This window comes from Dermacentor variabilis, chromosome 10, assembly GCF_050947875.1.
Source record: "Dermacentor variabilis isolate Ectoservices chromosome 10, ASM5094787v1, whole genome shotgun sequence".
NCBI lineage: Eukaryota > Metazoa > Arthropoda > Arachnida > Ixodida > Ixodidae > Dermacentor > Dermacentor variabilis.
Window position 1 is genome coordinate 37,172,118 of NC_134577.1, and position 72,089 is coordinate 37,244,206.

The window sequence follows — 72,089 nt, forward strand, 5'->3', positions numbered from 1 at the left end:
ATATATATATATATGGTTGTTCCGTTTGAAAGCTTGCCCACACGTAATGCTTTGGAACGTTATTGTTGTAAATTTATAAAAATCCAGTAATTGATCAACACTGTTTTGTCAGGGCAGTGGCTCAATTCTTCCCCGCTCGCCAGAAACGCTCGTAACACTAGAATGCTTGCATACGTAATTTATTGCGAAAACCCTAATTACCCATCTATTTTGAACTTCACGTACACATCACTCATTAACTTGTCTTTACAGTCGCCACACATAAGGAAGCTGCCTCCTTTAGTTCAGTGAGGACACCAGGCGAAAATAATGTATCACGCATGAGAAAGCAAAGAAAAAGATGAGGGCTCAATAATTATTTGTAGCGCTTGTAAATAAGTCAGAAACATTGAAACTACATGACACATTGAACTTAAAGTGCTACCTATTACTTGCGTTTAAAATTTTATTTTCACGGGATTTCAACCGTCTCTCGTGTTATTTTAGGAGTTTGGGAAACATTTCGATTAGCGGCAGTGCGACGCCCTGGAATGCTTGAATGAGTAACTTTCTACAAAGGCTGTAATGAACCTACACTGAATAAAAATATATCTCTGGTCATTCAGAACACTGCATCGTGTTTTGAACAAATATAAACACCGTGCCCCGCATATATTACTTAGGGTACCGGGGGGAAACAAGTAAATGTCGTGTATAACTCATAAAAAATAATTGACCGCCACTTTGACGTACGGCAAAGAGGGTGAAAGTGAAAGCCTGCATGCTCAGGAGACATTCATTATATTACTTGACATTCTCATATAAATGCGGGTTACTTCTTATTACGTGTTTTCTTCCACCAAGAGTCGTGGGTTCGAGTGCCTTAATTGAAGGTACCTTAATTATCTCTGCATTAATTAACTTCGTCCTAACTACCACCAAAGGTCTAGGGTGCGACTCGGACCAAAGGTCGTGGGTTCGAGTGCTTTAATTAACTGCATAATAATTAACTTTACCTTTAATTTAGCATGATAAGCGCCATCGGAGTCAGGTATTTATTCTTTTTCGACCCACTGCCGCCCGATTCATGGCCAATCCTACGTAGTGGGTTGTGCTATATCTACAGGCACCAAACCAAACCAAACCAAACCAAGCGAGCTCACGTGACCTTCTGTTCCTCACGCTGCGTTCTCCAGACCATCTGAGGTATGAGCCGCTTAGAGTTTTCGCCTTGAAATTGGGAGAAAGCGACTATTAAGAAACTTTTCAGAGCACACAAGCAACTCACACAGTGTAAATTTTCATTACACGTCGTCAAAAAGTGACCCTCATTTTTTCAAAATACAAATTATCTGCCATTTATGCTCTTGCTGGGAAACAATAACGTAGCTCCTATTTATAAACCACCTGAAAATAAAATTGTAAAGTCAGAAGTGACACATGCCTTTAGGAAAAATTTGGTGTTCTCTTGGTATTGAAATGAATCTGCACGTTCTACCAAGGTCATTTTCCCGAACACATCTTCAATAAGCCGTGATTACCCAATAAAATTCGACAATTGCGCCTATAATGTGTTTGATTAGATTCTTGATGGCGATAAGATACTGCAACGTTATGTAGGTGATCTCTGGACAGATTAAATAGTTCCAGCATTTCATAATCCAACGATTTCATGCCGTAAAGCAGACCAGTCATTGGGCGCGGCCGATTATAATACTTTATCTGGCCCTCCCCCTCGCCCGCAGGTTAAATGCAGCAAAAGCGGATTGTTTTCAAATACGGATATAGAGGGTACAAAAACAGGGCACGGTGCAAGTTGCGCAAGCAGACACTATCAGAAGGGGGGGGGGAGTGGCACTTGCCCCCCACTTCTGATAGTGGGGGAGGCAAGTGCCCCCCCCCCCCCATATCGGAAGACCACCAGCGTGCCTTCTGCGCGTACGTTCTCTGAATTAAGTTGGACACAAATTTCGATAGCATCGTTCTCGGCATTTCGTGCCCTTGACCTTAGCGGCTGCTTTCATAATTTACAATCAGTGGCCTCGCCCACTTCTGATAGTGGGGGAGGCAAGTGCCCCCCTATCGGAAGACCACCAGCGTGCCTTCTGCGCGTACGTTCTCTGAATTAAGTTGGACACACATTTCGATAGCATCGTTCTCGGCATTTCGTGCCCTTGACCTTAGCGGCTGCTTTCATAATTTACAATCAGTGGCCTCGCCCACTTCTGATAGTGGGGGAGGCAAGTGCCCCCCTATCGGAAGACCACCAGCGTGCCTTCTGCGCGTACGTTCTCTGAATTAAGTTGGACACACATTTCGATAGCATCGTTCTCGGCATTTCGTGCCCTTGACCTTAGCGGCTGCTTTCATAATTTACAATCAGTGGCCTCGCCCACTTCTGATAGTGGGGGAGGCAAGTGCCCCCCTATCGGAAGACCACCAGCGTGCCTTCTGCGCGGACGTTCTCTGAATTAAGTTGGACACACATTTCGATAGCATCGTTCTCGGCATTTCGTGCCCTTAACCTTAGCGGCTGCTTTCATAATTTACAATCCGTGAATGTCACAGAACGCGATTAATAAAAATAGCCCCAAATAACGGGAACTCTATTTCTTTTTCTTTGTCCGTCTATTATTCTGCCCATTCTTTAATCCACGGTAAGCGTCAACCTTCGGCGCGCCTCTTAGAAACCATCCTTCTTCCAGAAGTTTCCTGTTTTCCGGCCGTCTACTTAGCAGCCACCCCGGCACGCTCTACGCTACTTTATGTTTCTTGTATACTTCTCGAGAGGATATTTCTTTTTCTTTGTACTGTAGCTTAAGAGCAGTCGTTGCATCTGCTATCCGTTGAGTTCCAGATCGTTTGCTCTTGAAGAGCGTCTCTTCTAGCTTCGTCTTCTTCTACCTTCTTCGTCTTCCTATGCGTTTATAACTTTTCCTCTAGTTTCGTTGTCGCCCACGGCGTGTTTTCAGCCTTGATTTTCTCAAGCAATCGGAAAGGTAGGCGTGAAACGGCGTTTTCCTGAAGGGAAATGAACCGGTAGTGTTGCTGTTGAATGTTGTGGAGCACAGGCAGAAAAAGAAAGTATATTGCCCTTGCTTCGCAAGATTTCTCTGTATCCCGAATTGTTCCTCACCAATGAACCGCTTTCTAATGCCAGACGCCGTATGGAACAAGGTTTGGGTACGGGCTAGCTGGTATTTCATGGTATCAATCGTCACTTGCAGAGCATACATAGACGTGGGGCAAAAAGGACTACGAAGACAAGCGCTTGGCTTCGTCGTCCTTTTTGTCCCTCGTTTATGTATGCGCTATAAGTGACGATTGATGCCGCATGGAATACTTAAGTGAAGTAGGCCCATTGGAAGTGCTACGTCCAAGCTGTTGGTAGCACGGCCCCCATTGAAGGTTGTGCCAGTGACTGCCATTTTAGTGTAGTTTTTGCCTCTTTCTTTGCTTCTAAAGACTCCAGCGAGACTAGAGCTCCCACAAACGTTGTTTACATGCAGTCTTTTTTTATCTTCTGTTTATCCTAGTGTTGTGTATACATCGTCATATATAGCATCTCATCTCATTTACAACCATTGTTTTATTCAGTATAAACGTTTTATGCACCTATATACAGCCACTAGTTTATAGGCACGTTATATGAGATGACATCTTTCCTGTTTCATGTGATTTTACAATCGATACCTTAAAATGCATTGTGATGACACTCTTCGGCCAGACCTGTTCCTTGCGCAAATAAAACATTTCTTAATATAACGTAGTATGGTCGCAGTGCGCGTCTTCGGTTCGGCCTGTGTGCAAAATAAAATTTCCCATGACAACGCTTCGCAATGCGAGGAAGAGTAATACAGTAAACTCTCAGTTGTACGGACGCCGGTTTATCCAATATTTGAGAATAACGAACTTTTTAAAAATCCCCGGCAGTTTTCTTATAGATTCTATGCAAAAATGTTTAACTTAAACGAATTTCGGAACAGTCAATATCTCAGTTTAACGAACTCGTTCAGAGGACCAAGCCTTGCACTGCAGGCGACCACCGATACCCGCCCTCACCAAACCGCCGCTCCAGCGGCAATGTAACATCGCTGGCGCTACAGCGCCCCTGGGGCAAAGCGGCGGCGCGGAAAACGAACGGCAACGAGGCATGGCCTCCGAGATCACACGCACAAAACGAGCAACCGTGTTATATCGCAGGCCATGAACAAAGTAACATCGCTGGTGCTTACAACGCCGCCAGAGCAAAGCGGTGATCTGTCACACCACAAACCACGTGGTGTATGTGTTTTTTTTTTCCGACCGGCTAGTCCGTGGCATGGTCGTCGTCTCTTTCTTTCCAGTCTCGTCGGTTCTGCGTGTGCACACAAACGACCTACGTGGTGTGTTTTTCATTGATATGTACAAATTCCATTTCAGACATTTCTAACACTATGGATGCCATGTCTTTTGCTCCATGAATTGCACTTCAAACTTTTGACTCTCTATGCCATGTCTTATGTTGGTCTAGTGAATATTCAGTTTAGTGAACTTTCAGTTAAGTGAACTATTTCTTTCGGTCCCTTGAAGTTCACTCAAGTGAGAGTTCACTGTATAGCGATGCTGCGTCTCCCGCTTTCTTCCGCCAATTCCGACTACGTTGGCGTGTAACGCGTCAGCCCGTTATCACTTTGATAAGTGGGCTTCCTCTTAGTAAGATAAATAATGTGGCAAAACCAGCTTGCCGTGTCTTGCAAAGCTTTAAATGCAGCAGGCTCACGCTATCCGCCTGCGTAACGAGCGTCCCGTATTGAGGCGCTACCAACGCGCGTTCCAGCTCTGCTGACGCAATTCCCTTCATACTATAGACTTTTTTATGCACCCTCAAATACGGTTTCACGGAAATATTTCGCAACGTAGCTTGCGTAAGGCCGCTTTCAGTTCTTTTTTAACGGGACAAATAAACAGCATATTTAAAGTGTATTGCGCACATTTCGTGTGGACCTTAGTCTTCGCGTACAGGAAACGATAGGCTAAAAATTAGCCAGCAGTTAAACACATTTTGACATCCCTGAAGTTGGTATAAAAGGGGGAAGTACGAGTCCCTACTACGAGCAGTGCATCTACGAGGCACGTTCCAAAAGCAAGTTTCGTAATTTATTTTCACACGGAAACAGTCTTGCAAAAAATATACACCCAGGCATCATAAACTATACACGTCGCACTATTTCTCCACTTAGTAACCACCAACATTATAACATTTATCTTTGTGTGAAAACACTTAGAAGAAACCGCTCTGGTTAAAACTCGGGGCCCTGCGATGCAATGAACAGTCGCACAGCCCGCTCCAACTCAGCATTGTTTTGGAAGTGACGCCCCGAGAGTGCGGATTTCAGTGCAGGGAACAGGTGCCCATTCGTACCGGGTAACAGCACGCACTTCCATTGGTGACCACGTTGTCAGCACACGCCTCTCTGCCGTCGTGATCTATACTCGAATAACCGCCGGCAGGACGGTCTGCTGCTACTCTGTCTTCTTCGGTGCTCTGTGCATGCGTCATTCCTCCTCCGCTGACGCTTCTGCGGTCGTTGAACCAGCAACGGGCGTGTATTTTTTATGTCGATTGTTTGTTTCATCTGGTGTACCATCTTCTCTATTTTTGAAAAAAAAATGACGAAACTTACTTTTGGAACCTTCCTCGTTAGTTACCGCGTGGCTGTTGATCTAGCAGTGCTTATAATACATGAGCACTGAAGTTTCTCGGCGTCTAAACAAACGACCGTACAAACGTGGTTATCGCCGGCTTCGTTACAACATGCACCTTAATACTAATTTTCCTTACTTTCTTTTATCTGGCTGAAAAAAATGACTTCTTTGAAGGATACACCTTCACGTTGTGCGATGGCATTGCCGTGAGTTATCTGGAGGCCTGCTTTTTTTTTTCCTGCAGGCTTTCGCAACGTAGGCTTTCTCTTTCACTCCTTTCCGCGCTTCCCACGTCCACTTTCTGCCCTCTTACATTATCTGAACCGCATTCTTCACTTTGTTTTCGCTAGGCTCTGTACCAAGATAGGAAGGTCCTCATTGTGGTTCTTTTGTTTCTCACTTTTACCTCTCAGACTGTCGCTTCACCTAGGTCCTCCTCAATAGGCGCCGTCCCCGAGACATCCCATTCCGCTAAGATGCATCACATCGCTTTACTGGAAGACGCAATTTATAAGGCTGACGCGCGCAAGCGCTGCTGCTTGATCCATTTTTCAACATGAAAGACGTGAATATTCCAAGACACTCGTCCTTCGGCACCTTTCAGTTTTAATTTTTTCCTTGTAGAGAGAGAGAGAGAGAGAGAGAGAGAGAGAGAGAGAGAGAGAGAGAACACTAGTTGCTATATGTATTTTATTTCTCCATTTGCCTACTTATCCCCCTCCACCAGTGCATGGTTGCAAACCATACGTGCTTCTTGTTAACATCTCTGCCCTTTCCTGCTTCTATCTCTCTGTTGCCTTGTAGACGTGGTTGATGAGAAAGCGTAATCAGAGAAGGCATAAAAGAAGACGGTAAAAAGATGTAACTCGTTTAACGGGGAAGGTCACTTGGTCGTCTCAAGGAGCGCAGAGTAAAATTCAAAGCCGCGGTTAGCTAAAGGAAGGGTCTTTTTATCCCGCGGGAGAAAGAATGAAAATGAGACGAGAGAGCGAGAAACGGGCAGCCAGGCTTGAGGAAGTGCAAATTTCAGAATTGTTCCTCCCAACTCTTTGTGCAAAACCGCTGCCCAAGGAAGCACTTTTTTTCTCCCACCAGATCCTAGACCCTTCGGCTTTCTTGTTAACACCGCTTAACACCGCTTGCATGCATATGCAAGCGTTTCAGGCTTTACTTACACTCCGTCCCATTGGCTGTCTTCTTATTTTTCATCTCTTGCTTCTTGTGTCGTAGGCACATTGTACGCCTTTCACTTGTACGCCTTTCGTTGTACGCCTTTCAACGCTGACCAAATCGCGTTCATCTGTGGTCGTTACTACTATTGTCTTAGCTTCCAGAACGTCAGCGCTTTCATCAGCGACTGGAGCCAAGGACAGCCGACGCCGGAATTCATTGATTCAGGACATATGCGAAATTGCGAAACCGTGGAAAGCGCCATCCTCCTAGGCAAGCGCGCCTTCTTGAACTCAATTCCGCGTTACTAACGGCTGTGGATGTCGTAAAGAAATGCCCCGCAAGAAATGACTACGCAAAAGCTAGAACTCTGAGGGACTCCGCGCAGGGATATTCAAGATTCATCCGGTACCTCGAAGCCACTTTCGTTGCAATAGCAATAACGCGGATGCTCGAGGAGCATTCACGCCGTCGGCGCGCCGCCGCCGCCGTCGTGCCGTCCCACTATGGATTGCGCATGCGCAGCTCACGCGCGTATTGTTAGGGGATTGTCATTTGGCTTGAAAGACGACGAAGCGAAGTGGACGCACCGTCAAGGCTGCGCTCATTCACCTTGGTGGTGGAGCCAAGGCTGGGTTCGGCTTTGCAATGCTGACGTGTGCGTGATGCGCAAGCATACGGTAATGTAGTAGCACTCCTGCTGAGCTGCTGTGCGAATATGGACTGGTATGAGCGGAATGGTCACCTGAACGTCAACCTATAGCGTTGTCTCATATTTCATCGGCCGTTTACTGGCGCCGGCTGTTTCACTTCGATCTCGTATCGTGCTCCGTCGAGGAGCGATGCCTGCAACTTCACTGATGGTGATCTTCATCGCGGTAGCTTTGATGCACCGGAGCACCGTTCCTTCTGTTAACGTGCCGCGTCGCCCTGATGTTACGCACTACCAACACGTCGAATCTGCGAGTAATAGGAAAACACAGTCTAATGTTTGCAAGCCTGACGATATATAAGCCTTGCTATTCCTGTCAATGCTTCTTCCTTCGTTCGAAACTGCATTTTCTTTTATTTAGTAGACCCGGAGCAAGTCGAGACACGTACCTATATACCGCAGAATTCCTGGAATGGGGAAAGAAAGATACTTCACTGGTAATTGCGTTTCACTCGAGTGACCTTAATGCGACATCATTGTACACGCCTCATGGTCGTGACCCAGGTGCTTTGCGTTAAATGTTTTGCGCTAAAAGCCTTCCCGTAACACGTATAGTTCGGTGTCCCAATCGCCCTACCTAAGCCTTTGCTTTCAGTGCCTTGCTGAACTTTGTCTGTGCGTGCGTGCGTGCGTGCGTGCGTGCGTGCGTGTGTGTGTGTGTGTGTGTGTGTGCGTGCGTGCGTGTGTGTGTGTGTCTGTGTGTGTGTGTGTGTGTGTGTGTGTATGTGTGTGTGTGTGTGTGTGTGTGTGAATTACGTACTTTAGGCCCCATAGGGAATATGGCAGTTCATATGTTATTCAGTGAGCCTTGGTGTGCACGTAGAACTTAAAACGATATGCGTATGTCCATTTCGTAGGCAATAGTAGACGCGAACGCAGAAGTTCTTGTCCCATACTATGTGCGCAAGATCTGTAATTCGATCACGCCATTTTAATGAACTATTGCCTTCGATTGCACTTACTTTTTCTGTTACTACGCAGAAGATCACCTGGCCAAATATTATCAGGTTTAACTGCCTTAAACTGTAGTGGATTAAAATCAACGCTGCATGCTGTTAAGGCGAAAGCCCTAGATGGCTCATGGGTCCAGAAATTGACCGTCTGACGTTATGACACCAAAATTCAATGTCACCAAAATTGGGGGGTCGAGCCCTCCACCTTTGGTGGTAGTCGAAGCCCCGAACTTTGGTGTTAATTACGGTAAAGTGCATTTAGGCACACTTAATTCAGATAGAGTTAATTAAGCCACTGTAACTCAGCACATTTGGTGGGAATCGAATCCAGGACCTTTGGTGTTCCGCCCCATGAGCCATATAATAATTTCGCGTCAGAACAAGTCAAGAGACAACAGGTAACATGAAGTAACAACGCATTCGAATGAGAATGTCACGTAATTTAGTGAATGCCTCGTGAGCGGGCAGGCTTTCCCCTTAATTCTCTTTAGTGTATGATCATCTGACTGTTCCTTTCTTTAGCCGAATTCGTGTTACGCATGTCGAGGTCTCAGTCATTGTGGTCGTCGTTTCGCTTCCGAAATTCGCAGTCATGAAAAGCTCGTGTAAACCAACGGGTCACGAATGTTATTGCATCGCAGCGGAGACGCGCCCTGTGTCAACACGATGCTCTGCGACGGTGCGCTTCGTGTTTATACAAACTCGACGGGCGCCTCAATTCCTGGCCACCGCAGAGCGTGCACGCATGAGGGCCTTATCGCTCCACTGCGCGTTTGTATTGTAGAGCTCCGAGCGTGCCAACTTCAATTTCGGCTCTGCGCTTCGACCGCGCTGTGAAACCGACCGCTTCCGTTCGGTATATGTACTGTTTATTCGCACTACTGGTCCAGTGCACGCCTGGCCACTCGAGCCACCTTGCGTCTAATCGCGGGCTTTTTTTCATGCTCGGAAAAATACATTTATGTAGCACGTATATAGCAACAGAGAGCTGCATCAGGAGTGTTTCATATTGCTCTAAAATTTTCTCATTGACACTTTTGATCGAATTATAATATTTGCGAGGTTGAATAATTAAGACTATCTAAGAAGGTGGAATGCAAAAAAAATATTCTGCGTATCTCCAAGCGATGGCAAAGAATATTACCTTGGTTCTTTCTAGCTACGTGGCATTTGCATATTTTAAGTGCTTGTCCAAAATTATCTGGGGCACCCTGTATATCGTTCTTTGAAAGCTGTGGAAGGCCAAAAGTGGTACGTATTATTTCCGGGCAAGTAAGTTTCTGTTCCGCTTCTTGCATTATAGAAGTAATCTTGGCGCAGCTTGGCCATGGCCGGGATCAATCGCTCGCACTTTTGCGTCCTTTTCCGTTGATACGCTCGCTTTCCTTCGCCGTGACAGATGTTGGGGCGCTGACGACGTTCTACTACAATGTAGTTACATTTGTTCACCGCATGTTGGCAAGCCTTTGTCTTTTGGGAAATGAAGTACAACTAGAGCAAAATATTTTCCCGCAATTCGCAGTGTATTCTACGTGGTTATGCGTCATATGCGCTCGGCCGTGAAGAGGCAGCTTGAGCTTGGGAGGTCCTGTCGAAATGCGTGGTGTTTAGAAAAAGTTTGTTTCAACGAAAGACGACACGAAAATTCGGAGGACGCTTAAGCTTCACCTTCATGAGTGCAACGCCACAGCATTAACAGATCCCTGACGGCTAGTCATGCTTCCCTGAAACTACAGCTTATGTAACCATACTGTTTACCGAGAAAAGCTGGTGACGAACGCTATGCACAAAGGCGAGCTAAATTTAAAGTTCATTCATTTTTCTTCCAGCTTCGTCTCCATGCGCCGCTGCCGCGGATCCGCGGAGACGAGCGCCATCTGGATGGTGTTGTTGCGAGGAATCGCTGCTCGCAGCACTCTAGGAGTGGTGGAAACGCTGTAAAAAGGGTCTGTACTTTAGTTTCCGCACAACCGAATTATGTTTCCTCGTATATTAAAATTACACTCCGACGCTATGACGTCTGTAAGTTGTGTGTAAGCCGTACTTTGCGATTCTTCTGACGCATTTTACTTCGAGAAACTCATTTAGTTCAGTAAACGCCTCTGCGCCACATGGAGGGACTGCCTGGTTCGGAGTGATTTTTCGTTCACAAAACAGCTGGCGCCGGACGCCGACAGCAGCATTTTTTCCTCAACGCCATTCCGTTAATACTGAGTCACAATGAGGGCACAATTCCGCCAGGACGATAGCATATAGAAAGTACGGAAAATTGTAAACGAGCCCATATTGAGATGAAATATACGAGTCTACACAAAGGGAATTTTATTGAGCAGAACGTACTGTAAAACATGCGTACAGGACTACTAAGTTTACGTGTACCTTATACAGTGGCTAGTTCCTACGTGTGTAGGCCAGCAAGTACATGTGCCATGTTGTGTGTGTCCAAGAACAAGCATCTTGCGAAGGTACACAAGTCCATACAATTCCTATACAGATCTGTACAACTTTATACAATTCCTGTACAGGTCTTCTATACACTTTTATACAATGTTTATATGAAGCTTTACAATCACATAGGTCGTCACATGGATCGTTTAGGAGTATCGGCCCCTAATAGGGGACAATCGGATAGTGAAGCGTGCCGTTTTTAACATAGAAGAACCTCGTATGCCATCGTCGGAGGAAAGCGTCCTCCCCGTTGAGTTCCAGATCCTCTGCGAGTGTTTTCCACACTAAAAGCCTTAATTGTTGCATCGCAGGGTAGGCAGCCCTGACAGGGCGCCTCCGGGCTTCCGCCAGACTACGCCTTTTCCGAATAACGAACATTGTGCAAATCAGTATCAAGTGTTCGAATGGTCCGTATGTTTTCCGAGGCTTTTTATGGCCATCTACTTTGAAGGTGCGCTTAACCAGTTTCCAGGTTATCCTAGCTGGCGGACATTGAAACAACGTATGCTCAATCGATTCAGTAGCGCTACAATTCGGGAATGCTGCACTCGGTACAATGCCCATTTTATAGAGCCGCTCACGTGTCGGCAGAACTTGCCATCTTCGCTTCCAGTCAAACTCCAAAATTTCGTGAGGTAACCAAGGACGGAACCAATCGCGCCATTTCTTTTCAGATGTCTTCTGAAGTTCATCCTGGCTTAACTGCCTATATGTTATGTTTTGAATAATGCTGGAAACCTTGTCTTGGACGATATCTGTGTTGGGGCATTCCGCAAGAATCATCTTCTTGGTGTTGTGAGCGGCTCTATAATATGGTGATGGGTTTTCGGCTAGTGGACCAGATTCTCGTTTCCCAGTAAGTGCCTTTTGAAACGTGCTGGTCAGATATACCATTAAATTTTTTCCCATGTATTCAGGGATCATGTATAGGGACATGACTGTTTTTAATGCCAGAATCCTACCGGTATTCATTACATGAGGTAAGCCAAGTCCCCCTGATTTTAGCGGGAGTTGTAGCAGGTGCCTTTTCACTGCCGGGGGTTTGCTATTCCAGAGAAAGGCGGTTATGAGTTTGTTAAGTTGGATGAAGACGTGGATTCGGCGATGGGTAGAGTGAAAACTAAATACACTATACTAATGGGCGACTTTAATGCCAAGGTAGGCAAGAAGCAGGCTGGAGACAAGGCAGTGGGGCAATATGGCATAGGCACTAGGAATAGCAGGGGAGAGTTATTAGTAGAGTTTGCGGAACAGAATAATATGAGGATAATGAATACCTTCTTCCGCAAGCGGGAAAGCCGAAAGTGGACGTGGAGGAGCCCGAACGGCGAGACTAGAAATGAAATAGACTTCATACTCTGCGCTAACCCTGGCATCATACAAGATGTGGACGTGCTCGGCAAGGTGCGCTGCAGTGACCACAGGATGGTAAGAACTCGAATTAGCCTAGACCTGAGGAGGGAACGGAAGAAACTGGTACATAAGAAGCCGAACAATGAGTTAGCGGTAAGAGGGAAAATAGAGGAGTTCCAGATCAAGCTACAGAACAGGTATTCAGCTTTAACTCAGGAAGAGGACCTTAGTGTTGAAGCAATGAACGACAATCTTGTGGGCATCATTAAGGAGTGTGCAATGGAAGTCGGTGGTAACTCCGTTAGGCAGGATACCAGCAAACTATCGCAGGAGACGAAATATCTTATCAAGAAACGACAATGTATGAAAGCATCTAACCCTACAGCTAGAATAGAACTGGCAGAACTTTCGAAGTTAATCAACAAGCGTAAGACAGCTGACATAAGGAAGTATAACATGGATAGAATTGAACATGCTCTCAGGAACGGAGGAAGCCTAAAAACAGTGAAGAAGAAACTAGGAATTGGCAAGAATCAGATGTATGCGTTAAGAGACAAAGCCGGCAATATCATTACTAATATGGATGAGATAGTTCAAGTGGCTGAGGAGTTCTATAGAGATTTATACAGTAGCAGTGGCACCCACGGCGATAATGGAAGAGAAAGTAGTCTAGAGGAATTCGAAATCCCGAAGGTAACGCCGGAAGAAGTAAAGAAAGCCTTAGGAGATATGCAAAGGGGGAAGGCAGCTGGGGAGGATCAGGTAACAGCAGATTTGTTGAAGGATGGTGGACAGATCGTTCTAGAGAAACTGGCCACCCTGTATACGCAATGCCTCATGACCTCAAGCGTACCGGAATCTTGGAAGAACGCTAACATAATCCTAATCCACAAGAAAGGGGACGCCAAAGACTTGAAAAATTATAGACCGATCAGCTTACTGTCCGTTGCCTACAAAGTATTTACTAAGGTAATTGCAAATAGAATCAGGAACACCTTAGACTTCTGTCAACCAAAGGACCAGGCAGGATTCCGTAAAGGCTACTCAACAATAGACCATATTCACACTATCAATCAAGTGATAGAGAAATGCGCAGAATATAACCAACCCTTATATATAGCTTTCATCGATTACGAGAAAGCGTTTGATTCAGTCGAAACCTCAGCAGTCATGGAGGCATTACGGAATCAGGGTGTAGATGAGCCATATGTAAAAATACTGGAAGATATCTATAGCGGCTCCACAGCCACCGTAGTCCTCCATAAAGCAAGCAACAAAATCCCAATAAAGAAAGGCGTCAGGCAGGGAGATACGATATCTCCAATGCTATTCACAGCGTGTTTACAAGAGGTATTCAGAGACCTGGATTGGGAAGAATTGGGGATAAAAGTTAATGGAGAATACCTTAGTAACTTGCGATTCGCTGATGATATTGCCTTGCTTAGTAACTCAGGGGCCCAATTGCAATGCATGCTGACTGACCTGGAGAGGCAAAGCAGAAGAGTGGGTCTAAAAATTAATATGCAGAAAACTAAAGTAATGCTTAACAGTCTCGGGAGAGAACAGCAATTTACATTAGGCAGCGAGGCACTGGAAGTCGTAAGGGAATACATCTACTTAGGGCAGGTAGTGACGGCGGATCCGGATCATGAGACGGAAATAATCAGAAGAATAAGAATGGGCTGGGGTGCGTTTGGCAGGCATTCCCAAATCATGAAAAGCAGGTTGCCATTATCCCTCAAGAGAAAAGTATATAATAGCTGTGTCTTACCAGTACTCACCTACGGGGCAGAAACCTGGAGGCTTACGAAAAGGGTTCTACTCAAATTGAGGACGACACAACGAGCTATGGAAAGAAGAATGATAGGTGTAACGTTAAGGGATAAGAAAAGAGCAGATTGGGTGAGGGAACAAACGCGAGTTAATGACATCTTAGTTGAAATCAAGAAAAAGAAATGGGCATGGGCAGGACATGTAATGAGGAGGGAAGATAACCGATGGTCACGAAGGGTTACGGACTGGATCCCAAGGGAAGGGAAGCGTAGCAGGGGGCGGCAGAAAGTTAGGTGGGCGGATGAGATTAAGAAGTTTGCAGGGCCGGCATGGCCACAATTAGTACATGACCGGGGTTGTTGGAGAAGCATGGGAGAGGCCTTTGCCCTGCAGTGGGCGCAACCAGGCTGATGATGATGATGATGATGATGAAGTTGGATGCCTACTTTTCTGGGCATTACGCCAACTCTAGCTATATAATTCGCATAAGCGCACACGGTTGTTGTTATTGCTAGAGCTCTTAGTCGAAACGATAGGCATATTTGGTTAAGGGAGATGATTGCGGCGTTGGACCTTTGGATCGCTAATTGCCATGAGGCGTCCGCTACTCCCTTGTTAGTGAAGATAATTCCCAACACTTTCACAGAGTTGACTATGGGAATGTTGGGTATCGCACTGGAGGGGAAAGAGCCGAATAATAATGCTTTACTTTTGGTCTCGTTAATTCGGGCGCCAGATAAAGCCGAATACTCAGCGAAAATGTCTTTAAATGTTCGAAAACTCTGATCGTCTCTTAAAAACAAAGAGATGTCGTCAGCGTACGCACTGACTCTAATTTCCTCCTGGCCAGTCATTGGAAAACCTCGGATTTGCATGTGCAGTAATTATGTTTCTAATTAACGGGTCCAGCGAAAGGATGAACAGTGAAGGGCTAAGCGGGCAACCTTGCCGGACCCCTCGGCGAACAGGAAAGGCAGGTGTAATAGATCCGTTCACTAAAATTTCACTAGTGATGTCGTCGTAGAGGAGCCGAACGCTGCGTATAAAGATAGGGGGTAGGTTCAGTAATTCCAAAATTAAAAAGATGTACTTATGCCTGACACGGTCGAAGGCCTTTTCTTGATCTACTGATATATACACCCCGCGCACATTCTTCATCTGAGCATACTCGAACACGTCACGGGTGATCATGAGATTCGTGTAAATAGATCGTCCCGGTACTGCGCAAGATTGGCATGGGGAGATTATTGAAGGTAACCATTTGGCAAGGCGTATTTGCAGTAATGTGGCAACGAGTTTGTAATCAGTGTTTAACAATGTTATAGGACGCCATGATCTTATGTCTGTCGGGGGAGCTCCCTCCTTCAGCAGGAGTGTGATGCGTCCTCTACTGAAGGAGGCAGGCTTCTTCCCCTCCCCAAGCACCATTTTAACCATTTGGAGTAACACCTCCCCAAGTGCCTCAAAGAAGGTCCTATAAAAAGTGGTTGTTAGGCCATCACAACCGGGCGCTGTTTTTGTGCTCATGACATTCAGGGCTTCTTTGACTGAGTCTATGGTTAAGTCATCAGTAATACACGAGAGGTCTTCCTCTGCTAGGGGCGATATAACACGACACAGCTCGCGGATTCTAGATTCAATATCTGGAGGTTCCTTGATATCATCGGCACCAAAGAGGTCCACGAAGTGATCACGAATATCGGACTCAATGACGGATGGATTAGTCGCGAGTGACCCATCGGGCCGTCTAATTTCTGAGATGTGCACCCTCGCATTTCCGAGAACGGAGGTGCCGGTGCTCGTAATGCTCATATATTCCTGGTCTGCACCCTCAAGAATGAATCTTTTCTTTACCAGTCGTTCATGTTTTGCCTCTAAAACCTCAAGGTACTCCTTGGTGCAACATGTTAATGTGTCTGCCCATTTTACTATTTGCATTCGACGCGTGAGTTCGTTGAGCTGTTTGGTAATTCTCCTGTGTCTCGCCTTCCCCTCATCTTGTAGGATTTGTTTCCAAGCCTCCTTCAAGGAGTCCCAATTGGATGGGGACATCATTGAGAGGGTTTGGAGGCTCGCTTTAAGTGCGTTATTGATGTTTTCCATACAGTCGACATCTTGAAGGACTGCGGGATCGAGCCGCCATCTATCCTGTGTCATGTTGCGACCGGCACTACCTCTCACTGTCACAACCACAGGCCAATGATCCGTTTTGCGCTTGAGGGTAGCTGGGAGGGATATATTGTCGCACCTAAGTAGTGTGGGCAGTAACAAGTCGGGTAAATATACCCGGTCAATTCTACTTTCTGTGCGGTAGCCGAATCGCGTGGCTCCAAAGCGGTCCTGGTGAAGAGAGACCCACGCATCTGATAGCTGGAGATGTCGAAGTATGTTAATGAGCTCTCTGGCATTATAAATCGAGCCACACTGCCCTGGGCCTATGATGTCCCTATTAGAATCCACAACACAGCTGAAATCTCCAAGCAAGACATGAGGGATGGGCTCCAGAAGCAGTGGGTGTAAGTTTTTGAAGAATTGATTGGTCAATGATCTAGTTACTGGCGCGTAAATATTCACAAATCTAATTTTTTCCCGTCTATGTACAAGTCAGTGATAAGCGTGCGTCCACTCGCCCCATATGTGCAATGAGCTTTTTCCCGGAATTTTGTGGAGAGGAAGATGGTGCCTACTCCACACGATTTCGCGTTTGTCAATGAAAAGAAAGCACAGACATTGTGCTCACGTTGGAATGAGGCTACCTCGAGTGGGGTGCGAAAGTTCGTCTCCTGTAAGAAGAGGACATCAACACCAAGGTCTCTTGCCAACTCGAGGACCTGACGTTGTTTTTGTCTGTCCCTGAATCCTCTAACGTTAAAGGTGGCAAATCTCAAGGCACTCATGAGGCTTTGATCTTGATAGCGTAAGAGCAACTGAAGCGAGAGGGCGCACACTTAGTGCAAGACGAGCTAAGTACAACCATAACCATGACTATAGGTTGGTAGACATGTGAGCAAATGATGAGGGGCAGGGAGTTCTAAAGAAGAATTAATCCTGCATGTCGCCATCACTTAGTGATAAGCGCTCATGCAGCTTAGGCGAATGTTTGCGAGCTTTTTTGGATTTCATGCGGCGAACTGCATCGCTGTCACTGCTGTTCTCGTCCTTAGGCCGTCGTATCGGATTGGCGATATCATGGTCATTGGGCAAGGGGTGAGACCTATCCGGGCTTTGCTTACCCTCTTTGTGTCGCCTATGTGAGCGAGATCTGTGCCTCGGCTTATACACCTTACTCCGATCATCAGTAGGGGTTTTCGAGGGTTCCTTGGTATCGTGAACTCCCGAAGTAGCCTCTGAACATGTGGAAGGCTTATCCTCCCCTTCATCGGGTATGGTATAGTGCCCACTAGTTACAATTGGTCTGGAATCACTCGCGAACATGGCTTGGCTATGCGAATCATTGTTATGCTGTTGCGCCTGTACAGCACTATGCTCAGAATGGGGCTCTTGTGGCGAGCCCGGCTTAGACTGGTGGAGATCGGAACCCTCGTGCAGCCCAGCCTCGGAGGAGGCCGCCCCAGAAGCGACCTCCCCAGAGACAGAGCCCGCAGAGGGTTCAGTCTCCGAGGAGACTGAGTAAGCGGTTGTTGACTCTTTCGAAAGAGAGTTGCTCTCCGAGGAAACCGAACAAGAGGTGGATGACTCTTTCGAGAAAGAGTTACTGCTAACGGCATGGCACGGTTCACTTTCCGACGAGGAGGCAAGCGGGGGCGAGCGCTGTGCACGCGGTTTAAGCAGCTGCATGGTAGATTTAGTGGTCGTCACCTTCGGCGAAGTGGACGGCCTCATAGTAACTGAGGTGGCTGGTGGAGCGCCACGGACGGCAGCTACATATGATTTCTTCCGAAAGCAATCTCTTGTGCCATGGCTCCCGCCACACCGCTTGCACTCCTCTTCACACCCGTCTGTTTCATGGCCAAACAGGCCGCAACGCTTGCAATAGGGTGTAGCGCAAGCCGTGGCCATGTGGCCATCATCCCCACACCTCGCGCAAACCCTCCGCATCCCACGGTACTCCATCATCACTTTGCGCCCCTGTATCGTCATAAAGTTGGGCACGGGCCTACTCATTTCGATGCGGACGACCCGCACACCATTTAACTTGTTCTGTCTGTTGGCGACTCCCGCGTGGGACACGCCCTTTACCTTGCCAAATTGTTGCAAAGCAGACAGGAGAGCGTCATCAGTCAGGTACAATGGGAATCGATACACATTCACGAATGTTAAGGGGGGTCCAACAGCATCAACAGGCACTTTAACATTTTTAACTGAGAACCCCTCAGCTACAATGAGCCTTGTGGCCTGCGCAGCGTTTCTGGTACAAACGAGAAATCGAGAGCCTCCCATGTGCTGAAGCCCCAATACACTATACCCTCCAGCCGTTAGTTCGACAGCATCTATCAGGTCGTCTATGGACACGTCTCCATCCGGAGCGTTAAACAAAAAACAGTTTTCCCTCAAGGGGATCTCACGGAGTGCTTCTGATTCCGATGCCATTCTCCCAGGTCGCTGGCTGCAGCACCTCCCGGGGTAGGGCTTACTGGTGAACTTGAACTGGTGGTACAACTGGTAGCGTCAGGGCTCAGAAGGAGCTGCTGGCGCCTCGATAGACTCCGGTACTTGCAGAGGTCCGCGAAGGGGTCCTTGCAGGCGCCAGGGTCATCGGGGGTCCGCTGGGTCGCTGATGGTGGCCCAGCAGCAACCCAAGGAAGGCTGGCTCCGAACCGGTGGAGCCCAAGGGCAGCTCAAGACGGACGCACCTGAGGATAGTGTTCCGGCGAGCCAGGGCCAGATCCGGGTGGGCCGGTCCTGGAGGTAGTGCAGCCAGAGGCCAGGGTCCGATCCAGGAGGGCCGGTCCTGGAGGCGGTGCAACAGCGGGCCGGGTCCGGATCCAAGTGGGCCAGTCCCGGAGGCGGTGCAAAACCGAGCCAGGCAGGTCCAGGGTCCGGTCCAGGAACAGGAACAGGACTCGTACACGCTCGGGCGGGCACACTTGGGACCAGGGGAGGTCCCAGGTGCCGAAAAGAGCAGATACGAAATACTCACTTGGTCTTGATCTTAGCCGCACGTCTACACGGCGTTAACTGTTGCATGAGATCATCGCTTCACGGCGGACGGAGCCGTTGTTTGAGACTAGTCACTTCTATGCCTTGTGAGAAAACAACCGTAGTTGCACTGACAATCTTTGTTGCTTTTCTATAGTTGCCTCGATCAAATCTCCGAGAACTTCTGAAGACTTCCAGGAAAAATGATAGCATCGTTCTCGGAGTGATTCTTTTATCTGAACTACTCCTTGAGAAAAACAATAAGCGCGACACCAAGCTTTTGCGCTCATCGATGAAGTGATGACATGCGATGCACTCTTGCGCCTGGCCAACGCCATCGGAAGCGCAGCTCCCACGTGCGACGGTTTACCGTTTGCCCAGACGTGGAAGGGAGAGAAGCCGCGAAACGCTTTGTCTAATTTAGCTGCTGCGATGAAGTGTTTTAAGCTTGGGAAGCGAAAACAAAGGCCTAACTAAACGTACCCGTTTCGGCGCGTGAAAGCTCGTGTCCACACGCGCTTTGTGTTTGCCGCGCCTTGCGCGTAATGGCGCTTTGACCCTACGAGGCACGCGGCAGAGCATGGCCAATCGGCTCACTATATTCGCCTTGGCAGACATCGTTTCGCATTTTTGTGAGGCAGCCAAAGCAGCGATATTTGCCCGTAGAACATATCTGGGCTCGCACCGCGCTTCGACGCGTAAAATCTGTCCTGCATCATCTGCTGACGCATGAGGCGCGTGGGCGCTCCGGCAAGCGTATGTGTAGTTAGGGTTTCACGCGGATGAAAAAGTAGGACTTTTTTCAGAAGCGCCTTCGCTTTCGCGCGCGTATCCTCCATAGCTTTCCTTTCATTGCCACGTCACAGCACTGCAGCGATAGGGGCGTTTGATTGGCTTAAGAATAAATCAATATCAGAGTATGCGTCACAGCTGATAAAAAGGATGAACCGCGTTAATGCAGAGTTACAACGAAACACAAATTTTATCCAGCTGACTTGTTGAAGCAGAGGGCGGAAAGTACAAGGTCGATCCAAATAGGTCGCGAAACTTGGGTCGAAAAGCGGTTCAGAACAAATTGCCACCGACATCATCAAGGGTGGTTATGGGAGCAGGGATTGAAGCACGAATATGTTTGGAGGGAACAAAAACCGGAAAAGGAAAAAGCGGTTCTTAATTAAAGCGATATACAGACAAATTTCTTCATTGAAAATAAAACACCCATAAGTCTTATATATGCGTAACGAGTAAGGAAAAGACTATTTTATCATTATCAATAACATTTTTCAGTGCCCATAGTAAGAGCCGTTATCACTTGCAATGCAATGCAGCTCTAGAAGTGTTTGTCTGAATTTGGTGACGCGGGTAGCTTCGGCGTGTCTTAACCAGTTCAGTCAAAAGTTGCGACTGCCAGATAATTGTTTACCTTAGCTGTTTTCGGGCGTCTGCGATGACCGATGGGCTTGGCGTCCGATGATAGGACCAGCGCTCTACACCTAAAGCTTCCATCCGCCTCCAAAGAAAATATGTTCTGTGCAGGGGCGCGATTTCGACACCCGTACGGCTTACCTTTTCCTGCATCGCGTTCCGCGCTGAAAGCTCGACACGCCCATGGAGTAAAATGGCGGGGTATTTGAATATGCAGCTCTAATGGCAGGTCACCAAAACAGATCTCGCGCCTTCGGGAACAAAATGGCGTCACTTCTGGTTTTAACGGATATGGCGTCACATTATTTTTTCTTCCGCCGGAAGTGTTTCCTCGTCACACAGATGGCGCTAAGCCCCATGGACCATCAATGAACTGCCATGTTTTGAACGTATGGGCTTCTAGAGAAGCTTCGCTACTAGGTATATTTACCTTGGAAAGTATGCGATGGGTTGTATGTCTTAAACGGCTCGATTACTGCTTCGCTGAAAATGCACGCTGCACTTCGAAGTGGCTACTGTTGGCCACCGCACGTTGCAACCTCTTGCTTTCTGTGAAATTAAATACCGCAACGAACACGTACTGCTTCGCAATTGGCAGTGTGTTCTTCTAGTCGTGGTTATGTTTCCTATACGCTCGGCCGTGACGAAGCAGCTTACGCTCACGATCTTCTGTACAAACAGGTTCATTTACATCAGTTCTATGCAAACGGAGCCATTCTTTCAAGCGAGCGTCACCTCTATGCCTTATGACACAACAACCGTAGTTGCACTAACCGTCTTTGTGGCTCTATTATAGTAGCGTCTGTCAAATCTCCGCGAACTGCAAAAAATTTGCAAAAAAAGGAGATTCATCGTTCTCGAACCAAGTCTTTTAGCTGAATCACTCCTCTACAAATATCATAAGCGTGATACGAAACTTTTGCGCGCATCAATGAAGAGACGATGTATGTGCACTCTCGCGACTGCCAACGCAATCAGAAGTGCAGCTCCCACGTTTCGCGTTAGCCCCGACGTGGAAGGGAGAAGCCGCAAAAAAGGTCAACTTCAGCACTCTGTGGCGTGTTTTGTCTAACCTAGCTGCTGTCATGAAGTGTTTGCTTTCTCTTCGCGAACTTAAACTAACGCGGATGAAAATGTGGCAAATTTTTTCAGAAGCGCCCATGCTTGTGCGCGCTTATCCTCCGTTGCTTTCTCTTCATTGCCAGAAAAAAAAGTTGAATGCGAGTGTTGCCTATTGCTTGTTTAAAAGTGACGCTTTTCCTTGCGAACATATTCGCCGGGTTTCCTGACCGTGCGTGCATCGGCCTGGCTGTTCTCTTGCCGAATAGGCCAACCAAATACAGAGGAGTACGCGCGCCGCTGGGTTTCTTCCACCACCACCAGATGGCGCTGGCATTCGCGCACATGCGGATGCACAAGACGCAAGCACAAGAAGGAAGCAGCTTGTGCTTGCTTCGGTAATGCTAGGGAAACGATGGAGCATGTTTTACTGTTATGTGGAGATAACTGCTCACCGGTCGATTTAGGAATCACTGGAATCCTTGGAGCCCTTGGGTTCTGCGCGAGCAGGGGAACGTAAACATTTCCGCAGTAGCGATTAATTAGAGGCGATAGGAAGAAAAGTAGGGAAACGACAAACAACGGAGGCGTGCAAAAACAAAGTTCACAATAGGCGTTCATAAACTTTGGTTATGGGATATCATTGTCGTTTTTTTTCTTTTCTTTTTTAAAATTTAATATAGGTAGGATGTTAGGCAATAATGTAACAAGAGCTTGGTGGTGCAGCCCACTGCCCCGTTTCAAAGGGGACGCTCATAACATCTATCCATCCATCCACCCACCCACCCGTATTTTCAAATTACCCTCCGACGCTATCACGTCTGTAGGGTTGTGTGTAAGCCATACTTTGAGATTCTTCTGACGCATTTACTTCGAGAATTTCATTTAGTACAGTAAACCCCTCTGCGCCACGTGGAGGGGCTGCGTGGTTGACGGCACAATTCCGGCAGGACGATAACATCTACGAAGTACGGAAAATTGTAAACGAGCCCATATTGAGCTGAAATATCCGAGTCTGCATGGCATTAACTGGTGCAGAAGAACACTCCCTCGTTGTGAATGGTCTACATGGCGTGAACTGGTGCGCAAGCATACTGTGAACTTTGCCTTACGAGAAAACAACCGTAGTTGCACTGACCATCTCTGTGGCTCTTTTATAGTCGCCTCTATCAAATCTCCGGGAAGTTCGGAAAACTTGCAGGAAGAACGATACGCATTGTTCTCGGAGTGATTCTTTTATCTGAACTACTCTGTGAGAAAAATAATAAGCTCAACACCAAGCTTTTGCGCTCGTCGATGAAGTGATGACATGCGATGCACTCCTGCGCCTGGCCAACGCCATCGGAAGCGCAGCTCCCACGTGCGACGGTTTACCGTTTGCCCAGACGTGGAAGGAAGAGAAGCCGCGAAACGCTTTGTCCAATTTAGCTGCTGCAATGAAGTGTTTAAGCTTGGGAAGCGAAAACAAAGGCCTAACTACGCGTACCCCTTTCGGCGCGTGAAAGCTCGTGTCCACACGCGCTTTGCGTTTGCCGCGCCTTGCGCGTAATGGCGATTTGACCCTACGAGGCACGCGTTAGAGCATGACCAATCGGCTCACTATATTCGCCTTGGCAGACATCGTTTCGCATTTTCGTGAGGCAGCCAAAGCACCGATATTTGCCCGTAGAACATATCTGGGCTCATCCCGGCCACGGCGGCCGCATTTCGATGGGGGCGAAATGCGAAAACACCCGTGTGCTTAGATTTAGGTGCACGTTAAAGAACCCCAGGTGGTCAAAATTTCCGGAGTCCTCCACTACGGCGTGCCTCATAATCAGAAAGTGGTTTTGGCACGTAAAACCCCAAATATTATTATTATTATTATTATATCTGGGCTCGCACCGTGCTTCGACGCGTAAAGCTGGAACCGCATGGCGAGTTTTTCGCGAGCGAAAAACGCGACGGGCGGCAAACGCCCGCGTTGCCGCCGACGCGCGAGCACCCGTACGAAAGAAAGGAGCGGCGCTTTCGCGCCGCGTTCTCCGGGTTGCCAGACAACAGAACTCTCAACGACATGTATTGTCTCTGTTACCGCATATATAATATGCCCTGAAACTTACAGAACACTACAATAAAAATAATCTGAGTGTAATTAGAGAGCGACATTTCTTCCGAAGTGTATTTATCAAGCTTAATTTCAAGCAGCAATATTGTGTGCGAAACTGCGACTATGTACCTTCCGCATGCTGAGAAGCCGCTGCTTGTTTACAACTTCACATATAAAAAGGAGGTTCGGCCGCTTACTACCGAGCAGAAGAGGTGATTGCTACTATTAAGGGGGATGCTGATACTGAAGCAAGAAAAAATGCGGGTCAGGAGGTACATGTGGGCCTGCCTGGTTGAGAAGAGAGCGAGCACCACACACTGGTAATATTATTAGCAAATTGTCTTGCCAGTATTAGCAATGAGACGCGACGTTCTCCACTTTAGTTATTAGGGCCTCGTTGAAGGTTGCTTTGTTCATTTTAGGTGAACACGATGCGCGAACCAACACGATGCGCGAACGAAATCACGGTAGCACATATTTTCCTGACGCGCGCGCCAGTTCTGCCGAGAAAAAAAAAAATTCCGCCAAGGAGGTTCCGTCGAGATGCGTAGAGATGCGCAGAGAGCAGGGCCATTTGGTGGCAAAAAAAGAACCAAAATGCCACGTGACCAAATGCCACGTGACCAAATGCCACGTGACTTACCTGAACTCTGATTGGTGGACGCGCCGCGCAACGCGTTTTTTTACTACTCCGAGCAGCAGCACGCGGCGGCGCGATTTCGTGACGGATCATGCTGGGCACGCGTCAAAATGACGCGCGCATCCCACCATCCGCGCGTCAATCGCGCCTGAAATCGCGCCATGCGGTTCCGCCTTAAGATCTGTCCTGCATCATCTGCTGACGCATGAGGCGCGTGGGCGCTCCGGCAAGCGTATGTGTAGTTAGGCTTCGACGGGAATGAAGAAGTAGGACTTTTTTCAGAAGGGCGCTCGCTTGCGCACGAGTATCCTCCATAGCTTTCCCTTCATTGCCACGTCAGAGCACTGCAGCGATAGGTGCGTTTGATTGGCTTAAGAATAAATCAGTATCAGAGTATGCGCCACAGCTGATAAAACAGATGAACCTGTTAATGTAGAGTTACAACGAAGCGCAAATTTTACCCAGCTGAGTTGTTGAAGCAGAGGGTAGAAAGTACAAGGTTGATCCAAATAAGTCGCGAACCTTCGGGCGAGAAGCGGTTCAGAAAAAAATTGTCACCGACATAAGCAAGGGTGGTTATGGGTGCAGCGATTGATGCGTGACTATGTTTGGAGGGAACAGACACTGGGGAAAGAAAATAGGTTTTTAATTAAAGCGAGACACAGTGAAATACCTTCATTGAAAACACCTATCAATTTCATATATGCCTGACAAGTAAAGAAAACACTATTTTATCATTATCAATACATACATTTTTCAGCGCCCATAGTAAGAGCCGCTATCACTTGCAATACAATCCAGCTGTGGCAGTGCGCAGAAAGGCGCGCTCGTAAAAGTTCACCTGTGAGTGAGTGAGTGAGTGAGTGAAATAACTTTATTAGGTCCAGAGAAGACGCAGGGGAGACCCCGCGCCACCCGGCTAGTCCCACGTAGGGACCGCCAAGCCGAGCTTGACGGCCCGATCGCGGGCACTCTGGACGGCCAGGGTCTGGTCACTGAGTTCGGGGCTGCCCAAGAGCGCAGCCCACCTATCCTCGCTGATGGAGGAGCCGATGGCTTCTCACTCCCACAACACATGGTCCAATGTTGCCCTGTCACCTGTTCACCTGTCAGAATACGCCCTCCTCACACCTTGTGCTGTTTTGCTTGTCGCCGTTTGTCTGAATTTGATGACGCGGGTAGCTTCATCGTGTCTTAACCTGTCCAGTCAAAAGTAGTGAGTCACGACCGCCAGATAATTGTTTACCTTAGTTGTTTTCGTGCGACTGCGCTGACCGACGGCCTTGGCGTCCGATGATAAGACCAGCACTCCACACCTAAAGCTTTCGTGGGCCTCCAAAGAAAGTATGTGGTGTGCAGGGGCGTGATTGCGACACCCGTACGGCTAACCTTTTCCAGCGTCGCATTCCGAGCGGTGAGCTCCCGACGCCCATCAAGTAGAATGGCGGGGCGTTTGAATATACAGCTCTAATGGCAGGTCACCAAAACAAATCTTGCGCCTTCGAGAACAAAATGACGTCACGTCTGGTTTTAACGGATATGACGTCACATTATTTTTTTCTTCCGCCGGAAGTGTATCCTCGTCACACAGATGGCGCTAAGCCCCATGAACAGCCAATGAACTGCCATGTTTTGAACGTATGGGCTTCTACAGAAGCTTCGCTACTAGGTATATTATAATAATATTTGGGGTTTTACGTGCCAAAACCACTTTCTGATTATGAGGCACGCCGTAGTGGAGGACTCCGGAAATTTTGACCACCTGGGGTTCTTTAACGTGCGCCTAAATCTAAGCACAGGGGTGTTTTCGCATTTCGCCCCCATCGAAATGCGGCCGCCGTGGCCGGGATTCGATCCCGCGACCTCGTGCTCAGCAGCCCAACACCACAAACACTGAGCAACCACGGCGGGTACTAGGTATATTTACCTTGGAAAGTATGCGATCGGTTGTATGTCTTTAACGGCTCGATTAATGCTTCGCTGAAAATGCACGCTGCACTTCAACGTGGTTACTGTTGGCCACCGCACGTTGCAACCTCTTACTTATTGTGAAATTAAATAGCGCAACTAACACGAACTGATTAGCAATTGACAGTGTGTTCTAATAGACGTGGTTATGTTTCATATACGCTCGGCCGTGACGAAGCAGCTTACGCTCTGTATCAAGATGATTTCCATTATTTCTGTGCAAACGGAGCAATTCTTTCAAGCCAGCGTCACCTGAAGAGACAGGTGACGCTGGCTGAAGAGACAATGAAGAGACAATGAAGAGACAATGTGTGTGCACTCTCGCAACTGCCAACGCAATCAGAAGTGCTGCTCCCACGTTTCGCGTTAGCCCTGACGTGGAAGGGAGAAGCCGCGCAAACAGGTCAACTTCCGCACTCCGTGGTGTGTTTTGTCTAACCTAGCTGCTGTCATGAAGTGTGTGCTTTCTCTTCCCGAACTTAGACTAACGCGGATGAAAATGTAGCAGTTGTTTTCAGATGCGCCCATGCTTGTGTACGCTTATCCTCCGTTGCTTTCTCTTCATTGCCAGAAAAAAAGTTGAACGCGAGTGTTGCCTACTGCTTGTTTAAAAGTGACGTTTTTCCTTGCGAACCTATTCGCCGGGTTTCCTAACCGTGAGTGCATCGGCCTGGTTATTCTCTTGCCGAATAGGCCAACCAAATACAGAGGATTACGCGCGCCGCTGGGTTTCATCCACCACCACCAGATGGCGCTCGCATCCGCGCACACGCGGATGCCCAAGACGGAAGCACACGAAGGAAGAAGCATGTGCGTGCCTCGTTAAAGCTACGGAAACGATGGAGCATGTTTTACTGTAATGTGGAGATAACTGCTCACTGGTCGATTTAGGAATCACTGGACTCCTTGGAGCCATTGGGTTCAGCGCGAGCAGGGGAAGGTAAACATGTCCGCAGTAGCGATTAATAAGAGGCGATCGGAAGAAATGTAGGGAAACGACAAACAATGGAGGCGTGCAAAAACAAAGTTCGCAATAGGGGTTCAGAGACTTTGCTTATGGGAATTCATCGTCGGTTCTTTTTCTCCTTTTCTTTTTTCTTTATTTAACATAGGTAGGATGTTAGGAAATAAAATAACGAGAGATTGGTGGTGCAACCCTACACCCCATTACAAAGGGGACGTTCATAGCATTCCATCCATCCACCCACCCACCCACCCATATATTAAAATTACACTCCGACGCTATCACGTTTGTAGGGTTGCGTGTAAGCCGTACCGCCACGTGGAGAGACTGCGTGGTTCGGAGTGATTTTTCCTCCACACGACGGCTGACGCCGGACGCTGACACCAGAATTCCTGCGACGCGGGGCCCCAAAACGCCATCCCGTTAATACTTGAGTTACAAGAGAGTTTTAGCAGAGCGTTTACGGTCCGCTTCGCTCATACCGGCGTATCAGACCAATTTGCACGCAGCCGCTCAGCAGAACGCGACCGGGAACATTGATGCGCGTGCGCACAACGCACATAGCGGCAGCGGAACGTAGAACGCTGACCACGTTACGCTAGAAACCCGATTTAGCGGATCGTCAGGGTGGGTGTAGTCGCTTTTGTAATCGTTCTACAGTCAAGCTGAGAGCACGACATTGGCGTTTCTGGGAGGCGCGCTTGTTAGATAAGCGAACTCAGTGCACTCTAAGCAGCCACCGGGGCGCGTGAAATGTGTGCGGAGCGCAGCGTAAGCAACGCTGTGCTAAAACTGTCTTGTGACAGCAGATTTCCGCCTGGACGATAACATAAACAAAGTATGGAACATTGCAAAAAATATTCGCGTTGGCTGGCGCACCACCCCACCGAAGGACTGCTTAAGCGGCCGCTATTTAAACGTCACTTCTTTGCCTTATGAGAAATTAACCGTAGTTGCACCGACAATCTCTGTGGCTCTTATATAGTCCCATCTATTAAATCTCCGAGAACATTGGAAGTCTTGCAGGAAAAACCATACGCATCGTTCTCGGAGTGATTCCTTTATCTGAACTACTCCTTGGCAAAAATAATAAGCTCGATACCAAGCTTTTGCGCACATCAATGAAGAGATGATGTGCGATGCACTCACGCGACTGGCCAACGCCATCGGAAGCGCAGCTCCCACGAGCGACGGTTTAACGTTTGCCCTGGAAGGGAGGGAAGCCGCGAAACGCTTTGTCTAATTTAGCTGCTGCGATGAAGTGTTTAAGCTTGGGAAGCGAAAACAAAGCCCTAACTACACGTACCCGTGTCGGCGCGTCAAAGCTCGTGCCCACACGCACTTTTGCGTTTGTCGCGCCTTGCCCGTAATGGCGCTTTGACCCTACGAGGCACGCGTCAGAGCATGACCAATCGGCTCACTATTTTCGCCCTGGCAGACATCGTTTAGCATTTTATTGCGAAAGCAATACCGCTCGCACTTTTAGCCCATCGGTGGTCGTGGCGCCTCCTTACACAGCTGAGCGTCACGTGACCGTGTGACGTCACGCCAGACCGAGAGAGGGGGTCCAGCTCGTGGCATCGATGGTGGAAGCGAAGCCTTGCGCTCCGCTGCTGCGGCGCTACCGAGAGAGGGCGCTCGCTGGTGTGACGTCACGCTAGGAGGATAAATGGGGCTACAGCTCGGCTCCTCGCAGTGGTCGGCGCGCTGCCTTGCGCTATGTCGGATGATGTATAGCCATAAGTTTAACAAAGGGCAACCATGTCCACACCATCAGCCGAACCAAGGCGCAGCCAAAGGTATTGATTTCGCAATCTTCCAGGCTTAACCAAGCTAAGCCTTCAGCCAATTTTTGTGAGGGAACCAAAGCACAAATATTTGCCTGTAGAAGATATCTGGGTACACGCCGTGCTTCGACGCGTAATATTTGTCCTGCACCATCTGCTGATGCATGAGGCACGTGGGCCCTCCGGGAAGCGTACGTGTAGTTTGGCCTTAACGCGCACGAAGAAGTGGGACTTTTTTCAGAATCGCCTTCGCGTGCGCACGCGTATCCTCCATAGCTTTCCCTTCATTGCCACGTCACAGCACTGCATCAACAGGGGCGTTTGATTTGCTTAAGAATAAATCAATATCAGAGTATGCGTCACAGCTGATAAAAAGAATGAACCCTGTTAATGAAGAGTTACAACGAAACGCAAATTTTATCCAGCTGACTTGTTGAAGCACAGGGCAGAAAGTACAAGGCTGATCCAAATAGGTCGTGAAGCTTGGGGCGAAAAGCGGTGCAGAACAAATTGTCACCGACATCAGCAAGGGTGGTTATGGGAGCAGCGATTGAAGCGCGGCTATGTTTGGAGGGAACAAACACTGGGAAAGAAAAGAAGCGGTTTTTAGTTAAAGCGAGACACAGTCAAATACCTTCATTGAAAATAAAACACCTATCAATTTCAGATATGCGTGACGAGTAAAGAAAAGACTGTTTGATCATTATCAATAACATTTTTGAGCGCCCATAGTAAGAGCCGCTATCAATTGCAATGCAATGCAGCTCTGGAAGTGTTTGTCTGAATTTGGTGACGCGGGTAGCTTCATCGTGTCTTAACCTGTTCAGTCAAAAGTAGTGAGTTACGACCGCCAGATAATTGTTTACCTTAGTTGTTTTCGTGCGACTGCGCTGACCGACGGGCTTGGCTTCCGATGATAGGACCAGCACTCCACACCTAAAGCTTTCGTCGTCCTCCAAAGAAAGTATGTTCTGTGCAGGGGCGCGATTACGACACCCGTACGGCTAAACTTTTCCAGCATCGCATTCCGCACCGGGAGAGCTCCCGACGCCCATCAAGTAGAATGGCGGGGCATTTGAATATACAGCTCTAATGGTAGGTCACCGAAACAAATCCCGCGCCTTCGATAACAAAATGACGTCACTTCTGGTTTTAACGGATATGACGTCACATTATTTTTTTCTTCCGCCGGAAGTGTTTCCTCGTCACACAGATGGCGCTAAGCCCCATGAACAGCCAATGAACTGCCATGTTTTGAACGTATGTGCTTCTACAGAAGCTTCGCTACTAGGTATATTTACCTTGGAAAGTATGCGATCGGTTGTATGTCTTTAACGGCTCGATTAATGCTTCGCTGAAAATGCACGCTGCACTTCAAAGTGGTTACTGTTGGCCACTGCACGTTGCAACCTCTTGCTTACTGTGAAATTAAATACCGCAACGAACACGAACTCCATCGCAATTGGCAGTGTGTTCTTCTAGCCGTAGTTATGTTTCCTATACGCTCGGCCCTGACCAAGCAGCTTACTCTCTTCAAGATTATTTCCATAGCATTCGTGCACACGGAGCCATTCTTTCAAGCGAGCGTCACCTCTATGCCTTATGACACAACAACCGTAGTTGCACTAACCGTCTTTGTGGCTCTATTATAGTAGAAAATTTGCAAAAAAAGGAGATGCATCGTTCTCGAACCAAGTCTTTTAGCTGAATCACTCCTCTACAAACATCATAAGCGTGATACGAAACTTTTGCGCGCATCAATGAAGAGACGATGTGTGTGCACTCTCGCGACTGCCAACGCAATCAGAAGTGCAGCTCCCACGTTTCGCGTTAGCCCCGACGTGGAAGGGAGAAGCCGCAAAAAAGGTCAACTTCTGCACTCTGTGGCGTGTTTTATCTAACCTAGCTGCTGTCATGAAGTGTTTCGTTTCTCTTCCCGAACTTAAACTAACGCGGATGGAAATGTGGCAAAATTTTTCAGAAGCGCCCATGCTTGTGCACGCTTATCCTCCGTTGCTTTCTCTTCATTGCCAGAAAAAAGTTGAACGCGAGTGTTGCCTATTGTTTGTTTAAAAGTGACGCTTTTCCAATCGAACCTATTCGCCGGGTTTCCTGACCGTGAGTGCATCGGCCTGACTATTCCAACCAAATACAGAGGAGTACGCGCGCCGCTGGATTTCTTCCACCACCACCAGATGACGCTCGCATCCGCACACACGCGGATGCACAGGACGCAAGCACAAGAAGGAAGAAGCTTGTGCTTGCTTCGGTAAAGCTAGAGAAACGATGGAGCATGTTTTATTAGAATGTGAAGATAACTGCTCACTTGGTCGATTTAGGAACCACTGGACTCCTTGGAGCCCTTGGGTTCAGGGCGAGCAGGGGAACGTAAACATTTCCGCAGTAGCGATTAATAAGAGGCGATAGGAAGTAAAGTAGGGAAACGACAAACAACGGAGGCGTGCAAAAACAAAGTTCACAATAGGTGTTCAGAAACTTTGGTTATGGGAATTCATCGTAGGTTTCTTTCTTTTCTTTTTTCTTTATTTATCATAGGTATGATGGTAGACAATAAAATAACAAGAGTTTGGGGGTGCAACTTACCACCCCGTTACAAAGGGGACGCTCGTAACATCTATCCATCCATCCACTCACCCACCCGTATTTTCAAATTACCCTCCGACGCTATCACGTCTGCAGGTTTGTGTGTAAGCCATACTTTGCGATTGTTCTGACGCATTTTACTTCGAGAAATTCATTTAGTTTAGTAAACGCCTCTGCGAAACGTGGAGGGACGGCGTGGTTGACGGCACAATTCCGCCAGGACGATAACATATACGAAGTACGGAAAATTGTAAACGAGCCCATGTTGAGCTGAAATATCCGAGTCTGCATGGCGTTAACTGGTGCAGAAGAACATTCCCTGGTTGCGAATGGTCTACATGGCTGACAAGGAAATTTATTCACCCGTAGGCACGCTTACAACTGTGGTATGAACGAAAAGTACAATATAAGGTACAGCACACGTAATACATCATACTTGATGTAAACAAAACAGATTAGCAAACGAAATAATAAATGGTGTCTGCTTGACACTGGCTTTGCCAAACAACAACAACAACAACAACAACAACAACAACAACAACAACAACAACAACAACAACAACAACAACAACAACAACAACAACAACAACAACAACAACAACAACAACAACAACAACAACAACAACAACAACAGCAACAGCAACAGCAACAACAACAGCAACAACAACAGCAACAACAACAACAACAACAGCAACAACAACAGCAACAACAACAACAACAACAAAACTCATTACAGCGTCCACGCAAAAGCATTATTGTCAACCTCGAATTTGTGAAAGTTACCCGGGGCACATACAGATACAGTCTGAACTCACGCAACAGAATTGAACATTATTCTGGCTGCAGAAAGACTTTGCCTCGGGAGACGGTCATGTACCGCGTAGACCAGCAGCGAAGAAACTCGGCTTCACCGAGTTTGAACAATTGTTCTTCAAGATGACCCCATACTATCACCCGTAGTTTTCGCATTCTGGGGTACATTGCTCTATTTGACTGCCGAGATCGTTCTGCAATGTTGCGGAAGTACCACAAAACGTATCTAGCGCTGTAGTACACGAGACTAGCAAAGCGATCTCGGCGCTGTGGTGGCCGCACGATGGATATTCCGAACATTCTTGCAACTAGCTTCCAGAAGGTGCGTGCTACAACGCAGTCCTTTACTACATGCGCGTTGGACTCTGTTTGTGCGCAATATATGCATTTATCATTCGCTACCATATGCCAGCGTTCAAGCCTGTGTCTTGTAGGTAGAATGCCCCACTGATATTGCCGATGAAAATCCTTCACTTGAGAGGGCAAATCAGGTGAAAGCACGGCTGTCCATGTTTGTGTAGTAGCTGTCCGTGGAGGTACAGCTGTCTCACAGAATATTTCACAAAGCCTGAAAACTGGTGTCGCACGCCACTTTGTAATTCTTACTTGTACAAGCTGGCTTTGCAAGCGCGCAGCGCCCGCATACTGCGGTGCTGGCGTCACTGCCGTCGGAAGCAAGTTGCCAAGCAAGTACATGGCGTTAACTTTTCTGGGAGGATACTGCCGGCTTGCGAACGGAGCCATTGTTTGAAACTAGTCACTTCTATGCCTTACGAGAAAACAACCGTAGTTGCACTGACAATCTCTGTGGCTCTTTTATAGTCGCCTTTATCAAATCTCCGAGAACTTCAGAAAACTTGCAGGAAAAACGATAGGCATCGTTCTCGGAGTGATTCATTTAGATGAACTACTCCTTGAGAAAAATAATAAGCTCGATACGAAGCTTTTGCGCTCATCGATGAAGAGATGACGTGCGATGCACTCTCACGACTGCCAACGCCATCGGAAGCGTAGCTCACACGTGCGACAGTTTAGCGTTTGCCCAGACGTGGAAGGGAGAGAAGCCGCGAAACGCTTTGTTTAATTTAGCTGCTGCGATGAAGTGTTTAAGCGAAGGCCTAACTACACGTACCCGTTTCGGCGGGTGAAAGCAGTTGCCCACACGCGCTTTGTGTTTGCCGCGCTTTGCGCGTAATGGCGCTTTGACCCTACGAGGCACGCCTCAGAGCATGACCAATCGGCTCACTATATTCACCTTGGCGGACATCGTTTCGCATTTTTGCGAGGCAGCCAAAGCACAGGTATTTGCCCGTAGAACATATCTCGGCTCGCACCGCGCTTCGACGCGTAAGATCTGTCCTGCATCATGACGCATGAGGCGCGTGATAGTTTCGGCAAGCGTGCGTGTAGTTTGGCTTTAACGCGGACGAAGAATAGGGACTTTTTTCAGAAGCGCCTTCGCTTGCGCACACGTACCCTCCATAGCTTTCCCTTCATTGCCACGTCCTAGAACTACAGCAACAGGGGCGTTTGATTTGCTTAAGGATAAATCAATATCAGAGTACGCGTCACAGCTGACAAACAGGATGAACCCTGTTAATGTAGAGTTACAACGAAGCGCAAATTTTATCCAGCTGACTTGTTGAAGCACAGGGCAGAAAGTACAAGGCTGATGCAAATAGGTCGTGAAGCTTGGGGCGAAAAGCGGTTCAGAACAAATTGTCACCGACATCAGCAAGGGTGGTTATGGGAGCAGCGATTGAAGCGCGACTATGTTTGGAGGGAACAAACTCTGGGAAAGAAAAAAAAGCGGTTTTTAATTAAAGCGAGACACAGTCAAATTCCTTCATTGAAAATAAAATAGCTATCAATTTCATATAAGCCTGAGGAGTAAAGAAAACACTATTTTATCATTATCAATAACATCTTTCAGCGCCCATAGTAAGAACCGCTATCACTTGCAATGCAATGCAGCTCTTGAACTGTGCAGAAAGGCGCGCTCGTAAAAGTTCACCTGTTTGAATACGCCCCCCTCACACATTGTGCTGTTTTGCTTGTCGATGTTTGTCTGAATTTGGTGACGCGCGTAGCTTCATCCTGTCTTAACCTGTTCAGTCCAAAGTGGTGAGTTACGACCGCCAGATACTTGTTTACCTTAGTTGTTTTCGTGCGTCTGCGGTGACCGACGGGCTTGGCGTCCGATTATAGGACCAGCACTCCACACCTAAAGCTTCCGTCGGCCTCCAAAGAAATTATGTTCTGTGCAGGGGCATGATTTCGGCACCTGCACGGCTAACTTATTCCTGCATCGCGTTCCGCCCTGAAAGCTCCCTACGCCCATCAAGTAGCATGGCGGGGCATATGAATATACAGCTATAATGGCAGGTCACCAAAACAAATCTCGCGCCTTTGAGAACAAAATGACGTCACTTCTGGTTTTAACGGATGTGGCGCCACATTATTTTTACTTCCGCCGGAAGTGTTCCCTCGTCACACAGATGGCGCTAAGCTCCATGAACCGCCGATGAACTGCCATGTTTTGTACGTATGGGCTTCTATGAAAGCTTCGCTACTAGGTATATTTACCTTGGAAAGCATGCGACGGTTGCACGCCTTTAACGGCTTGATGAATGCTTCGTTGAAAATGCACGCTGCACTTCAATGTGGTTACTGTTGGCCACCGCACGTTGCAGCCTCTTGCTTACCGCAACGAACACGAACTGCTTCGCAATTGCAGTGTGTTTTTCTAGTCGTGGTTATGTTTCCTATACGCTCAGGATCTTTGGTGCAAACAGGATACTACGAATGTGGGGAGTGCAAACGGAGCCATTCTTTCAAGCCAGCGTCACCTCTATGCCTTATGACACAACAACCGTAGTTGCACTAACCGTCTTTGCGGCTCTATGATAGTCGCGTCTGATAAATCTCAGAGAACTGCAAAAAATTTGCGAAAATAAATGATGTACATCGTTCTCGGAGTAAGTATTTTAGCTGAATGACTCCTCTACAAGCATCATAAGCGTGATACGAATCTTTTGCGCGCATCAATGAAGAGACGATGTGTGCGCACTCTCGCGACTGCCAACGCAATCAGAAGTGCAGCTCCCACATTTCGCGTTAGCCCCGACGTGGAAGGGAGAAGCTGCAAAAACAGGTCAACTTCAGCACTCTGTGGTGTGTTTTGTCTAACCTAGCTGCTGTCATGAAGTGTGTGCTTTCTCTTCCCGAACTTAAACCAACGCGGATGAAAATGTAGCAATTTTTTTCAGAAGCGCCCATGCTTATGCACGCTTATCCTCCGTTGCTTTCTCTTCATTGCCAGAAAAAAAGTTGAACGCGAGTGTTGACTATTGCTTGTTTAAAAGTGGCGCTTTTCCTTGCGAACCTATTCGCCGGGTTTCCTGACCGTGGGTGCATCGGTCTGCGTATTCTCTTGCCGAATAGGCCAACCAAATACAGAGGTGTACGCGCGCCGCTGGGTTCTTTGCACCACCACCAGATGGCGCTCGCATCCGCGCATACGCGGATGCACAAGTAGCAAGCACAAGATGGAAGAAGCATGTGCTCGCTGCGGTAAAGCTAGGGAAACGATGGAGCATGTTTTATTTGAATGTGAAGATAACTGCTCACCGGTCCATTTAGGAATCACCGGGCTGCTTGGAGCCCTTGGGTTCAGCGAGAGCAGGGAAAGTAAACATGTCCGCAGTAGAGATTAACAAGAGGCGATTGGAAGATTGGTGGAAGAAAAGTAGAGAAAGGACCAACAACGGAGGCGTACAAAAGCAACGTCCACAATAGGGGTTCAAAAACTTTGGTTACGGGAATTCATGGTGCTTTTTTTCCTTTTTTCTGTTTTTCTTTTTTGAATATAGGTAGGACTTTTGGCATTAAAATAGCGAGAGTTTGGTGGTGCAACCCACCGCCCCGTTCCAAAGGGGACGCTGATGACATCCATTCATCCAGCCACGTACGGTAACTAGAAAGTTAACGCTCCTTGCGGATAGAATGTATTCGAATTGCGCTGCGTACGTAAGGGCGTGCTGCCGGTGAAACCATGATGCGTTCAAGGCGTCCGTTGTACTTGCTCAGCAACACAGCTTAACAAAAGGCTCGGTATGATCTGTGTGGGCTTGTGTGTGTGACTGTGCGTGCGTGGGTTTAATCGTGCGTTGACTCTCTATGCACTGCCACAAAGCTTCTCTATATACAGATTGCAATTCGTGATGTGCTGCATTTTTAATAGAAATCTTGCACTTTCTTCGACGAGTGACGTAAGACAGACAGATTGGTCGACAGAGAAGAGGAAAGCTTGCAAAGCACACCGTAAAATTCTACCGCTCGGCCTACACTCGAGCATCGGTGACCATAGACACAAAAATTGGGGTTGGGAAGGATGAGTGCTCGGGCTTAGCCAGGTAGCGGTGTGATAGAAATTTTATGGTTCATAACAGACATAGAGCAGCTCAACAGGATAGGGACCAAGAATAAGCAAGACAGATACGCAGCGCTAACGTTCAACTAAACGTTTCATTTGATCGCACGCGTTATTTATACACTGACAGCGGATCAGTAATAAAACCAAGGGGTGTCAGATTTGTCGGACGATCCCACCGCTGTCAACCAGATGTAGGGGTCGTCGGACGATCTCGCCGCTGCCACCATTTGAAGGAGTTGAAGGTCGTAGAGAGGAACTCGGTGAACAGGATTTATTTACATTAGTTACATCTTAGACAAGACATACATCGACAGTCTGGCGTGACTCCCAAATGGAGCACGCAAGAAGACGCATACAGCAAACAGCTTACGAGCACACAGCTCACTAGTACATTTCGAGCACGACGACGAGCACACAGCTCACCAGTACATTTATAGCACGACAACGCGCACGCAGCTCACGAGTACATTTCTAGCACGACAGCGAGCACACAGCGAGCACGCACTAGCAGCCGACAATCGCTGCTTATGAGCACTTGGTCCCCCCTTGATTCCAAGCGGGCGGAAACGTTCGTCCAGTCATCGTTCGACGTCACCGTTCGACGTCACCGTAGACCAGCCCTTTTGGAGGTGGACGAGGGCTGTTGGAGGAGGATGAGGACTCACATACACGTGCCGCACATACACACAGGTGTAACGGTCCGGAGCAGACGTCAGAGGGGCTTCGTAGAACTCTGAGCCGTTCCGGGTAGCAGATTGTCTTGCGTCTTGGTCGGAACGCGGGAAGGTGCCCCCGTCGACGTTCCCGCGGCAACTCCCCCACTCATAGCAGAACAGGGCGGCGTTGTAGTATTGCGCACGAAGCCTGCTTCGTCGAACTCCTCCACTCGCAACGGCGACGAGGCTAGAGCGTAGCGGTGGCGGTTTCAGCACAAAGCCTGCTTCGTCAAACTCCTTCACTCGCAAAGGCTAGAGGTTGGCGGCGGCGTTCCAAGATGAGGTTACCACCGCTGGCGTAAACGGCTGGCAAACTTGCACTGCAGCTGGCCGTTCTTAACAGGGGGCAAACGTGTAAAGATACAGTACAGAACCCAAACTTGTCATCACTGTAATCACGTCGTACCTGGTCGTTTCAAGGGGGTGAATCTATAAACCTATTCTTTCTCAAATAAGGCCAAAGAAGAAAAGCTCACACACATTTCTTTTATTTTGTCAATTTCATATGCTTCAATTATCTCTCGTGTGATTCGGCCTTGAGCCCTGTTTGGAATGGTCGTGTTTGCGTAGGGTGGGACGCACCTGCAACCCCAGCAGTGTATTTCTAGATGGCCTCACACAACTATTTAACATTGTACTGGTGTTATTTAAGCCTCTGGTTAAGGCACCGGTCGGTTTGACCTATGCACACGCTCTTACATGTCAAAGGTTTCCAGTATCCGACGCCTTGAATGTAATCCACGAGTTTTTCAACGTGCTTTATGGCACAGTCGGGCCACTCTCTCGAGTCCGCATTAACCCTTTATTTAAGGTCCCTGCAACGGTTCGGGAGCGGAAAAAACTACGTCCACACCGGAATTCTTTGCTATCCATCGCAAATTATGCTAGATAGTGTGCATGTATCGAACTACTGGCGCCTTCTTTGCTTTAGTACTGTTGGTCCGATCACTGAAGCTTGTCCTACACTTCCTACTCACATCTTGAGCTACGGTGGTCAACCTGCTCAGAGAATAGCCCCAGTCACTGAGACGCTTAGCCTGGAGCCACAAGATTGTTTCACGCTTATGCTGACAAGACTTCATCGTATCATGGCTCTTTTTACCAATTTCGAGTGGGCAGAGGTGAACGGAACTACAGGCTTATTTCCTCTCGGCTCGTAGCTCAAGCACACGCCTATTGACGAGAAATACGAACCTAAGTCTAAAAATCTTGTGAAGTTGTCTTTCAACACTTCTTGCGTCAGCGCCAGAAGAGATAATTCAGACGTAAACATGTATAGCGTTTCTGAAACCATCGAGTCCAAATTGTTAGCTTCGGTATAAGTCATAATTAAATAGTTATCTACGAATCTAAACACTGCAGCAACATCAGTGAGATTCAAACGCTCGTCAAGGCCTTGGTTACGCTTTGCCAGGAATAGATCACTCAATCATGGAGCGATGCATGATCTTATACATATGGCATTTTTTTTTTTGCATCACAGCGTTCCCATTCCACGTAGCGTAAGTGGAATTGATGTTAAAAAAAAAGGAGCTCCAAAATCGGTTCACATTATACCTCAGCAGTATAGTGAAATCGACCCGCCGTAGTTGCTCAGTGGCTATGGTGTTAGGCTGCTGAGCACGAGGTCGCGGGATCGATTCCCGGTCATGGCGGCTGCATTTCGATGGAGGCGAAATGCGAAAACACCCGTGTACTTAGATTTAGGCGCACGTTAAAGATCCCCAGGTAGTCGAAATTTCCGGACTCCTCCACTACGGCGTGCCTCATAATCAGAAAGTGGTTTTGGCACGTAAAACCCCATAATTTAATTTTTTAATTTATGTTGAAATTGGACCACTGCCATTCTTTCAATGCCTTCGGCCACACATTGCATCAATTCAGTGAAATAAGGGAATAATAAAGATATTTTACGTCAATAGAAAATGCTGAAAGGTTTACATTCCGCTTGTCTTTGAAGAAATCTAGCGCATGCTACCTGTCAATGATCCATTTGTGTTAAATAAATCGGAATAACTTCAGGTACCTTTGCAAAAGCAATGCTAGCTTTTTCTACCAGGTTTCATTCTTTGAGATGACTTGCAAGGGACAATCCGGTTTATGCTTTTTCACGGGGAAGAATGCAACAAAGAAAGGAAATTAGAAATATTCTTGACTAAATCATCATCATCATCATCATTATCAAGAATACTTCTAATTCTATTTCTTTGTTCTTTTTCATCAACCCGGTCAGGCCTTACAGATTAAACCTCTTGCAAAGCTTCTTTTGCTTTAGGCCGGACTTTTTCCAGCGAAATTTCATTGTGGGTATCAAAAACAGAATGAATAGCCTCCGCCGCCTTTGCTTGGATTTACGCATGACCGCGAAAGCTTTCCCCTTATCTGCCGGTACCAGAGAGAGCGACTTATCCTTCAAACACTTCACTGTCCTAGTTAGCGAAAACTACCCGCCCGGAGAGCGGACTCACATGAGAACGCCGACACCTTTAATACACACCTGTCGATCTCCCCTTTAGGGACTTGGCGTGACACATGCCGAACAATCCCCGAGAGTTCCGGAGCGGACTTTCGGGCCTGTTTTTATTATGAATCCAAATTAACTAGCCCGGCAACTTGCCCTAGCAAATTATACGGACTTCAGGCACAGCTTCAGCCGATGAATTCTAGATTAAGTCTGAAAGTGTTTGCTTATTCACCGTAACTAGGAGACAATATCAATGCCACTCTACTGATATCACAGCCATGCATTACTAATCTGTTATGTCCAAATTGAGTTGTTCTAGTAAATGCAGTTTGAATTAGGAAACCGTGAGCCTATACTAAACGCGACGTACAGTCGCGTTCATAATGAGCTGCGACATTGGTGCTCGTGGATGAAGGGTTTCCAAAACTGCACGGTGGCGCCGACATTGGAACCCTGTACTAAACGCAGATGCAAGATACTGGTGTTTATTAAACCAATGTTTCGCATATCAGAGCCACCAGGGAGTCCTGGATTCCTTCGATCTGTCGCGCCGATATTTCAGCCCATATCGAACGCGACATAACATATTGTTATGATTGCGGAGTTTTACTATTGGTGAACTGTTTTGTTCATTTTCTTTCCGAAAGATTTATTTTTCTGCCGCTTTCTAATAACAAGAAAGGGAACAGAAGATCCCTTTCACAGAATTCAAAAAATGTTTTTTAATACTACTTCCTCCATTTGTCTTGGTATCAATAGATAAATGAGAGAATTCGCCCGTTGGACGTTTGCGTGAACCTAGAGTGTCTGAAGTCAAAGTTCCTCTTGGTAGTTCATATGGGGAATAGCGTTCTCCAAAGAACTACGTTTTTCAGAAACGAAGACCGGACAAAACTCAATCATGGGCCACTTTATCTTAACGGCTCAACCCACTGGAATTGCGTGCAGACTACGTCAAGCACTGACTCTATTCTCATTGTATGCAGCTCTAATGAAGTCACTGCGCCAGAAGTCGACAATTGCGAAATTAAAGACCAGTGTGACGTAACGATTCATTTGTTTCCCCGTATCGGTACTGCCAGCGATCGAAGGCGACTATAGTAATGTATGCTAAGAGTGTGCCGTCCATGGTGCAATTGCGCGCGGGCTATATCGAACGTGGACTCTATTATAGTCCCTTCACGCCGCAACAATAGTCTCCCAGCGGCGGCGCTCTGCAGTAGCAGGCTTCAATCGCGCGAAACCGCCCGACACAGCTTTCAGAGAAGTTCCACGAAGCAACCCATTTGTTAATAACGTCCGCGCTGCCAACAAACGAAGCCGACAATGCACGTCAAAAGCACGTCGCGTCCTCGGATGCGGGAAAGTTGTGACGCAATTGAATCTAACTGCGGAGCCATGGCCGTCCCCAGGTGTAGCACATTCTCCAAGAGACTCGCGTGCAAGCGTTGCGTCACGACAGATTTCCACATGGCGCACCCATTGACGGTGGAGAAAGCGCGGCTCCGACGACAAAGTGTTGCAAACATTGGGCGGCCACGAGACAAAGAAACTATCCGAAATCCGGGAGTTAACTAGGCTGCGGTTTCGCAAGTCGTGCGCTCGGATGCTCGAGAAATCAGAAGTGGCGCGAAATTTCACGGAGCCGTTTTGCCACTTGCGCATTGTACATCTAGTTTCAGCGCTCCTGCTATGGGGCTTAACGAGTTGGAGTGTTTCTTCTATTCAGTGTCGTAGCTCGTAGGTCGCAAGATATGAAGCCAACAATGCACTTCTTTTCTTCAGCGCTCACTGTGGGCCCTTGGCTGCTTCATAAAAAATATTTTTTTACGTTATATTGTTTATTAGGCAATTGTAAAGTGAGCAGTACTTGTAGCAGGGCTAGAGCAGTTTCTTTTTTAAATATAGTATAGGTCTTCAGCAATCCCTGATGACTCCTGTATTTTTTTTCCTTCTCAAGAACAAACAATTCAGACGCCTGCAGCATACGGTTAGTCTCTCCGGCAGAGTCAGTCAAGTGAACACTAAGAAAAATATTGAAAAGGCGTGGTTTTGTCAAATAATATTACTTGCGAGATACGCAGGAATGGGCAGCTTGAGGTGGCATGCTTTCTTGGATTCGAACACATAAGAACATCTAGCTTCAACTGAGTCGAGAGAGCTGTAGAGAGAAATCAATTTTGTTTAAAGGGCGGACGAATATACTTGTCGCCAGGTGGTCGGCGTCCTCAGTCCAGAACGCCGCGGTCCCTCGCCACGCGTCGCACTCGGTCGAAGAGTCCAACCTGGTCCTCAGGGCACGAGCTAGTAGCATATGCTCCCCACTGCTCCGGGGCACCGGAGTGGGGCATGGGGAGGCAGTATCATGTGTTCCACGCACTTCCATACCGAATGCTAAAGAATGTACAGCACCGAGAATTTCTTGCAGGCGTAGTCATAGCAAATCGGATGCATCGCGTGGAACAGTATCTCGTGCGGAGAATTGTTCGTTTGGAGCCGTCTTCATGCAACAGTGTCGTCTTTCTTCAACTTGGTGTGCGGTGGAGGATACCCCCATCGGCCGGGTCTGTAATACGCCGCGATCCTGCGCGCTGTGGAAATCGGTTTAAGCAAAGGTTTCATTTCTGTTTGCGAATAACACTGTTCTTATTGGGGAACATTTGCACGTGCGAGCGAGCAATCTCATTTCAAGAAGTAAACGAAGTGAGTCGTATTCGTTTGTGGATGTTCAGTTTGCCCAAGATCAATTAAGGGGAAGATTCGCCGGTTTCTTCCTCCTCTTACCTATCCGCACTTAGCAAATGGTCTCTACTGAGACAACGCCATTAAGTTGTTGCTACTGGATTGGTTTGGCTATAATAAAATTTATATTTGCGCTGCCACATTAACAGGGCTCTCGCTATCCTAAGGGCTCTCGCTATCGAAGCAAGTAAGACGACGCCAGCCCCTTCTAGTAAATATGAGAACAAGCCGACAACAGTGTTCAGTGTTTAGAATAGTATTCAGGTGTTAGCTTAGAACCAGTGTTTAGTTCCTTGGGCCGTGAACTTAAAAGATATTGGCCTACGCCGATGATCTTGACCTTTTCTGTGCAAAGAAACCTAGCATCCATAAAGTCCTATCATTGACTAAACAGTTTGGCGGGGCCTTCTGGAGCCCAGAAAAATTCACCCTACAGCGGAGGTCTTTGGTTTGGACATGCGAGCCACCCAAATACCTTGGTGTTCCTTTACATGCATACAAGCTCCGTGCACGTTGCTGGCCACAAGGGGTACCAGCACTCCAGCGTCTCGCTGATACTTTGCTCCGCACCACCTTTCAATACCTGGAAGGGCAAGGGCTTGTAATTTGTAATTGGCTACAGTGATATACGGTATACCATGTACTGTGGATTCTTCACGGCACGAGGACCTATACTCGATGTTTTAACAGAAGATTTCCTATTTTTGTGTGGTCCTCTGTCGTTGAACTTATGAGGCGAGATAACCTCCTTAAGGCCTGCATGTGCTGGCAGGCTTGGTTTAGTGCATCTTTTTGTGCTTCAGATAGTTTGCCGTTCCTTCTTTTTTTCGCGACAGTTTACATCTAATAATCAGATAATTCTTGCAAGTTAATCTAGTGAATGTTCTACCGAGCCTAAATTTGGCGTCGGGTAACTCTGCACGCTCCTGCTTGTGGAGCTTCAATGGGGAAGTTTATTCTGCAGTGCATTTTCTTTTGGTTTATTTTTCCACTGAATAACTTGATACAGCAAGAAAGAAAACCGGTTGTTCAATTTCATTTTCTATCTGTTTGCCTGCTTGCTTGCCTGTCTACCTGCCCGCTTGCTTGTTTATTTATTTATTTTCAAACATGTAAATAATTCGAGTACATAGTACCAGTTCTATCACGTGGTCGAGGAGAGAAGAAGGAAAGAAAAAAAAATAACGTCGTGGTTCCGAGGCTCGACATTGCTCCCATTCCGTAGAGTAAATACATCAACTGTGGGGGAAAGGTCGCAAAATAAAAAAATGAAGCGGGCAGTCATACATGGTCCAAAGAAATATTTACTTGCATTACGACTTGAACATTATTCATAATGTGCAGGGTGTGTTGCCGCGACAGGGGCGCAGCGCAGGCGTTAGCTGTGCGATCGGCACTATAACGTTTATAGTGCCTCGAGTGGTTATAGGGGTTATAACGGTTATAGTGCCTCGAGCGGTTATAGGGGTTATAGCGGTTAGAGTGCCTCGAGCGGCTATAGGGGTTATAGCAGTTATAGTGCCTCCAACGGTTATAGGGGTTATAGCGGTTGTAGTGCCTCTAGCGGTTGTAGGGGTTATAACGGTTGTAGTGCCTCGAGCGGTTGTAGGGGTTACAGCGGTTACAGTGCCTCGAGCGGTTATAGGGGTTATAACGGTTATAGTGCCTCGAGCGGTTGTAGGGGTTATAACGGTTATAGTGCCTCGAGCGGTTATAGGGGTTACAGCGGTTATACTGCCTGTAGCGGTTGTAGGGGTTGTAGCGGTTATAGTGCCTCGAGCGGTTGTAGGGGTTATAACGGTTATAGTGCCTCGAGCGGTTATAGGGGTTACAGCGGTTATAGTGCCTGTAGCGGTTGTAGGGGTTGTAACGGTTAAAGTGCCTCGTGCGGTTATAGGGATTATAGTGGTTGTAGGGCCTCGAGCGCTTATAGGGGTTATAACGGTTATAGTGCCTCGAGCGGTTGTAGGGGTTATAATGGTTATAGTGCCTCGAGCGGTTGTAGGGGTTATAACGGTGATAGTGCCTCGAGCGGTTATAGGGGTTACAGCGGTTATAGTGCCTGTAGCGGTTGTAGGAGTTATAACGGTTATAGTGCCTCGAGCGGTTATAGGGATTATAGTGGTTGTAGGGCCTCGAGCGGTTATAGGGGTTATAACGGTTATAGTGCCTCGAGCGGTTGTAGGGGTTATAATGGTTATAGTGCCTCGAGCGGTTGTAGGGGTTATAACGGTGATAGTGCCTCGAGCGGTTGTAGGGGTTACAGCGGTTATAGTGCCTGTAGCGGTTGTAGGAGTTATAACGGTTATAGTGCCGCGTGCGGTTATAGGGATTATAGTGGTTGTAGGGCCTCGAGCGGTTATAGGGGCTATAGCGGTTACAGTTCCTCGAGCGGTTATAGGGGTTATAACGGTTATAGTGCCTCGAGCGGTTATAGGGATTATAGAGGTTATAGGGCCTCGAGCGGTTATAGGGGTTTTAATGGTTATAGTGCCTCGAGCAGGTATAGGGGTTATACTGGTTATAGTGCTTCGAGCGGTCATAGGGGTTATAGCGGTTAGAGCGAGCGGTTATAGGGGTCATAGCAGTTACAGTGCGTCGAGCGGCCCGTCGCGCGGCAATTATGCGTGCATTTGCAGGCCTGTTTCACCCTTGGAAAAACACTTTTATGTCGCGCGTATTAAGCAACAGAACTCAAGTGCTGTCCGTACACGTATGTACACCTTCTCTCTCCCTTCTCCCGCTTCCCCTTCTCCCTTTCCCCATCGTAGGGTAGCCAACCAGACTATTGACTGGTTAACATTCCTGCCTTCCTATATTACTCTCTCTCTCTCCCACTCTATCGGGGAGTTTTTCATGTAGCTCTACAATTTTCTCATTGATAATTTTGATCTAGTTATAACATTGGAGAAGCTGATCATTTAACAGTAATTATCCGGACTGAAAAAATAATTTGAGTATCTTCAAGCACCAGAAAACATTATCTTTGTTCTGTCCAGCTACGTGGCATTTGCATATTATTAAATTCTGGCTAAAGTTAGCTGGAAGACCCTGTATGCTCCCCTTGGGAACAGCGTGTCTGTTTTATAGGCTGATTTTGCACTACCTATAGAGGCGCGCTGAGCACAGTCGCTTAAATAATTAGTAAATAAATCTAGCGCGGTGCTACGCACGCCATACAGTGAAATTTTCTGAGTGTCACATTATTTATTCTGTCAAACGCCTTCGAGAAATCCAGGTATTTTTCTAGCGTAATTTTCTACTTTCAATATTACCAATAATTAAGTTTGCCTGGAAGAGCCAGTTCTGTAGACTATTTTTGCTGAAAGCCAGGCTATTTGGCGGTAATTGCCTCAAACAGATCTAAAGGCTCCACCAGGCGAAGAAAAATAAGTACTCTTTCCAAAATTGGCAGTATAGATACTGGTCGACAGTTACTGAGTACATCCTTGGAGCCTGATTTATGGACTACAAGAAAACAAGCAATTTTCATTTCAAGCGTAATTATACCTAGATTAATAAAATTGTATAAATAAGTCATTATTGAGCAGATGTATTCAATAATATGAAGAACATGCTCTATTTCTAGACTGAATGCGTCTTCCCTCTTGCCCATCTTCATACGCCTCAATGCTGATAGTAGCTCAGAATTGCTGCACTCGGAAATAAAGATATTGTATATATGAGGAGTCATAGATATCTAACACTCCAGAGTCATACGTACTATCCATTAATGTAGTAAGGTAATCATTCAATTTATCTTCTAATTTAATGCCACTAATTTACACCCTCAATCATAATGCTATCTACAGTGTTTCACAAAACGTTGCCTGATAGTAAACTTAATTTGCTCCAGATGATGATGCTGATGAAAACGTTTTATTGACAGCAAAAGGGGAGGGGAGTTAGGGGAAGGGTGTTCAGATACTTGTTCCGGAATCACGTTGTCTAACGCCACCGCCCTGGCTCTTTCTACGAGGGTTTGCTGGTCCTCGAGGGTTGAGCTGGACAGGGCCGCCTCCCATTCTTCCCACGTTGTCTGTTGTGTAGTGTCTAAGGCTCTATTAGCCTGGCAGGTCAATACCATATGGTACAAATCTACTCTGGACGAACCATTGAACGGTAATGCTGCCGAATATGTTAAAATGGTAGGCATTTCTAGCCTTTCTCAGTATAGCATTCAGTTTTTAATTGTGTGATTTAAACAGCGACAAATCATGTGCGTCGACTCTTTGCAAAAATGTTTAATAATAATTGTTTTTTAGATATTATTTTAAGGATAGTTGACTTCATCCATGGTTTGCGACGTTTTTTTTTGGCTTAAGCACAGATTTGTATAGGAAGGTCTCTTTGTAAATTGAAATATATATCCATGTTCTTGACGCTGACCCTTTACCTGCCACCGATTTGCAAAGCCCCGACATACTTAAATGGGCGCGCAAGATGCCTCTCTCTATGCCGGAAGTGTTTTTCCTTTAAATTGCACAGAAAATTTAGATGATAAAGTTCGGATGCACAAAAAAAAAACATTTCTGTAATTTCCCCCCTTTTTAAATTGTTTCTGCGATGTACCGAAATGATAGAGCATTGTTTTCTCAGTTGTAAAGTTGCAATTTCTTTTTTGGGGACATGCTTAAAAGGATTTCGAAGGAAAATTTTGACCTAAATCCGTATGTCGTTCGACATTTGATTGTGCCCAATGAAGACGCCGTCATTTTAATGTTTCTCCGTTTGAACTGGCACAGTTTATGGAAAGCACGAACGTTGAACCGCACTGCGGAGCCCATTGTTTCTATGCAGGTGCAGTACAGTTTAATCGAACAATTATTCATTTAACAGAAATCTATGACTAAATTTCCGCCCAACTTAAAGCCAGCTCTAACCTATTCTTTAAAACTTCTGTTTATGCTTGTTCGATTTCTTGCTGTCTCTAATAAAATGTTATTACTTGATTATATCGGTCTATTTGCTGGTACTGGTGAAAGCGGGGACACAGCTTCGGCACCGTTCTAGTAAAGCGTCCGATTTACCTGCCAATCTTCGGAGGATGTAAAAAGAGAAAGAACTGGTACAGCGCAATGCTTGAATCTTAACGACTCGAAACTTCTTGTTGTGGTTGTCCTCCTCCACTGAACTCGTGATTTGTACCACCCACAATGGCAGACTTGCCGAGACTCGTGTGGATAAAGGCAGCGAACGTAAGATTTAAATTTCACTTTTGGAGAGAGAGAGAGAGAGAGAGAGAGAGAGAGAGAGAGAGAGAGAGAGAGAGAGAGAGAGAGAGAATCTTGCCCCAGGTGTCACATAAAAAAAAACTTTGCGCACGCTTCCTCAGAGGCTGCCTAAACTTTAAAGCATACGAGTTTGGCACAGTGAAATGCTGCAACCGATATTATGCAGGGCACGCTTCCGAAAGCAAAAAAAAAAGTTAACAGTGATAGCGTTCAAGCAAGTTTTGGAACGTTTAGCACCAGCGTGAGTGAGTCAAACTGCATTAGAAGCTGTTTTCTTCCTGCGTACAAAATCGCCTCCATTTCTGGCAGTGAAGGGAAACGGGTCGCGAGGACACGTGCCCTGTAAAAGTCCAAAAGTGTAGCCAATGATCTGTGAAAAAGGAGCACCAAGAAATTCGCCCGCGACATGGTGTATCAGCCCTATCAGCCCACTTTTTTTTTTCGGCGCGATGAGGGAGATAGGAAGAGCTAGCGCTCATTAAATAATTTCCCGTGCGTGGTTGCGCCAGCGACGCTTTTCATAGAGTGCGACACGTGTACTACCACTACTGAGATTGCTAGAAACAGCGGGAGCCATACTTGCATCGCGTGCCGCGAATGAAAATCGGCTTGGCGGCGACGACGCCTGGTTAGGCTTAACGGCTGGCCCGCTAGGCCTAACGAAGCGTGCGCACCGACGTGCTGCTTTTCGTTGGCTCGCTCGGATGACCGCGGGGACGACCGCATTAAAAAGCCGTTTTCCCCGAAAAGCGGAGACGGGCCGAGGGGGGGGGGGGACTAAACGGGGCCGCGCTGCCAGCCACACCTGCAGTGGCAGTGACCGTAAGGAGAGAGCGCGAACAAAGATCGGCGCGCGCTCGCCGTGCTGTGGCCAAGAAATGCCGGCTGTTCGAAACCCTTGGCCCGACTAAATTCTCCCGCCCGCGCAGTGCGCTTTCGAGACTTCGTGAGCTCCCCGGTAGCTCGCTTTTACGTGGCAAAAATCGTGGTTTTCTTTAGAACTCTGGTAGCGTTTGAAGACGGTAAAAAGAAAAAAAGATTACCGGGTCTTTCGGAGGCCATGAACCAAGCGCGAAGTTAGTTCGAGTTCGGAGCTAGTACGCAACCTAAGTATGGGAAACTTGTTGAGGAGGGACTCCATTAAGAAAAGTTTCACAGCTTGCAGTGCGCAACAAGCAAGTACGTTGCAAGAAGGCTGCAGAAAGCTTTGCAAAGTAAACTCACCTCGGCAGGAAATGCCACCGCCGCGCGGGCTCATGAGTGGCATGGCTCGAGTTTTAAAAAGAGCACACGTTTATTGCACTGGAGAGAATTCCGCACTAACTGCACGAACTCTGGTTTACAAAAATGTAGGCTTTTTTAACAGAACCCCTAAGTGGTCGAAATTAATCTAGAGTTTCAGCTACGGCGCCCTTCTGTGCAGCAATGCAATTTGAAAATTTTTGCCAACTTTTGACACCTTGAATCTGGCGCAGCTTAGTCCATGTGCTGCATAAGGTCGTTAAACGCCAGAACACGATTTGGAAGAATAGCTCACGCGTTCAATTTGCATGCTAGAAAAAAAAAAAAACCGCGTGATTCTACGGACACATCACGATGGCGAAATAAAAGTACAGGTTTACGCCCAACTTGCTTTCTCTCCCGTTCACACATTTCTAAAAAGTAGAATGAAAATAAACGAAACCTAATTTTAGATGATGTCTATGTAATACGAAGCATCCGTAGTGTGGCAGAGAATGGTTCCGATGAATCGTGGTTACAACTGTTCTACAGCGAGCGCTTCATGATTTTTGACTTGCTGCGAACTGATGTGTAGTGTAGCACATGATTTTGTTTGTCGTTGTCGTATCCAGTGACCCAAGTTGGCTTCAAAGATTCGTTGGATGACAGATACCCAGTGGGACGTACCCAGCGGCACATTCGTAGTGGAGCATGTCCAGGAGGACATTCCCACTTCCCTTGGGGATTTACCCACATTTTTAGACAACACTGTCTTCGTCAACGGCCCACATTTTTAGGCTGCACTGTATCTTGGGTATCGGCCAACGAAAACGACAATGTAGTCGCTAGAAGCCAGATAGTTGCTAGACATTCTTGCATGTTGCTAAACAGTTGCTGATGAACATTCGTGGTAGCAAACGTGCAGTGAGGTTCATGAAGAGAATGTTTGTTGTGATAACGAAGGAACCAAAGTTGGCTTTAAAGAGGTTCATTGACGAGCGGATGGTAGACAACGGCGCATACCTAGCGACCCGTGGGGCCCATACTTATTGCCCTTCGGGACAGACCCAGATTCTTAGGCTTCAGAAGCTTTGGGACCGGCCGACACACACGCAAAATAAAGGCCAGAAAGTCGTCGGGTAGTCGCTACAGAAAGGTGGGTGGGTGGAATTTGCCATGAAATCTTTGCATTAAAATACCGCATAAGGACGACGCACCGAACAGCTGGCAGTGACTACTGGTACGTATTTATATACAGGGTCTGTATCGCATAATTTGTATTTTACGTGCGCCCCCATCAATCGCACGCAATATGAATACACGCGTAGCCACAGTGGATCGACACTGAAGCCATGCTACGGTGCACGGCTGCTGCGAATGGATTGCAGTGACTAATGACTCCATGGCGCAGCACAAGCGGCTGAACGAGGCGGTGCTGTCGATTGACGGTGTACAGAACGCCCTTATCTCGAGGCTACATCCAGAGCGCACGGTCACGCTCCACGTACACATAATACGGCTATCAGAAATGAGGGGGTCCGTGACTCGGAATATATATGAGGTAGGGTTGACTTGTATAGCGTATTACACATAGGTAAAAAAAACAGGGAAGTTCAGTCGTTCGTCTCAGGACAGTCGTTGTTCCAGGTGGTCGATCTGGCACGACACGACCCCACGACCCGTTCTGAAAAGAGTTCCGCGAATCGCCCATGTTTCGCAACTCTTCATGCATGTGTGGTACACTGAACAAACAGCCGTTAATTGAGAGCGTCGAGCCATTATTTTGCAATAAAGTCTTAATGACGCAGATGGAACTTGCATACATTACAAACAGTGTTTCCGTAAAGGATGTCACCTCGGTGACTCGCTTGTACTTCCAGTGTGGCGAGGAATGAAATCTCGTTACAGATAGCTTTGAAGCGTTCTTGTCCTCCGCCTTCTGTGTGCTAGTATGAGACTAAAATGTGTATAGCCTTGTTTAGAGGGACAGTGAAATTTGTGCAACGTGCGCGGTTTTCACCTTGCCACAAATGTATGTGTGCCCGAGCTCAGTGACCATTTTTCAAAAGCGACAAAACATCAAGAAGTATGCAGACGGGTTCTTATAAAACACGCACGGATTTCCTTACTAGGTTTGTGCCACTCTGAAGTGGATGCGAGCTTTTTATTGAATGAAACGTTGCCTAGGTTTCAATTTCCGCAAGATCACTTTATAAACTAAACACTGCCTAAAAATGAATTTGGTGGTTGTTCATTCGTTGATTAGGTGGTTATAATACCCGCTGAGGGAACTTCATGACGCAAATAAAATAAATAATGCACAGCTAGTTGTGACCGTGCTTGGAGCACGGCCGTTTACTAAAAATCCTTTCTAAATGAAATATAATTACCTTTATTCTTTTTGCATGCTTCTGTCTTTCTCTCCTTTCATAACAGAGCTCACTATACCATCGCGCTCTCAGGTGACATAGGTGCTAATACCGTAAGGAATGCTGAAGCGTAAGGAATGCTGAGTCCCATCTTTCCGTTTTGGCGATTCATGATCCCCCAAACCAAATAAAAAAATAAAACGAGACGGAGCCTCTTTCGTAGGCTGATATCGAGGATTGTGCTGTCTAAAAATGTGACATACCTGATGGCTGATGGCGAACCATGCAATTTATTCTGAGAGCCGCGATGATGATGATAACTGATCCGAAAAAGTTGGAAGGCGATCCAACCTCTAGTTTACGTCGATGAAACGTGTCGGCTCTAGCGTGGTTTTCACAACAAATTATACGGTTTACACATCCCAATCTCACGCCCAAGTCTCCGCAGAAACACACCGAATTCCATCGCCTCCCACCTTTGAGACACCTTCGTCATTCCTTGATCTGTTCTAATTCAATTCACGTCCCTAGCGTCACTTACCTTAGCGGCAGGACGCTGAAAACGCAACGCTATATCGAAATGTGGCGTGTGCCTACTCCTAGCGTATACATTTAGCTACTCACTATGTAGGGCTGTAATTTCTTGCTTTATTTGTTCGCTAATCTTTCATTCCTCCATTTCCGCTAACCCTTCCTCCAGTGCGGCGGTAGCAGACGAGAAGCCTTTTCAGTGAACGTCCCTGCCTTTCCCGTCGCATTTCTGTACCTCTCTCTCTCTGCAGGCTCTTAGGAAAAATAGGTTGACTTCATAGTCTGGCGCTCACTTTGTGAATACTCTCGACTGATTTTTGCTTATATGTTTTTACGTGAGGCCTGTGGCTTTGTGGCATTAAAGAAGTGCCGCAACCACATTACTGGTCATTAGATTAAGCAGGGGCGCAGTAATGAAGAGAAAACAAAAATAGCTATAAGTATAGCGTGTAACGTTATCTCCTTTCTAGATGCGGCATTCAGAGCTGTTTCGAGGTTAGAACCAGCTGTACAGCAGCACGGCGCATTACGCTGACGTAGCAGAAGCTTATACATCAAGCAACTTGATAAGCGGGTACGCGCCATACAGAAGGCAGCAGCAGTAATTTGCTCCTTTTTCAGATTTCTTACAGCGAAAGCTGTAACCTGATTAACATTCCTTAGTTTTTTCGTCGTCAAGATGCAGTCTCAAATACGCGTTTAAGATACGTCTCAAGATCGCTTTCAAGATGTGGTCCGCGCGCCCATGCCATATGCAGCCGCCGCCAGTGTTTACGTTTGATCACGGTTAATAATGGTTCGACGTGGATGGATAGGGCGCTGAAGAGCGAGCACAGCTTATCGTGATCCGAAAGTCACCACCGTACGCGGCACCGCCGCTTGCAGTACTTTGCTTGCGTTATCAATGCACCTTGCGCCGCCGTCCGTACAAGTTCTTGTCACCGCAGCGCTGTCACTTGTACTGGTCGGATCAATTTTCATACCACTGATAACGACACTGGTACAGCGTGGAAATGAGCAAGTGGCACAATGCTTACGCATACTTGGACAACTCCCATAGGCATTCCTGCGTGATTTTTTTTACCCGCGAACGCTTTCACCGGGTTAGTTCTGATACCAAGTTGATCGAGACAAGACACTCTACTGTATCCAAAATTTTTCAAATATTGCTGCCATTTATGTTCCTAACATTCCTAATCAGATTACCGTTACCGGTACAATGTTTTTATTGCGAAGCAATACTACTTTAGGTCGCACTTCAGCCCGTTCCGTGGCGAGGCTGTGGTAGGCACCATTGACCTTTAGCGTGACCTCGCTGCGTAACGTCAAACCACTTGACCTAGAGTGACGTCACACCAGCTGTGTAAAAACGGGGCCCCATCTCACGCCGTCGCGAGGCGAGGCGGTAGCCACCAACGGCGGCCTAACTCCCGCTCCTCTCACCAGGGACGCTACGGTCGGTGTGACGTCACGCCAGGTGTGTAAAAACGGGGCCTCATCTCACGCCGTCGCGAGGCGAGGCGAGGCGGTAGCCACCAACGGCGGCCTAACTCCCGCTCCTCTCACCAGGGGCGCTACGGTCACTATTGCTTCGCAATCACCAGGCTTAACCAAGCTAAGCCACGGCCGTTTTTTTCTTTTTCTATAATATCACCTAGCATCAAAGATTACTCTGGAATGTAGGGCGAGGTGGTGACGTAAGTACGCGGTAACACAAGTATAGCGAGTGGTCAAACTTCACATAACATTAGATTCGGTTGTCGCCGAGTGTTCTTGCCGCTGGCATTTTTAATTTACGTTACTTTGCAGAGTGAAAGTGTGTTTGTTTGTCTGTTTACACAGGCACGCCATCATACCCACCTCGTGTACATAAGGTGCTTTGAACGTAAAATCAAAACGTAAAGGGGCGCATAACCACTGGGGCAAGCTTAGGCGAGAAACCAATTAACGGCCTGCCAAATGCAACGCCACCGTGTGCATGCCGCACACTGGAGAAGGCGAGATTGAATGTTCGAGGTAGCCTGGCACGTGACGGTGCGAAATGGGTCCTCCCGTGCTTTTTGCAACGACATCCCTATCACGAGGCTAACCCTGTGTCTCTATACCGGCCGGTTGCCGGCGGGCGTTGGGCATGCAAAATCCGAGAGGCGTTAATGAGTTCCGAAACTGAATGAACTGCAAGGGCGGCGAACAATGAACTCCCCCTCGTCCCCGAGAATTCCGCTCAACCGCCCACACTTCTTAACCCCGCTTCTCTAACAATGACGCGATGACGCATATCAGGAGCAGCTTGTGGGAAAACGGGCACCTTGAAGCGCATGCTTGGAGCCAAACAGCTTGCTACGTGTATTGGGTTGCCGCTCTTTGAACCTCGTCGCGAGTGAGATTACTTGAGTCGGGCTGGATTCAGCGAGATAACAAATTGGGGCCCGGCACCACGCACCCATTACTGTCGTATGAATTCGGCCGGATTATGCAGTTCACATTCGACCTCCATTTAACCTTTGTCCAAGAGCAGACGCTTATTTCTCCGGACTGAAGACACCATGAACAAATTGGTGAACGCTAACAAGGTTGATGGAATGGGCGCAGGTAGGTTTTTTTTGTTAACTAAATTGAAAATTTGGCGTCGAACCTTAAGTTCTCCATGTTTCCTGTAAACTTCCTTCTGACTGGCTTCGAAACGACCCTCGATTTTAAACATTCGTTTATTAACTATTATGGCCTATTGTAGACAGCTACAAACCGTACCTTAACAACAATGACGAGGACACATATATTTTGCGTGCTTTTTTAAGTCCTCAATACGGCTTTAGTCGCAAATACTCTGACGTGCTGTTCAAGATCGAATTAAACAAGACGCATCAAGATGAAGCAGCATGAATCGCCACGCATGTTGCGTCTTTACACGTTGGAGCTCGAGCGATAAATGGGTCCAGAAAGGACACCAAACGAATTCAAATTCCCTGAGCCTGCTTCTCTAGATCTGTGCCCTCCACTATAATAATCGACATTGGTCTTAGTTGCGCCGAAAACCGTAATTTTAAAACTGTAATACTACTTCTAACAAGTAACGACCAGCTGCGCCAGAAAGACGTAGTGCTAAGTAACATTTATTTCACTTAAAAGGCAAAGAGGCAGCTGTAACACAAAATAATGACAAACGGGTATGGGATGCAAATCTGTTTACATATGTACCACGCACGCAGTAGCAACAACGAAACGCAGCCTGCACAGAACTGCTTGGTCACACTGTTTGCAACGTGCATCCCTATCTAAGTCGTGATTAGCTGAGGCCGACGATGGAAGCGTTTCTCACCGAGGAGAACTTCAAAATTATGACAAATGGACGCAAGCGAAGCGTCGTGTGGGCGGATCACGCTCCTCTCGAAACGCCGGTACGGGTGGAAAAATCATGCTGTTTTTCTTTCTTTGAATATTTCTTTTGAACAAAGAAGGACAGCAGGGTGATTCATTACGGGGCTGAAAATGCAGGTCATGCTACGAATTCTCGGGATGTGACAGAAAATGGTGGCGAGGAAACAGGCCTAAAGTATTAAGTTGGTTGTCGTTTCAAAACAAGGTTCCGAACTAGAGTACATGAGCTGGTTGGGTGAGAGAAGTGGCTAAGTCAGTGAGGGGGAAATGCGAGTACTGGCGGTAGAATGTAGAAAGCTTCACTATAAAGATACTGAAGGTCAAACAAACTACGCCGGGATCTAGGCTGCAAAGGGAGAAAAAAAAAAGAGCACGCATCGTATATTTGTTTCCAGATGGGCATAATTACCAGCAATAAAAAAATTGTTGGGACAGTTACAAGCACAAACTCAAAAAGCAGGCTTTCTCGTAAAGACGATTCCCTTTGGCAGGTCCTGATCCCAATTAAAGCTCGCTCCAGGAACCACAAACAGAGATGCAGCAAGGCGTTTGCTCGCACTTATACATGCGTGCGGGAATCTTTTACTAACTCAAAATTATTAACATTATCTTCAGCTTTATGCTTTCAGATTCATTTTTTCTTAATTTCGGAACGGAAGTTGCTGAGCCCAAAAGTAGGCTTCCTTAACCGTATTGCAACGAGAAAGGGAAGTAAGAGTCTGAGAAGCGGGGGCACTTATGTAAACCTCGGCTATCCTAAGCTGCATTTTTCTCTGTTACACCACGTTAGTTCGCTTGGCCTCCTGTATCTCTCTTTAACGGAGCTGGGCATAGCAAGCATCAACCCCGAACTTGTGCTTGTTGTTGCCTTCGTGCCATTCACACCCTGAGAACGGGAAACCAACTCAAACATGATAGCACGAGTTGTCACGCAGGAATGTTTAATAACCGGCGTCAGAGGGGTGAAAGAAACGGGAATGCGAAGTAGAGAGAAAGAGAATGATGTAAGCAAGAATGAAAGAGCTACGAGTAAGCCAGCAATCAAAAATTTCTGTCCCGGGGACATCGGTGTGTCGTGATTAAGATGCGAAAGGGGAAACCTGCAAAGAGAAGCCGACCCCGCGGTGGTTTATTCTGAGATCACTTGTACGGACAGAAGCGTACGTAGTACAGCAACTCAGCAGCCACTTAACATGAAGTATTGTTGGGTGAGTTCATTACACTTACGAAATAATTAAAACTGCTTTAAATATATACGCGGGCAAGGCAGGCGACAGCACTGCAACCACTTCGCGCGGGAGCTCGCTGTTACTGCTCCTTCTGCTTCATTTTCTTTCCGTATGGCCGTTGTTTCTTCCTGGGTTTACTCAGCACAACACAAGGCGCTTTTAATTAGAGAGGACGGGGATTCGACTCGTTCTCGCTGCATGGGGAGCGGAGAATAAAAATAAGAGGATGGCTGTTCCTTGTGGAGCCTTCGCGAAGAGGCATGGTAAGAGCGTCACGGAATCTTCAACGAGGAAGCGTACAGGCAGGGAACGCGAGCGAGCCAACTCGACATGTTGATGGTATTCACAAAGCGGGGGAGCCGTGCGTGAGACACGAAAAAAAAATGTAACAGCCATTGTCGCGGTTAGCGTTAGGGGGGCTATGAGAGTGTTAACGCTGCCTTGCAGCTTCTGCGAGTCCCCATGACACACAATAATCGGCTCCATGTGCTAGTGTTGTTGCGGTGGTGATTGGTATTGCTGTTTTCGTTACCAAAGTAAGTAAACAGCGGAAGGCAGAATAAACTCTGCAGGGGACTGTTCGTGAAAAGTTAAGCAGGCGCCACCCCTCCCTTTCTCCTCACCCCATTTTTCGTCTGAAGCATGAAAGCAAAACTGCCACAGTCAAATTTCAGCATTTCCCAATCCAGTATAGGTCATTCACGCTCGTTTCAGTGTTTATATTGCCCCGCAGGGGCGTCAGCTTCAACGGGCGTTTGACTTGTTGCAATACCACGTACCCTAGTACACGAGGGTCAGACCCTCCCGGGCCCTTTTCCCGGGCTCGGCTTCGCTGTGTCTGGCGAAAAGGACATCCGGGGGGTTGATCCGATGCCGGGAGTTCGGACCTTTATGGATCCCCGGCGAAGGCAACAAAACACACGTCTTTGGCCTTGGTTTCATGTAAACGGCACCTCCAGAGTGACCCGCCTGGAAGAAATTGGCAGTCGCCTTTTCCTGTCCTCCTCTTCAATCTTTTTCTTTCTCTCTCGCCTTTTCATCTTTCCTGTCTTCTTTTCACTTCTCACTTCTGAATTCCTGGCGGCAAGTGTTTAACGTGTGTAATATTTATAGTCTGGGGTACAGTAGGTTATAGTGGTGGTGCATACCTAGCGTCTGCAGGTATTCTCGTATCCTCGTAGCGTCCCCTTGTTGGGCTGGGTGGTGGGTAGCTACAATCGTCGCCGAATATTCCAGGAATGTCATGGCCAGTGCATTTCCCCCTTCCAGATCGCCCTAAGAAGAGGGGGCACACAGAAGCAATTTTCGATTTCACTTTTCGAAGCAACTCAGAAACATTCGCACGTTAACATGTGATGCACAATGAAAGAACCACGCCAATATTAAAAGAATCTCCTTTGTCAGTTGCGAGATGCCTCGCAGAAAAAATTGGAAAACAATACAAGGCCTCAAAGATGTCAAGTGGGGAACTCCTCCTCGAACTCAAAACCAAAGACCAAGTGGCAAAGCTGGCTGATCTCGCCAGTATCGGCGATATCAAAGTTACAATCTCAACACACCGTTATCTAAACGCAACCATGGGTGTAATATCAAATTTCTTGAACCTGAACGATGAAGAACTCCTTCAAGGTTTCCAAGAGCAATATGTAATCAAGGTTCAAATAATACCTCTCCGAAGAAATGACGAACAGATCCCACCCAAACATATCATACTTACCTTTAGTACCATCATTTTGCGTAGTAAACTTGATGCAGGGTATGTGAAAATCAACGTGAGACCGTATATCCCCAACTCTAGGCGGTGTTTCAAATGCCAGAGGTTCGGAGATGCATCAGAATCATGCAGAGGTAAATCGACATGTGCAAAATGTAGTGCCAACGATCATCAGTCGGGCAACAACAATGCTCCTCCACACTGTACAAACTGAAAAGGAGTTCATCTTGCGTATTCACGATCTTGCCTTTGCTGGAAGAAAGAAAAAGAGGTAATTGTACTCATGGTGAAATAAATGATCTTTTATGAAGTAAGAAAAAACGTATCGCACTTACCTCAAACAACGTATGCTAGTGAGGTGCTGGCGGGGTCAGCGTCACAGTGGTGTCCGGGGTCTATAGGGATCACAGTGCTATACTACGCCGAGCCTAGGCGGAGGTTCAGTTCGCCGTTAAGGTGCCCACATTCAAAGCTTAGCTGGTCATCCTTGACAGAGTGGGAAGGCACTGAATTTTTTTCTCTTATATTGGTGCTAATTACGCCCATACAGATTATTTTCCCGTACCGTGCGGCTTATTCTCGCTTCTTGTCTCATGAAGGAGAGGAGGAGAGACAAAGAGGAGACAAAGAAGAGAGACAAAGATGAACATGAATGCTACTGCCTGTGACTTGCGTATCACAAATATTGACGGAAATTCAAAGTTCGAGCCTGTCCTGCTTAGGTCAAATGAACTGGCTCCATTTCCCAAAAGTGTGGTGCACGGGGCTTTGCCTCAGCATGTCCTTTTATATGGCGGTGCGCCCTTTATAGGTATTTAGTGCAATATGGTTATTTTACAGCGAAGCTGTTTATGGCGAGGTTCTCGCGGATATCGCCTGCGTGGACATCGATCAACAATTTTTCATACTTGGGCCGATCCCAATGTAAAATACCGCGCCGAGCCTCGGCGGAGGTTCAGTTCGCCATTAAGGGGCCCTCATTCAAAGTTTAGCTGGTGATCCTTGACAGAGCGGAAAGGCACTGAATTTTTTTCTTTTATATTGGTGCCAATTACGTCCGTGATGCTAATATCACGTACCCTACGACTTATTCTCGCTTCTTGTCTCGTGAATGCTACTGCCTGTTATGGGCGAATTACCAATATTGTCGGAAATTCGAAGCTCGAGACTGCGCTGCTTAGTTCAAGCAAACTGGCTCCATTTCCCAAAAGTGTGCTGCACGGGGGCTTTGCCTCAGCATGTCTATATATATGGCGGTGCACCCTTTACAGGTGTTTAGTGAAAAGTGGTTATTTACAGCGAAGCTGATAATGGCGAGGTTCTTGCGGATTTCGTCTCTGTGGACATCGATCAGCATTTTTTCATGTTTGGGCCGATCCCAAAGTCCAATACCGCGCCGAGCCTACGCGGCGGTTCAGTTCTACATTAAGGGGCCCACATTCAAAGCTTAGCTGGTCATCCTTCACAAAGTGGAAAGGCACTGGATTTTTTCTTATATATTGGTGCTAATCACGCCCGTGCACCTAATTTTCAAGCACCAGGCGGCTTATTTTCGCTTTTTGTCTCGTGAACGCTATGGCCTCTGACATACGAGCAAGAAATACTGACGATAATTCAAAGTTCGAGCCTGCCCTGCTTAGTTGAAGTAAACTGGCTCCACTTCCCAAAAGTGTACTGTACGGCGGCTTTGCCTCAGCTTGCCCATATATATAGCGGTGCACCCTTTACAGGTGTTTAGTGCAATGTGGTTATATTACAGCGAAGCTGTTTATGGCGAGGTTCTGGCGAATTTCGTCTCCGGAGACATAGACCAACAATTTTTCATACTTGGGTCGATCCGAAAGAGTGTGCAATGCTGGGCCAAGCCTCGGCGGAGGTGAAGCAGGTGTTAAGAAGTCACCATATGTGGGCCAATCCCGAAGATTGTGCGAACTGTGCCGAACCGCTGCGGATCGGAAGCATGCTTTAAGCACTTGCCATTAATCGGCCGATCCCAAAATGCAACACCAAGCCGAGCCTAGGCGGAGGTTCACTTCTCCATTAAAAGGCGCACTTTCAAAGCTTAGCTGGTCATTCTTCACAGAGTGGAAAGGCACTGAATTCTTTTTTTATATTGGTGCTAATAATGCCTGTGCAGCTAATATCACGTACTGTGCGACTTATTCTCGCTTCATGTCTCAATAATGCTACTGCTTGTGACATGCGAATACCAAATATTGACGGAAATTCAAAGCTCCAGGCTGCTCTGCTTACTCCAAGCAAACTCGCTCTATGTCCCAAAAGTGCGCGGTACGGTGGTTTTGCCTCAGTGTGTCTATATATACGGCGGTGCATCCTTGACAGGGGTATACTGCAATGTTTCTTTTTTTTTTTGTATTGGAGCTAACTACGCCCGTAGCACAAATATCACTTAGCGTGCGACTTATTCTCGCTTCAGGTCTCGATAATGCTACTTCCTGTGGAATGCGAATCCCAAGTATTGACGGAAATTCAATGTTCGAGGCTGCCCCACTTAGTCCAAGCAAACTCGCTTTATTTGCCAAAAGTGTGCTGTACGGCACCTTTGCGTCAGCGCCTCTACATATGCGGCGCAACATCTTTTGTAGGGACATATAGGAACGGATTTGTATTGGTGTTAATGACGTGCCTACCGCCACTTTTGACGTACCATGCGTCTTATTCTCGCTTTTTGTCTCGTGAACGCTACTGCCTGTGAGATGCGAATCACAAATATTGACGGAAATTCAGTGCTCGAGCCTGCCCTGCTTAGCCCAAGCAAACGGCGCTCTTGTTGGAAGCAGCCTATGCGCACAATTGCAATCCAGCTTGCCGGTGTTGGTCGGCTGTAGCCGGCAGCCGAAGGCGGTGACGTCGCGCTAAATTGAAGTACATGGGAGTGGTTGACATCAGAATCGGTTGCTATAGCACGTTCTTCTTGTGCGCAACTCTACCTCATACCCACTACGACGGGTTCATGATCATGATGATCCTCTTTTATGGCTCGTACCAACTAAGGGGGACAGGGCAACCATTGAGCTACAGGAGGTAGCCGCATAGAATTCTTGTTTGAAGAGGAGAAACGCGGTGTAAAAGGAAGAACTAAATGACATACTGGAATAACTAGTATGCGAGCGAACGGTGACACAGACTGAAGGCGAATTTTAAAAAAGGAATTTTAAAAGCCGCTGTTTAAAGCCGCTGTTTAAAAAGCACTGCACAGCACGAAAGTCACTGCGCTCGCTGCTGCTGCCGCCGCGCATGACCACATCAGCGTTTTGACAGCGAGTTTCGCGGTCTCCGAATGCGATGTGTTCATGTTTGCCTTTTCGCGATAACACCATGCTTGCTAATTCAATTAGTAAGCGAATGTTTCCAAGTTCATACTCCCGATAAAGCTACTATCCTTACTTCGTATAACTGCCTACTAATTAGCTATCGCAATCGATGATTCGCCTTTGGGGCCAGACTGCGACCTTTTTGAAAGAAAATATAATGTAAACAAAATAATTGATGAACTCACGAGCCAAAGCCGTGCAACATTACGGCGAGGAGCGAGGACGTATTCAGGAATAATTTGGGTTTAGGCTGGTAGTATTCAAGCGTTCAGCCATATCCTAAATGGTAGCATTCGAGCATATCCCTGTCCAACCCAGGGATCTGATGATGCCGTTACAAACGTTCGTGCAGCTAACATGTAGCTCCAAGGTAAAAAAATAAGTAGAGTAGTACGCGAGCAAGCTATCGAATGACACCCAACTACCAGGATGAAGAAAATGTCTGTGGACTTCGAGTCAAGGCGAAAACTGATTATAGTTTATTACTACTTAGCAATTACAGAAGCTGGAAAGAAAGAGGTAAGTTATGGCTGCTGCCCCGGTAATTCGAGGCCAATTTCTCATAGTGCGCGTGAGCCAGTTTCAATGCAAGCAACAAATTTCTAGCCTGGATACTGCATGGGCCCGACCCGGCCCGCGTGTCGCGCTCTCGCTGGGTAATTTTTTCCCCGGGCTCGGGCTGGGCTCGGGCCTAGGAGCTTCGGGCTCGGGTCGGGCCTCAGTCGGTCCCAAATTATCCCCGCGAATGCTATTGTGTGTTGGCTTATTTGTCTATTGGTTTACGAGAAAGTCGAGACATGCTGGCCACGACACAGCAACGATACGCTGCACAAATTAGTGTACATTAGCGGTGCTTTTTAATCACTGGGAAAACAGTGCCAGCGATCACCAGAGTTCACCATACGGAACGCTTTTCAATACGATTAGGATTCCTTGCATATTTTAGTCGCTTGTCTAACAGTCATGGCCATCCCGTTCAAGTCATGTCGTTCTTATAACACTGTCATGCCGTCGTCATCATTTCTGAAACGTCATCAGATTGTCGTCATGCCATCATTGCCATCCGCCTTCACAGTTACATCGGCGTCTTTCCATCATTACTTTGCTGACGTCATTCAATCATGGCTATATGCCGCCTTTATCATGAGCTCGTCATAATTGTCTCGTCAAAATACGGTCATCTTTATGCATTTGTTCTCATAGCGTTATCATGGTGCCATTGTCTTGATGACGTCGTCATCACGCTGTCGTCGTTTTCAGGGTGTCCCAACTATCATGCACAAAGATTTAAAAATATGCAAATGTCACGCAGCTGGATAGAAACAAGGCAGCGTTGTTTGCCGTCACTTGGAGATACTCAGATTACTTATTGAATTCCACCTAACTAATCGTTCAGCTTCTCAAATATTATAATTAGATTAAGAGTGTGAATGAGAAAATTGTAGAGCAACATTAAAAACTCCCGATACATCTTTCTGTTGCTCAATACATGCTACATAAAAGTGTTTTTATGAGCGTGAAATAAGCCCCCGAATACACACAAAGTGCCTAGAGCAGTAGGCAGTCGCGCGGCAATTTTGCGTGTAGTCACTATTCAACAGTGACGCTGAATAGCTTAGGACTCAGTAGAATCGTAGGAGACCCGCTGTAAAGAGGATCCCTAGACTGTCCTCCATTGCTCGCAGTATATTTTGTATGGCAGCCACCAGAGGAATCAATGAAAGGAGTTTCAGTACAGCTCATTACATTTTTCAAGCGCAGAAGACGTGCCTAAAGACAGAGCCGTTTACAACGTTTCAAGCAGGAGTCATTGATGTGCCGCTTTGCGCGGCCTTGTGCGCGGTAATTTACTGCAAAAACAAAATTGAAATATATCTTAGAGAAGTTCTTAGACTATAGAAACAAAGTGGGCTACCACTTTGTTTCTTGAATAAATTCTTGAACATTCAACCACAAATTCATTTGTGTGTCAAGGCATAGTTCAGGCATAGTTAAGACAGTATTTCTGGCCTGCGCCGTGCGCCTTTTTGTTACTTCTGCCTTTCCTCGTCTTTTGCTGCGCCACAACTCTGGTAATTATAGTTCAGTATTGGTCTAAGTAAATTTACTATTCTGCCAATATTTATCGCACAATTATTACATCTAAATAAACTTAGGCGGTTACGTCTACATTGTTCTTAGCTAAATAATTTAAGCTTAGCGGATGCCTTGAAGCTTCGCAACATTGGTGAGAGGGATGTGAAAGAAAGAACGCCGAAATTTTCGTTTTCTCAGTGCATTTTTTTTCTGTAATTCTTATTGTGGGTAACAGGATGATTGGACATGAGCGCTACGCTTGTGTGTCACCAATTCCTATCTTATGAAAAAAGGCTTCTAGTGTCCGTGTAATATGGTATTCCTGAAAGCCATAGGGCAGTGCATATTCATTTGCGTTCGCGCTAAGTTTATTGCTTCGGGTTTCATCAGTGTAAAAGGCAATGATTACACGAGGTTCAAAAGTGACATGAAATGGCTAGCGGTCTGTCCGTGCGTGCTTACCTATGGTTTTGCTGTATATTGCCGCACAACTATTTGGAAAGCGTAGTAGCGTCGTTTGTGGCACACTTAAAAGCACGAGCATGGTGATCAGTGTGCTTTTTCTTTAACTGCAACCTCAGCGAAAAATTTAACGGAACGAGATCCGCCTCCTGCAAATAATCTTCAACTTCTTTTCTATATCCTCCTCCCAAATGAATAAGGAGGCGTTGTGCCACACTTGGTGGCAGTTGCCAGCCTTGGCCCTGTTCATTTTCCTCTCTGTTCATTGCATGACCGAACAATGATATGGGCGGTGTTTGGCGAGAGCTCGACCTAGCATCGTATAGGCTCAGGGGCTCATGGGTAGAACCAGGCCGGGCAAGGTTGGGCTGGGCCTGAATCTTTCGGGCAAGGGCCACCGGGTACGGTCCAGGCTTGAAATCACCGATCCAAGATCGGGCGGGCCGGAGCATGACACTTGCAGTTTCGGGCGAGGCTGGGGCCCGAAACAATGGCCCGCGCAGTGCTCTGTACTGCGCAAATCGCTCACGCTGTCGGCCACAGTTCACCCGCGAACGAAAACATTCTGATTTCTCGCTCATTATCCGAGCAGGCTTATCCCAACGCGTAGCATGATCCCGGACGTTGATTCTTTAATCTTGAACATTAAATGCGGCCCAAGCCAGCACAGTGGTCTATTTCATTCCTCTACTCACTAACTTCCTTCAAGGCGCTGGTTCCGGATGAAGCAGCACCTCGTGTGAAAGATGGCGGATGAAGGCGTTGAAAGTTAAATTGAAAGCTGCAGGCAGTCCAGAAAATCCGGATTATCTCGTTGGGGTCGTTGACGCTAGTGTGGCTTCGTTGGCGACCTCTGGTGACCCTGTCAGTGAAATCTTTATTTATGGGCACCTTTATAGCGATTCTCAACGTTGTCCGGAAAAGCTGCGTCACGCTTAGTAGTATAAAAAGGCAGTGGAGCCTGTCTTTTTGCTACTACACTATTGTCTTCTGCTTTGTCGCGAAGCACTACTGCGCGCTTGGAAATCGGCATGTGCGCGTGCATTAGAGGTTGAATGACTAAGCGAAATGAGGATTTGCTCACTCAAAAAGATTTTTCGGGCCTGCAAGGCGATGCCACAAGGAAAGAGAAGAACAGAAACGTTAAAGGAAGTTTGGTGAAGAAGTTCGGCGCGGCATTTACTTTTTTTTTGCCATGGCGTGTAATCGGCATAGATTTCCTCAGCTGCACTGATGGGAAGAAGCAAGGAGAAACACGGACGGATGCAAGAAAAAGAAATACGTTTTATGGAGGCCTCAATGTACGAGATACATCGATATAACTTTACAACGACCATATGTAAAATACGTTATAATATCGCGAAGCACGAACACGAAGACATTGTGGAGCGAGAAATAGAGACAGAAGAAGTGCAGGGAGATTAACCAAAACTAAAATCTGAATGGCTATCGTAGGCTGATGATTGTGGCAAAGAGAAGATGGAAAGATAAGAAGCAAGCAGACTGAGAAACAAAGTAAGCTCGCCCAATCGCTGCCCTTCACAGGACAGGATAAGAGTTAAAACTCGCAGTGCTAAAGTCGCTTGAGCAGGTTTGCTCTCCGTAACAATTGCAGCAAAACGCTCGTGGTCTCCTGCTGCGACGGCTCGTGAGGTTAGCATATCAAACTGATTTGTTCGTGTAGACGACAGACCCCTGTAAGGACAAACCATTTTGCAAGCACATTCGTTGATTCTGACGTCGTTTATTATCTCGTTATTGAAATAGTTGATTGTCACCTATTTGTGTCGCATTTGGATACGCCGAGTCGCTTTCAGTGACACAGCCTGATCATAATGTAAACATGTAATAATGTTCAGTCTGAGATGATGACGATGATGATGACGACCTTCAAGAAGAATGCGCCTCGTAGCAACATTTAGTCGTTCTTTTTCCTTTTATTTTCCTCGAAAACCCCCTGACTGGAGGGCTATTACATAACGGGTGGGATTCATATGTGTATGGCTACACAAAAACATGAAAATACACAGTAAAAAATTTATGAAAACATCATTGCATCAATACATATAAATACACATGTAGCCATTTTTTTCTTTCTTTATGGCAGGCAATGAACACCCATGACTTTTCACACGCGCATGGGCAGATGATATCCGCGATGTGATGGGCCAGGCCGTTACAATTTGTAGCTGTTAGAAAAAAAAAGAAAGAAAGAGGCAGAGAAAGTGACGGAATGACAGCGCGGGCGGGTAATTTGTAAATGGAGTCCCGTGTGGCGGGCGAAGCCTGCAGGTGAAGGCAAGATGTATGGTGCGCAGGTAGGTTCACTGATAAAACTTGTGAAACCGACACAAACTAGCAATTTGTCGATGGGACCACCGCGCATGTAGACCAGATTACGTTCTTTAAACGTGAAACGCTGGCGTCGTGCGAACATGAGGAATGAATCTCATTGCACGGTTTTGAACAAATTCAAGTATTGTTACTAGACATTATGCAAAAAACGCGAGGCGTGCAGACAGGACACGAAAGAAGAGAAGTGGACAACATGAACGCCGATGTACACTTCTCTTGTGTCCTGTCTGCACGCCTCAACTTTTTGCTTAATGAATCCTTACCAACTAGCTCCGCTTTCTGTCATTCTATGCTACTAGACATGTTTGGCGCAGGTTCCAGATTGCTGATCCACTCGTTCCTATCCCGCACATATGATCGTATTGTATGCAAGGAGTTTACCGGGTTCTGGGGTGAGTCGGAGATCTCGTTTCAAAAAGCGCAGTGCTTTATTTATTTATTTCAATACCTGCAAGACCCGAAAGCGAATGTGTAACAACATACACGATGAACAAGAACGAAATAATGCGGCTGCTAAAAGTATAGATACCATTCAAATACAGTTCTAGATACAGTTAAATCGGACACTTGGGCAATAGAAGTGGGCTGGTGGTTTCAGTCACTGGATGTACTTGGAATAAAAGAACCATAAAAATGTCACCGCCCAAACACTCCGCACAGAAGGTTAACCAGCGAAGCTGAAACGTGCGGCCTCGGTGTTCATCACTGGTTTAATCCCGACGGTTAATTAAAGTATTTCTCAATTATTCGTTACGTCTTCGTGTCTTAATGAGGTTGCACACACGTTCGGCTGCGTCGGAGAGAACGACGTCAGTGACGGTGTGCCCGCAGTCCGCCGTGGTCCCTTGCGTTCGGTGTCTCGAGTGTGCTCGGTGGCGCGGTTAGCAGCATCCGCCTGGCATTGCCGCTTGCAATTCTTCAAAATTGCTTCCAAATTAAACGTGTCCTTCACGTAAGACAATGCATGGCTCAATACCCTCTTAAGGAATGGCTCATACCTCCGTAAACGCGGCCTCCCCCATTACCCCGACAGAAGTGAAATTCTACGCTGGAATGATGAGCGGCAATGGAGCCAGCTGTGGACAAAGACGACGACGACGACGAATGCGGGAGCAGTAGCACTAGCGCGTTCGGCCAAGATAAACGAAATGAATACAAAAATACTGAAATGGGGTACAAAAAAGCCACTTTCTGTATAGCAGGACATGTCAGCAGAACAGTTGCGCCAACGAGCCATCTGTGGAAGAAGACCACGACGCTCGAGCCACTGCTGATGATGACAGTTTCTGCGCTCATCGGACGGACGAATTTTGGTTTCGCCTAACCATATGCAGCTTCGCTTTGCGTTGGTGATCAAATCTGTTCGATACGTAGGATGGCTTCTAAAGAAGATCGTGCTTCGATTGCATCTTTGGCGGCGGTGACGTTGTTTCTGAAATGTGCTCCCCCGTTAAAATTTTTTGCTGAGGGTGGCGTTGAAATATTTGAATGACTAGGCCGATTCAAGGGATGTGTTTAGCAATACAGTAAGGAATGCTGCCGCTTGTACTCCTACGCGACAACAGCAGATCGCCACGGAGCTGCGGGCCACGTTGAACGCGCCCAACTATAGAGGGCATAAATTTTCGGCTACATTAACATTGCCGGCCCAACGTATCAGACTTCACCGGCTGCTGCCTAGCACGCGGGAAACACAGGACTGTATCCGCGCCTTTATCTTGCCAGACTAGAGGGCGCAAGAATCCGAGAAAGCGCTGAGGCCACTCTCCGAAACGCTCGACTATTTGCCCAAGGACATTTTTCGGACGGCACTTGGTCGGCCGGTGGAGGAACGAGTGATCCGGTCCACAATTCTTCCCTTCCCCCTTTTCGCTAAGCTGTGGCTTCCAGCCACTATGCAAGACACTCCAGCTGTAGACATTTCTTTTTTTTGGGCCGAACGACGCGAACGTGATTGTCATCCCGGGTTCCCGGAATTTTCCCTTTCTTTCCCCAAAGATCTGGTGACGACGGCGATTGCCACGCATTGCCCTACACGCGCGCCTCCGCTCCCTTTGGCACGACGGTAACCGAAACCTGATTGCATTTGAGGCCAGCAGTCGCCCTGAGCACCAAGAAAGAAAAAACAAAAAGAAATGACTGCCTTGAGAGAGAGACATCGAAGAATTCATCCCCGTATCCCGAAAACAGATCAGGGAGAAATGACACAAGGAGATTTCGCATTGCCGTGGACGCCCGAGGAATAAAACTGCAGCGGCCGCCTGTGCGTCATACAGCTCACGGAGACACATAGAGGAAGGAAGCATGCAACCGCATGCGGAGTACACTTCAGACGCATCAGTATAAATCATTTTGTTTACGTACATTGCGGGTGGAATGCCCAGAAAAGTGCGTGCGTTTGTGTGAGTTATTGCACTACTGATCTCATAAAGAGCACTATGTCAGGTGTACGGTAAAGCCAACACGTCCCTTTGGTGAAGACTTGGTGAAGATGCAAAAAATGTAGAATTCGGGTGAGCACGACACCAAGAAAGCACCGCAGCAAAGTCAATTACAGGCGGAGCACTGGATTCCGTCCCCTGGTCAGACGACAATGCTATGTAAATACTTCAACGTGCTTTTTATTGCGGTAGAAATCTTATGGACACTCCAAGCGCATTTCTGCCGTCGCTGTCGGCGTCGCCGTGAGGTTCCGTATATAGTTCAAGGGGGATAAAATCGTCGTCGCGCGCAGTTTGTTGCATGTGCGAGTGAAAGCGCGCGAGGGTGAGCCGGCCATCGCGGCTCAATCTCGCGCACGAAAGAGAGAAAGCGTGGCGTCTTCCTTAACCCGCAAATTCTCCGCTAGGGAAAAGGGAGGGGGTTCCTTCCCTACGCGCGCGACCGGGCCGCTGTGTCCTGAAAGCCATCTGCGACGTGTAGGGAGTCTGCCGGGCGCAAGGGCAACTGACGATCGCGGCTTAGTCTCGCGCGCCATATGTGGAGGAAAGTGTGAACGCGGCGCGGGTGGGAGAAGGTGGCTTCGACTCCGCAAACAAGCACGCAGTTTGCACGGTCGCGCGCTCCGTTTCTTGAAAGGGATCTGCACAAGGTTATGTCTTTGTACGCGCTGTGTTCTCGCCGCTCTTGCCTGGAAGCGATAGACCGCACGCTCACTTCGCTGGCTGCTCTTGCCGCGCTTGCCCGCACCAGGGTTTTGACAGCGACTGTACGTGCTCATTGAGTGGGATGTGTTCATATTTGCTTGTGCGCGCTGACACCATGCTTGTCAGTTCAGTTAGTAAGCGAATGTTTCAAAGTTTATACGGCCGATAAAGCTACTATCCTTACTTCGTATAGCTGTCTGCTAATTTGCTATCGCAATCGACACTTCGCCTTTCGGGTGAAACTGCGACTTCTATTTACAGCCCCTAGCACTCGCTTCTGCTGCGCGCAACTTCCCTCTCAAGAGATGGAGCGTTTTTTTTCCCCAGCGTAAGCTGTTATAGGCTGAATCCAACAACCGGTTTGGTTGGCGATGTGTGCACCGCTGCCGTCGCTGGTGTCCATCGTAGCTATCTCTGGAATGAGAAAAAGAAGGGCCATTTCCCGCTAGGATCGAACCCGGGCCCTCTGTGGGGGGGGGGGGGGGGGGGAGGTCAGCTACTCTACCACTGCGGCACACCAGCGCTTGCTAGCTGCTGCGGAAACATGCCCTATACAGGCGTCCTAGCGCTCGAGGAGTCGTGCGATCTGAGATGCGTGGCACGTAGCGTCGATACGTACAAAATATGTATTGAAGTTACGTTGTGTTCTACCAGCTATCGCGACATGTAGCAGTTGCATCACATCATGCCAGGTGTGAAGAAATGTGACATGTACGTCGTGTACTCTCGATACCTGTGTTTACTCTTCGGTGCACATTATGGCGCCCCCTCACAAAGTACAAACCGCTGCTGAAGATGCGAATCGTAGAACTTCGCGCACGTCTGTAACCAGGCAACGTCGGGTTTAGCAGACCGATGTGCAGAGAGCAGCACAAGCCGCAGCTCGCCGTCGACTCCAGGCGGGCAGTTCAGCTCGTTCTTGTAAAAATTACGCAGAGAGGCGGTCTCCTATGGAGCCGCTCCTCCAGCTTACGCTGTAACTGTGCTACCTGTGCCGCTCAAGCCTGACTTTTTAAATGCGAAGCATTTCATTGCCCAGTTGCAGCCAGTCAAACGCGAAGCGGCCCAAGGTCAGAGAGTTTGTCGCCGATGGGCGCCATTCGCACGCTCACTGGCCGCTATTGGCTCGTTCCCTCCTTGCAACACGCGCATGCGCGCGCTCTCCCACGCCTCCACTTTCCCACGCCCCCGCTCGCATACCGATACCTAGAACCACTCGCCATTACGGCTGTAAACGCCACAAATGAACGGCACTTGGTTGAGCTAGCTGCGCTATGGTGCGCTTAAGGTCTCTACCTGCAGATACAACGACGGGCCATCGAAAGTAACAAGCGGAAGATTAAGGTAACAGTGCAAAGGTTTTGCAGAGACGCGTACTTTCAGAAACAACGTGTGGAAGACTAACTTATGGCGGCGTGTAGTGCATGCGATCTCCACTGGTTCCGATAGTGCGTTGTGAGGCTGCCGCGACCCACCCGTGTGGTGGTCCTTGGCGAGTGTTTCCCAGGGGGGCGTTAGTTCGCTCGGGAATGGCACCACGTGCAAGGAAGATACGCTTCGGATTATCTTTGACAATGATCGAAGATGGTGTCTGCCACATATTTTCATTCAGATTATTTCCCTGTGGCTTAACACATGCGAGGCACGTATATGTAAAGTCGAGAACGAAAGTGTAGGGGGCCAGAATTTGCACGAAAGAAAGATTTTTCTCCCAAGCCTAGGCATGAATGCTATACGCTAGTCGTTTAGCGCATGCATACCTGTATTTAAGTTACGTCGTGTATTAAGGTGATTACACGTCGCCGGGTCGTGCTAGAAAACATTTCACTTTTTTTTTTGCTTACGCCTTATCTCTACACTTTCGCTTTCTACTGCACAAGTTCAGTTTCTTATGTTCGATGAACTCTAACAGGGAGCTATGGCGGGAACCATAGATTTAGAGATAGTAATCAGGACGGCGGCTTAGGTGCAGCCCCAGAAGTTGACATGGAGTGATGTCTTGATGATGAGCGCAATCGGATACAGCTGAGCGCCATCAACATGCCTTGAGCATTCCCCGTCATGCAAAGAGCTCTTTTTATCCTATATTTCTCCTTTCTTCCCCAAAGAAGAAAGCAAATGGAGGAAACGCGCAGTGCGATTTGCAACTGAGATTGT

The 72,089-nt window shown here is 47.3% G+C and overlaps 1 protein-coding gene across 1 annotated transcript; it reads left to right on the forward strand.

Annotated features, from left to right (window-relative positions):
- The first annotated feature begins 18,814 nt into the window (after positions 1 to 18,814).
- Positions 18,815 to 51,808, forward strand: LOC142559209 (uncharacterized). The gene is made up of 5 exons (XM_075670839.1): positions 18,815 to 18,945; positions 44,474 to 44,618; positions 44,780 to 44,787; positions 44,834 to 44,898; positions 51,774 to 51,808. The coding sequence occupies exons 1-5, from the start codon at positions 18,815 to 18,817 to the stop codon at positions 51,806 to 51,808; spliced, it is 384 nt and encodes a 127-aa protein (XP_075526954.1).
- The last annotated feature ends 20,281 nt before the right edge of the window (positions 51,809 to 72,089 follow it).

Excerpts from the sequence above, each read along its gene's own strand:
- LOC142559209 (XM_075670839.1), top strand. The coding sequence starts at position 18,815 with ATGGTGGCCCAGCAGCAACCCAAGGAAGGCTGGCTCCGAACCGGTGGA. Across the intron at positions 18,946-44,473 it reads CGGGTGGGCCGGTCCTGGAG|TGCCTCGAGCGGTTGTAGGG; the intron begins GTAGTGCAGCCA and ends TAACGGTTGTAG. Across the intron at positions 44,899-51,773 it reads CGGTTGTAGGGGTTATAACG|AGCTCACTATACCATCGCGC; the intron begins GTGATAGTGCCT and ends CTTTCATAACAG.